This window comes from Oryctolagus cuniculus, chromosome 18, assembly GCF_964237555.1.
Source record: "Oryctolagus cuniculus chromosome 18, mOryCun1.1, whole genome shotgun sequence".
Classification (NCBI taxonomy): Eukaryota; Metazoa; Chordata; class Mammalia; order Lagomorpha; family Leporidae; genus Oryctolagus; species Oryctolagus cuniculus.
In genome coordinates, this window is record NC_091449.1 from 20,390,257 (window position 1) to 20,446,836 (window position 56,580).

The 56,580-nt window shown below is 51.5% G+C and overlaps 1 protein-coding gene and 1 long non-coding RNA gene across 4 annotated transcripts; one reads left to right on the forward strand and one right to left on the reverse strand.

Annotated features, from left to right (window-relative positions):
- Window positions 1-2,174: 2,174 nt before the first annotated feature.
- On the forward strand, window positions 2,175-15,267 carry LOC127486211 (TBC1 domain family member 3D-like). 2 transcript variants are annotated; one of them, XM_070062509.1, is made up of 9 exons: window positions 2,175-5,123; window positions 5,274-5,359; window positions 6,224-7,331; window positions 8,415-10,457; window positions 11,088-11,182; window positions 11,553-11,618; window positions 12,231-12,330; window positions 12,705-12,857; window positions 14,391-15,267. In XM_070062509.1, exons 4-9 carry the CDS (start codon window positions 10,385-10,387, stop codon window positions 15,140-15,142), a joined length of 1,239 nt encoding a protein of 412 aa, XP_069918610.1. In that variant the 5' UTR covers window positions 2,175-5,123; window positions 5,274-5,359; window positions 6,224-7,331; window positions 8,415-10,384; the 3' UTR covers window positions 15,143-15,267. The 2 variants fall into 2 exon arrangements, with proteins under 2 accessions (XP_069918610.1, XP_069918609.1); XM_070062508.1 differs by lacking the exons at window positions 2,175-5,123; window positions 5,274-5,359 and having other exon boundaries at window positions 5,795-6,778; window positions 7,224-7,331.
- An 8,988-nt stretch (window positions 15,268-24,255) lies between these two features.
- Window positions 24,256-47,650, reverse strand: LOC103347449 (uncharacterized). 2 transcript variants are annotated; one of them, XR_011384026.1, is made up of 5 exons: window positions 47,064-47,650; window positions 44,755-44,924; window positions 34,014-34,206; window positions 33,771-33,907; window positions 24,256-28,058 (listed from the first exon to the last, which is right to left on the reverse strand). It is a non-coding gene; the product is annotated as an uncharacterized lncRNA (long non-coding RNA). The 2 variants fall into 2 exon arrangements; XR_007913366.2 differs by having other exon boundaries at window positions 44,755-47,650.
- Between the last annotated feature and the right edge of the window lie 8,930 nt (window positions 47,651-56,580).

Genomic DNA, 56,580 nt, shown 5'->3' on the forward strand with positions numbered 1-56,580 from the left:
GCCCAACACCGGCTCCTTCCGGGGCCCTGGGGAGGGGGCACTGCTCGTGCCCACCACAGCCCAGCCTGGGACTCTGTGGGAAGAACCTCCAGATGAGGACGCAGAGTTGGGGGCCGCCCCCCCACCACGGTGCGGGCAAGTACAGGGAGGGAGACTGTGTGGACCCGGAGCCCTGGGCTCCATGGCTGTTCAGCTCCCCCAGGCAGGCCCAAGACCCTCCAGGGCCGCTGTCCCCACGGCAGCCCTGCCTCTGTAAAATCTCAGCTCTGGCCTCCCTGGCCACAGCCTCTCCAGCGCCCGAGTCGAATCTTCTCCAAGCGGTGACCACTGGGTGCTGTCTGCCTTCAAATCTCACTAACTCACCCTGACCCCTCAGGTGCCCTCCTCCACCCCCAGACCTCATGTTTCCTTCTCCCTGGACCCCAAACGGCCATCTGGGGCTCCGGAGCCTGGAATTAGACCTCCAACAGCCCTTCCTGTCCTCCCGGGCCTGGCGACAGCTGGGGAAAAAGCAGACCAAACCCTGACTGCAGGTGGAGCACAGGCAGGGATGGGCACTGCTAGGCTGCAAGTGTGCCAGAGACAGAAGGGGCCAGCGGACTGGGGTCTGTGCATTCCTGGAGGCCCCCGGTGCCACTGCCACCTTGCCAGGCCTTCTGTGTAGCCCCTGCCTGTCCCAGCCTCGCCTGCACCCCCCACAGAGAACCTCCCCCTCATTCCTCATCAATGGAAGGATTTTTAGGAGAGCTTCTCAGGCACCCAGGGTGTAGGAGAGGATCTGACTTCAGCTGCCCAGATCCAGTGCCAGGCTGCAGCTCCTCCCCAGGAAGTGCCCTGTGCCTGCGCCCTGCAGGTGTCTATGGTCCCCGGCCTCACCAGGTGTCCCAACTTCTCTTTGCAGAGTAAAATCTTCTCAGATCCTCTTTGTTAAGGGAGCCCTCCCAGCCAGAAGACCCAGGGCCACCCTGGGCCTACGTTCTCAGCAGGTGCAGCCCCGCGCACTGGCGGCCTCTCAAAGGAGGAGGCAACAATAAAAGCCCACATTGCACAGAGTCTGCTCAGTGCTGGACCAGACACCGGGCAAGGGTGTGGGAGGCGGGCGGTGCAGCGGGGCCGGCTGCCGTGACTGCCAGTGGTGGCTGGATCCAGGGCTGTCCGTGTTGTTCCTGCAGGGGTGCAGTGTGGGGCGGGGCGGGGGGGTGTGTGGTCTCCGTCGCCATGGCCGAGATCCGCAGGACACACGCGTCACTGACCAGGCATAGCCAGCTAGCCTCCTTCAGAGCGGCAGGGAGAGTCCCAGCGTCACCGTGAGCACACTGCGGCTCAGAGCCGGGGCGCGTGCCCAACTGCACAGCAGCTGCCACTCTGCTGCCCCGCCCTCTGCAGGGAGACCTGCTCGGCTGCTCAGTGTGAGGCCATGCACGGTAGCAGTGGTGCCCACCTATGGATGGATATGAGACCTCCCACCTCCAGGCCCAAGGGACATAAGGGGTGGGAAGGGGTCCCTGACCAGACAGAAGGACCTAAAGGTCAGGGGGCATGAACACCCCTGGCCATGATCCAGAAATCCTCTCTCGTGCCTCAGCTGGTCCCAGTGCCAACCCCCAACTGTGGACGCAGCTGTGACCCCGCAAACACACCCCGCATGGGGTCTCCCGCACAGTGGGCCCAGGGTCTGGGTGTCTGCGGTGGCTCAGCCCTGTGGTCATGATGCTGCCGCCTGTCTCAGGCCCCCCACATTCCTGTCTGTGCCCTCTGGGCCTGGATCTGCTACCTGCCCCCTGCTCTGTCACAACTCACTGAGGGCACTCGGCACAGGGCTGTCTCGGGAGGAACATCTGTGTCATCCTGGTGACCAAGGAGCTGCTGGGAGGCCCAGATAGCCGCTCCTGTCACCGGTGGCTTGCTGGAGGGGGGCAGGGTGGGCTGATTCTTTTCCTGTTTCTCCCACACTTGTACCTGGGCTGGCTTCACAGAGAGAAGAGGTCGGGGTGGGCGCTCCAGGCAGCGGTGAAGTCCCGGATTGGGGCGCCCACATCCCCAGTCAGAGGGCCTGGTTCTACTCCCAGCTCCTTGGCTGCCATTCCAGCTCCCCGCTAATGCACACTCGGGGGTTCAGGTGGCACCTGCAGGTGGTGGTCCAAGTACTGGGGTTCCATCACCCACAAGGGAGGGAGACCCAGATGCATTTCCTGCCTTTGGCTGGCCCAGCCCTGATTCTGGGAGCCCAGCACTCATGCCTTCCCAGGGCCCCACCCCATCTCACCTAGCAACCTCCTACTCTGCCCACCTCTTAAAGGTCCCACAGCCCTCTTGGTGCCACAAACTCTGTCTAAAGCACTTACCCCAGGGGAGACCTGCTCTTTGTGCTCACTGAGCTCCCTCCACAGAGGAGCAATGGGGGACCCCTGCCTCTGCAGGAGTGAAAGGGAGCCCAGGGGATGGGAGGGCTTGGGGAGCAGAGACCCCCTCATTACCCCACCTGTGGGACCCTGGAGCTGTGTCCCACCACACTCCGTCTGACAGATGCAAATCTATGTGCAGTGAGGACACAGGCGACACCAGGTGTCTCGGTCCGCTCTCTGCTGCTGTGACAGAATCCCACAGACTGGGGCGATGTCCAAGCCACACGAGCTGATTGGCTCATGGCTCTGGAGGGCCTTCGTGCTGCATCCAACATGGTGGCCAACATCCCATGGGGGTGCAGGGAGCGGCGGGTAGAGTCAAAGATGTAGAGAGAAAGAGGGAGAGAAGTAGAGGAACTTGCTTTTATTTTGAACTTTAATTTTTATTGTTTAAAGATTTATTTATTTTAAGGCCTCAGCCACTGGCCACTGCAGGCCTATGCTGAGGGGAACAGTGGATGGAAGCAACCACACCCCAAGATCCACGAATTAAACATATGTAACAACACCTTGATGATAAGGAAACATTTGTAGCAACAACAATAGGAACTCACCCCTGTGCACCCTAAGCCACCCCAGGAGGCCAGCGCCCGTCCATGCAGGAGCTGGTTTGGGGCCCATGCACCCATGCTCCCTGCACATGGACTCTGGGGAAAAAACCTCCCCCCCAGTGAAGGAAAATGCAATGTGGAGAACACTAAGCCTAGGCATCTGGAGTTTGAACTCAGGCAGAGAAAGGAAAACGAATGGGCGTCTTCCACCCAATTAGGAACATCTGACTGCTGAAGCTGAGTGGTCCCCATTCAGCACTCGCTGTGTTATTTTACAGCACTTTGTGAGTCTTCCAAAGAGTTTACAATGCAATTTAAAGCTGAGAAGCTGAGTTGGGGGGGGGGAATATAAGAATCAGTTAAAACCCAAGTGTTGCTGGACAGCATCGCTGGACACGACACAGCGGTGCACTCATTCACACTCCACAGAGGAGGCCAGCAGGTGTGTGGGTGACCAGGGCCCTGCACCCTGTGGTCTCCATGCCAGGGCAAGGGAAGTGGGCAGAGAGGCAGAGCAGTGTGCCCTTGAAGGGAAAAGAACCGACTGTGGCCATAAGGTGGCAGCTTAGGGGCAGTGTGGGGCCCAGGACCAAGGAGGTGCTGGGGGAGGGCTGAGCCACTTTCCCAGGGGGAGCAACCTTGCGATCAGCACCCCGGGGAGCCGCGGGCCTGTGGCTACTCCTGCCTGCAGCCTGAAGGGTGCTGTCCCTGTCCTTATGGTCAGCAGCAGCCCGGTGTTACCAGCATGCGGCTCAGGTGCTGGTGCCCAGGAGTTCTCAGTGCTCTGTGCCTGAAGCCCTGGCCCGTGTCCAGGACAGGGCCCTGGTTCCCGCTCTGGACAGGCTGGGCCACGCTGGCTTGAGGTGCTCAGCGGGACGCTCCCCTGCCTCCATCCCAGAGGACCCCTGTGTCCACCTCCTACAACTCCAGGGAAGAAGGGCTGGAACAGAGCAGGAGGGGCAGCAGAGGGTGGCAGTGCTGGGGTGGGGCCTGTGGTAGGACAGGAGGCTGCACCCTGGGAGTCTCAGTTCAGGTCATGGCAGGGGCAGCCCCGAGTGTGGGGACAGGTCTATGTGGGGCTCCCTATGCGACCTTGTGTTCAAAGAAAGAGGCCTTCACAGTTGGGCTGTAATACAATTGCAGAGGCAGAAAGGAGGGGCAGGAGGTGCCGGTTGCCTGAGACTTGGGACCGTGACGGCAGGTGGCAGAGGGCCCTGGCACCCCTGGTTCCGGGGCAGTTCTGCCAGAGCCCTGCCCTCTTCACCTGGGCCCTGGGGAGAACACAGGCCCCACTTCTGGTGACCTTTAATGAAGCCAGGCCTGAGGACCCTGAGCCCTGCCACAGCAGAGCCACTAGGGATTGGCTGGCAGGCTTCTGTGATGTCACAGTCACTGAGATGCGCACTCTGGGCTGGGAGGCGACCAGAGGCCAGTAGTGCGTCTACTGCCCAACTGACCAGTTGGTAGTGTAAGCAGCAGGCGCATTTCAGAGAATCACATGGATTCGCGATGGAGGTGAGTGGGACTTGCTCTCTGCATGAGCTGTGGTGTGGGGAAGGTCCTGCCAGGGGGTGGCCCTGGTCTCCCACACTGGATTCCATGAGTGATGTGGTGGAGCTCTGAGTGCTGCCCCTGTGTGCAGAGCGTGTACACAGTCATCTCATTCCTCCCGCTCTGCTGGTCACCAGTGTTGAATGGGCCTTGGTGTGAGTCTGTGTCTGGACACGGGTTCAAGACTAGGTGTCGGGTCAGCTGGTATCAGGTGGGCAGGGAGGCCGGCTCTGAGAGCCCCAGAGATGCGGGAGCTGGTAGCAGGCCAGGGAGCCCCGTAGACTTGGGCTCCCTGGAGGACACATGGATGCCAGCCTGGGGGAGGAGCTTCCTTTCCAAGGGCAGGGGAGGCAAGGTGGGGGCTGTCCTTCCCCAACCGTCCCTAGTCCCTGTGCTCTGCACAAGTCATCCTCCAGGGACCCAGACACCAGGTGCCCGCCTGCCTGGCTGTGTGGCTGTCCCCCCTCTGACCAGGGGGACAGCCCTCAGGGCAGCATTCCTGTGGGCTCCCCGGTGCTGGCTCTCATGTGCGTGTGTGTCTTACAGATTGGATATGAATGCCCTGAGGTCCCGGAGGGCCCAGGAGCGAGCAGCGCTCATCAGACAATATGAGCAGGTACCGGCCAGGGTGCTGGGGGAGGAGGTGGGGCCCTGCCTCAAGGACTGTGCCTGTGAGAGCCAGACCCAGCCTCCCTGGGGACACGGGGTAGGGGGCAGGTGGACAGCTCCCCCAGTGACTTCTCATCCGGGTCCCTCTCGGCTGCAGGGATGCCGAGGAGCGGCACTGTTGGTGCCCGAAGAAGAGGACGATGAGGGCGGCTGCCTCGTCCCAGACAGGCTTGGGTTCCTGCAGTGAGTCCTCCGCACCCCAGCTCACCCCAGGGCGGGACTGGGGTCAGAAACCCCAACATGAGGCGGCACACCTGTCCCCGGGTCCCGACCTTGAGCCCAGCTGTGGTCACAGGCAGTCACTGGTCAGCATTTGGGGGCAGGAGTCGGACGTGGAGGCTGTTCCCACAGATGTCGGGGAGAGAGGCCCCGTTGCTGGAGGGTGGGCTCCGGTAACCTGGAGGGATGGAGCCATCTCGGGCCATCTCTGGCATGACTCAGCAGCCCACCTTAGCACGGGGATAAGGGCTTCTGCCTCCATGTTGTGCCAGAACCTGGAGAATAAGTAGGAGCAGAGTGGTGGAGAGATGGTCAGGGTCTGGGCTGACAGAGGAGGGCGTGAGGTGGGGCGCATGACCTCAGGAGGCCAGGGCACGGGGGGGAGGGTGGGCAGTGGGGGACCCTGAGGGGTGTGGGGGTCCCAGGTGCCTCGAGCCCCAGGTGCACACTCACAGCACTGAGCATCTCTCAGGCAGGTCACCCAGACTCGGTCAGTTCCAGGGTGACGTCCTGGGCAGAGCTGATGTGGGGATATAGCTGCCTCAGCCCTGGGCAGCCTGGCCCTGCTCAGGACAGCCACCCCACAACCGCTGTGGGGGGCTGCCACACACCCACGAAGGTGGACCTCTGACAGGCCTGGAGCCCCCCACTGGCAGCAAGGGCCCCTGCCTGGCCCTAGGCTCCCTGTGCTCATGGTCACCAGCCCCTCCCTCCCCATCTCAGTCCCCTGGGCTGAGAGGATGAAGCTGGTCCTTCCCTGCCCCACTAGGGAGGTCGTGGTGCCTGTTGTGGTCCTGTCCTCACCTCTCCGCCTCCCTTGCTTTCCAGTGAGCAGAAGTTGCCCCAAGACAGCACCCCGGGGGCAAAGGTAAGGACAAGTCCTTGGCCATGGGCCAGTCATCTGGAAGCAGAGCTGGGCGGACGGGCACGTGGGGCTCGGCAGTGGTGAGTGGGAGCGCCATAAGGTCCCGCGATGCGGTACTTACACGGCACCTGCTGACATCTTACCACACTCACCTGTCCCAGAAGTGAGCCGCAGCTCAGGGGCGTCTGCTGTCGGCCGCCCTGACTCATTGGCATGGTTGGGAGTGACCTGGCTGGAGCTCAGGGGCTCTTCCTTGAAGGCGGGGCAGCTCGGGTCAGAGGCCAGGCCACCGATGCTCCCCCAGACAGAAGATCTGGGGCTCACGGTCTGTGCCTTTTCTGGCTCCTTCTATTTGAGCACCCACAGAGCTCCTGAGCTGCATCCGAGGGCCCCTCTCAGAGCCCCAAGCTGGGCTCACGCCATCCTGTCTCGTTTTCCAGCGTAAACAGGAGGTAAGAAGGATCCAGAAGTGGATAAAGATGATCAAGAACCATAGTAAATACCGCGGCAGCGACAAGGTACCGTGGCGATGAGGGCCCCTCGGGAACACTGAGAGCTGAATTGGGGTTTGAGCAGTGCCCATTCCTGTGCCAGGCACCGCCTGCCTCTCAGATGCCCAGGGGCAACTGTCCAGTCCCTAGAGACACAGGTCATGGGCACACCTTCCCCATACACACAGGACACTGTCCTGGTAGAAAATCTGAAGTCACTGCTGAAGACAATCCCGGATGCAGGGCAGGCGTGGTTCCAGGAGCCCTGTAGGGGGCAGTCCGTACACGGCAGAGCCGGTGCCCCTGAGCCCTTGGCCCTCCAGTCACTGTGGGTCATAAGGCCCCCCTCTGGGCAGATCCTCCCTCTGCCAATACACAGGGAGCCCCTGGCGTCTCCCTCTGCTGTCTCACCCTGCGCTGCCTCCACGAGTGGCCACGTTCACCACTCACCAGAGCCTCCTCTCTCCTGTAGTATCAGCGCAGAATCTACAAAGGCATCCCTGCCCAGGTGCGCGGGAAGGTGTGGGCCGTGATGCTGGAGGTGGACAAGAGGAAGGCCCAGAACCCAGGCAAATACGCGGTACGGCTCTGCACTCAGCCCAAGGGGGCCCGGCCTGCTCGGGCCTGCTCAGGAGCCTGAGTCTCCGTGGAGGACCGTCCCTCACTGAGCCCTCGGGAGCCTCCTCCCCATCCTGCCTTCCTCTCCCTAGATCCTAGTCAGTGCCTCCTCCACGTCTCCTCAGACCCAGCTGGGACTGGACAGGTGTGTTTTGTGCCAGAGGCTTTAACCTGCTCTCTGCTGAGCTCACCTGGGCAGCTTGGCATATGGCCAGAAGAGAGGACTTGCTGGTCCCTGATGGGCGGGGGTCTCCCAGGATGAGATCACAATGGTGTGAGGTAGGGAGCCCCACAGGCTCTGTGCTAACATGGCCTGCCCGCAGCTGGCCGGCCCTCACCTAGGCCTGCCCACAGCTGGCCCTGCCTTCACATGGACTTGCAGCCCCTGGCATTGCCCTTGCCTGGAGAGGCCGCTCCAATGGTCAGACAGCTCTCAATGCTTCTGGGAAAGGAGGGAGTGAGGACTGGTGTGAGCAGAGGGCAGTCAACTGCAGCTGGCTCTCATGGCCCCTGGCTGCCATCAGGGAGCAGGGCCCAGCTGTGTTTCCCACCCTGCCTCCCCCAAGTCTGCAGTCTGGGGCTGGCCCTGGGAGCTGGGCCTGGAGACAGTCATTGCCCAGGCTCAGCTCCAAGCCAAGGGTGGCTTGCAATGTCAAGATGGAGATGGGCCCCTCCAGCAGGGGGCAGCATGGGGCAGTGGTTAGGCTGTGGCTGACTCCTGGAGGGCAGGGCCTGAGATTTCAGCTAGGAGGCTCAGAAGCCTGGCTGGGGGCAGACCGTGTCTGTGCTGAGAGCTGAGGCAGGCAGGGGGAGTGCACAGGGACCTTTCAGAGCCCCTGTCTGCTGCTGACCGTCAGGGTTACGTGGGCACTGAGGCAAGTAGGGAGCCCATGACCCTCCCTCAAGGTGGGACCCAGAAAGGAATGAGCGCTTGCAGGGAACTCCATGTCAGCCAGAAGAGCTGACGTGGACTTGAGGTCCTTGTGTGGCAATGGGGCTTGTGCAGTTCTTGAGGCTGCCCCTCCCCCTTGTCCCTGCCCTGCAGGAGATGAAAGAGCTGGCCAGGCTGGGCGCCACTCACTTCCATCACATCGACTCCGCCATCGCATGGACTTTCAGAAACCACCTCATGTTCCGGGAACGTTACGGAATGAAGTGAGGCCTCTGGGCTGGGGAGGACCCGCGGGTGGGAGGAGCAAGGGTCCTGGGGCACATGGGGTCCCTAGGGAAGATTGGGTGCAAGCCTAAAACAGTTCATTGAGCACAGAAAACAAACTTGCCTTTTCTATAGTACACAAACTTTCCCAAGACACTGTGGAGAGACTGAAATGAAAAGAAACACCAGGGGAGACAATAGTAGCAATCTAACTAATAAAGGTGTTGTTTCCAGAATATTCAAGGAGCCCTTCAACTCAGTCATAAGGAAGCAGTGGGCAGCCCCCCAGTATCCCGGGAACACAGGCTCGGGGGGGACCCTTCATGAAAGCACACACAATTCACCTCCTCAGCGCATGAACACACACTTATTCCCTACACCACAAAGGGGCACCAGCGCACAGCTGTGGGAGGGGGGAACTAAAACCACTGAGGACGCCGGGTGCTGCTCCCTACAAGGCTGAACGTGCATGGGAGGCTGACTCTGCACAGCTTGGACCCACGGGACTGCACTCCCACAGTGGGACGCTCACCTGTGCCCTGAACACCCACCTGGGAAATGAAAGTGCACGTGACTGCGCCCTGGGAGGTGTGCGTGTCCCTGCAGGCGGCGCTCACCCACATGGTGGACAACACGCAGGTGCCCTGACGACGTCACTGCGCATGAGCAGAGTGTCACGGGCCCTGCGTGTGGCTGTCAGGCTCTGTTAGGCAGAGCTGCACTGAGAGCCTCGGCAGCACAAGACACACGGCCTCTGTCCTCTCTCTTCCAGCCAACAGGCCTTATTCCACATACTGATGGCCTATTCCGTCTACAATCCCGTGAGTATTCTGGGATCATAGCGCAGGTGCTATCCCGGCAGTCCCTGCAGGGCACCCCTGGTCACAGAGATCCCAGCCTGGGTTGAGGGGGCCTCGCTCATCCACAGATCTGAGGAAGAGCGGTAGAGGCCAGGCTCTGAGCCTCTTGGACCCAACCTCAAGTTCTGGGAGGAGAAAGGCAGCCTTCTCCTGGGCTGGTCTCCAGACCCCAGGAGCTTGGCCGTGTTGGGAAGCCCCTCCCAGGGCTAGCATTCCACGCAGTGGGGCGGGGGACGAAGGCAGGGCAGATCAGGTGTACGACTTTGCTGTGTGTCCCACTGATGCCATTACACCCACCAGCCCTGTGGTTGGACCCATGGGCCTGAATCCCACTCTGTACAGCACCCCTGCCACAACCACCCACTCAGAATTTCCCATGAGTGGAGCAGGCGCAGGGCTCCATGGGTGACCCAGCAAGGCCTGGACATCCCCACCCCCCTGACCTGCCACTGGCCAACCCTGCCTGGTGCCCTGGTTCCCAGGGGGCCTGGCACTCAGGAAGCCCAGGCCTGCACCCATGCCAGAGGCACTCCTCCTGTTCCGGTCCTGGTAGCACTTCCTGGCTTACTTCTTCCTCATGTGAGAAAGGGCCACCGGCTCACCTGCAGAGCTCAGGGGTCCAGAAGCTTCCATGGGCATGGATCTGGATTCCCACAGCAACCTGGCCCATGCTGACATCTTGGGGGTAACAGGTGTCCATACTTGAGCTCTCCCCCTGTGCTGCCTAAGCTCAGGCCCTGCAGGATTCCCTCCAGGAACTTGGAGAACTTCTCTGGGCTCCAATTCTTGGGCAGCTGACACCAAGTGGCAGGATTCAGGCACAGGGGCTCCCTGTGCCTAAATCTTCCTGGACCCTTCAGTGGGTGACCCTGATCTGCCTGAGAGGTGGGCCATCCTAGGATATCATTCTTGCCAGGGGAGGTCTCCTAAAGGTATTCTGGGATCTTGCAGGAGGTGGGCTACAGCCAGGGTCTGAGCCATGTGGTGGCGCTGTTGCTCATGTATATGCCCGAGGAGGACGCTTTCTGGGCCCTGGTGCAGCTCATGGAAAGCAGGAAGCACGCGATGCACGGTAGGTGGATGGCGTGTGGGGCCCAGTGCATGCAAGTCCGTGCACGGCCCTCACTGGCTCCTGAATGTGCGGGACAGTGTCACAGTGTGTGTGTGGGGGGGCTCCCTAGAAGCCAGGGCTGGCAGAGGCCTCCCAGACTGAGGCAGCCCCCTTCTTTTACCACCACCCAAAGTCCCTGCAGCTTGGCCATGGCCATCCTGGGTGTGGGAACCTTCAGAACAAGGGGTCCTGTCCTTGTCCAGTGACTCAGGTCGATTCTGGCTCTTCTGCCTCACACGTCTGTACACAACTCTCAAGCACAGAGCCACACCCAGGGAACTTGTGGAAGGCAGCATCCCCTGTAGGGTCACCCCCTCCTCGCTCCTGAGTCTTGGAATGGTCAGGAGGCACCCAGTCTGACTGCACCCACCCCAGCGGGCTCCAGGGGGCAGCCAGGCCTGGGCTGCACACAGTCACCCACCTGCACCCACCTCCTAAGCAGATCCTCTGCCCTGGCCACGTTCATCCCCACCTGCCCCTGGTCCAGCCTCCCCTGACCCTCAGTGCTCAGAAGCACCCCCCCCAGGCCTGGGGCTCTCCAGCCTTCCTAGGAGGAGGCTCTCACATGGGGGTGTGGCTGATTCTACTCAGGTTTCTACAAACCGAACACCCCCAAACTGGAGCGATTCCAGCAACACCTGGGGCTCATTGTGCATCGCGTGCTCCCCTCCCTGGAGAAACACCTGGTAAGTTAAGCATCTCCTTTCTCCTCTTGGGGGCTCTGGGCTCATGGGACTGCTTCCTGAGCCAGGGGAGGCCATGACCTCACAAAAACTTTCCTTGGTTACTGGGGTCCGCGGCAGCTTGGGTGTTGGTTTGTTTTCCAGCACTTGGTCCCCCAGAGTTGGCGTAGATTGAAGGGAGACGCTGTCCCCAGAGCAGAGTGGAAGGAGGGACCTGTGTCCCTTCAGGAACCTGCATGGCTGGGAGGGGGGATGCCCCTGCTGCTGGGCTTCCTGCACCCAGGGGCTCTGCCCCAGGGCTCAGATTAGAGGGAGTCAGGCCTGGGCCCTGGGCCCTGGGCCCTGAGCCCCCTCTGCCTCTGCCTCTTCTTAGGAGAAGGAGGGTGTGTGCCTGGAGGACTCCACCACCCACTGGTACATCCAGTGCTTCCTGGATGGGGTAAGTGCCCCGGGGACCCCTTGCCCAGGGAAGCTCCTGCCCCAGTGCCTGGTTCTCTGGTGCTGGTGGCCTGTGACTCTGAGCTCCCCCAGCCCCAGCAGACACAGGAGGGAGCCTGCTGTGCAGACCAGGCAGGCCCTGTCCAGCCCTGCTAAGGGTGGTCCAAGCTGAGGCTGAGCCTCAGAGCCAGCAAGGAGGGGACAGGTTCCACCAGGACCCATCCTGAGAGCCTGGCAAAGGCCAGAGCCCTACAGTGAGAGGCAGGAGATCCATAGACCCCCCGAGGCAGAGGCTGGTGGCAGCACAGCCCAAGGGCTGACCCCTCCCCAGGTCCCTGGGGTGTCTGGCATCTCCAGTGTGGCTTCCAAAGTGTGCAGACCCCCAGGGTCCAGGACAGGACATGGTCATCCTCTGTGGGTCTGGTTCGCTGAGTAGGCAGGGATGTGGCCATGAGGCATGGCCTCCCCTCCCCTCCCAGGAGGAGCTCTGGCCTTCTTGTGTGATCAGCCTCCTGGAGTCTCCCTCTGTCCTAGGGGAGTGACACTGCACACCCACCCCTGTGGGCCCTGCTGAGGCCCTGACGGGCGGGTCCTCCAATGCCTCTGTCCCCAGGTGCCGTTCCCCCTGGCTCTGAGAATATGGGATATATACATCCTGGAGGGCGAGCACGTGCTCCCGGCCATGGCATACACGGCCCTCAAGATCCATCAAAGTGAGTCCTCAGGGCCCACAGAGGCCCGGGTGCTGGGGATGGAGGATCTGGGGGTCCCCTGCCTGTCCCTCGGGAGCAGGGCTTGAGGGAGGGATGAGGGGGTTGGGGAGGCCTGGGTTCCCTTCAGGAGGGCACTGAGAATCCCCCTGTTGCATCCCCAATCCCAGGCCCCCACAGACCACAAGGAGAAGTGGCCAGGGTCATCGCACTGGAAATTGGCCCCTGAGCAGTCCCTCTAGTGGTTGGCGTGACACCCAAGGGTGTCCAAGGGTGTCTGCAGCCCATGTCTGGTGCTGGGACAGGGCTTGGAGCAGCCATGGTGGCTGCGCCATCCCTAGGGCCCCTCCCAGCCTGACACCCACCCCCATGTCTAGAGCGCCTGCTGAAGATGCCCCGGGACCACCTCCGGGAGTTCCTGCAGGTGACCCTGAAGCAGGCCTGGTCTCTGAGCGAGGACGCGGTCATCAGGCAGCTGCGGGCCTCCATGCGTGAGCTGGGGAAGCTCCAGTGCCTCCTGCCTCCCGAAGGTGAGTCCAGCACACGGCCCTGTCCCATGCTCCCTTGGGGGAGTCAGTAGTGGGAGTGCCAGGCCCTGACATCCCCGCCCAGGGCCTCACCTCTTCCTGGTCCTCCTTGTCCTCCCCGGGCTCAGCAGTTCTGCTTTCTGAAGCTCTGTCAGCATGGCCTGGCAGGGCCTCGGGCAGCTTCCCAGAATCCTCCTGTGGGTGCCGGCTCTCCCCCCACCACTCTGGGGCCGGGCCGTGGAGCTGTCCTCAGGACATTTGTGGCTCTGGCTCCTCGGCTGACCCCCACTCTGGAGTGGATTGGAGGCCCCGCCTTGAGCTACCCTGCCCAGGTCTGGAGCAGGTGCCCTGGCTCAGTGCCCCCAGGAGCCTGGAGCACAGCTGGACCCCCACTCCAGCAAGATGAGAAGTGGCCCTGCCTGCCCAGGGGGCCCCTCCCCAACTGACCCCACACAGGCTCCTGGCCCGATGACCACAGCTGTCTGCACACAGGACCCTCCTAGGACAGGGGTGGGCGGGGCTCCCACCTGCATGTGGGCAGGGCTAGAGGGAGGTGGGGCTGTGGGAGACCCTGTGCAGTGATGTAAAGGCTACCGGCACTGGATCCCCTTCAGCCATCTGAGAACCCCTGGAAGGCCCAGGTGCCCTGAGCCCAGTTGTGGGGGCCGAGTGCACTCCTGCGAGCAGGGCTGGGCACAGAGGCAGGGCTGGGGGCCCCACGGCAGAAAACAAGAGTGTGGGCTCTGCAGCCCTAGCCTCGGGCCAACAGAAGGCAGCGGGACCCGGAGCATCGCTGGCTTCTGGGCTCTAGTGGGGAGGGGTCCCCGTGCTCATCCCCTGCTGCTGCTGCCATCATGGACCTGAGCGCCTGGGTCCCCATGCAGAGCAGAGATGGGCTTGTCCCAGCTCTAGAGGCTCTAAGTGGGGGCCCAGGTGCAGGCTGTCCAGGCACTGGGGAGGCCCCACTGTGCCTCCAGGTGCTGCCTCCTTGGGTGCTCCTGGGACAGTAGCGGTGACAGCCCAGTCTCACCAGGAAAGAGACAGTGGCCCAGGGGCAGAGGACACAGGGCACCCCTGCCACCTCTTTAGAAACTGCATTCCCTGTCCCCAAGTCCTGAACCGGACTCCATGTCTGCCCCACAGCCCCAGCTCTCACCCCCATCATCTTAGGCTCAGTTCCTTTCCAGCCATGTAGGAGGGACTCAGATGCGGGAAATCAGCCAATGCACTGTTAGGGCGCAGCAGGTCAGGTGGGGGAGGGGACGGGGTCCTGAGTTGGTGCTTTAGTCCCCAGAGATGAGAGTGAGGCAAGGAGTTCAGGGCCATCCACCCTGTGATGGCTGTGCAGGAGGAGCCGGTGGTGTCCCAGGGCTCCCCTTGCCCGGGCTACACACACCCTCCCGTCTGGGGCCAGCAGCCTGGAAGAGTCCTCAGCGTCACACGTGGTGATGGGGACCCCAGGATGAGGTCGGGGCAGGCACCCTGCAGGCCAGACGGGGGCTGTGGAGAAGCAAACCGCGTCTCTTCTTCTTCCAGCCAAGGCCATCGAACAGTGCAGCAGGCCCCTGGGGCAGGCACGCGTCCCCCAGATGCACGTTCCTGCCCCCACTGCTCCGAAGGCCAAAATCACCATTCAGGACACAGTGGCAGTGTGGGAGCAGACCAGGGGTCCCGCTACCCGTGCAGTGATGATCCGTCCTCCAGGAAGCTTTGGCCTCCGCATCACCAAGAGGGAAGGCGTGGAGGAGGAGGAGAGCTGGGAAGGCAGCCCAGAGCCCCTCGGCCTGGGCTCCCCTGTGGGGACCGCAGAGTCTCCAGGTTCTGCCAGCCCCACGGAGTCTCCAAAGTGCTCGAGGTGGGGAGGCCTGTGCCAGTGCGCCAGTCTCCCTAACCTGAGCGGGCCAGAGCACAGGGAGGACGACTCCTCCGACGCTGGCAGCCAGGAGGGCCTGTGGATGTGGGCTCCTCCACGGGCCTCAGAGTCCCCGGAACCAGGGCCCATGCAGGCTGTCCCTGCCTGGGGGCCACGGCTGAAGACTCCCCACTACTGGCATGGCAGCCCCACGCACTCTGGGGAGAGTCACGGGCTGGAGCCGGCCAGAGCCAGCCCTGGGCTGGGACACCAGGCCCACGTGCCCTCCCTGGCCAGAGGCCTCCTTACCTCTTATTCAACGGGGCACCTGGATGATGGGTGCCTCCTAGAAGAGAGGCCGAGTCCACCATCTGTCCTGCCCAGGCTGGGCAGCAGCCTTCCGTGTGTCTTCACGGCATCCTATGCACTTGGTTGAGCCCCCACCGCCCAGGCTCTTCCTGGGGCCAGGACACCCTGACACTGGAAGACAACAGCCGTGCCAGGAGCCACTGTACTCTCCTCCCCGCCCCCTCCCCCACCGCCACCCTCAGGTGGTGCTGAGCCTGTATTAAATTGTTCCATGGAAAGGAGTTTGCTCCAGTTTGTGACCCCGGCGCCCAGCGACAGCAAGCTTCCCCGTGTTCCTGGGGAGATGGGTGGTTCCACAGCCCCCAGCCCCAGGCAGAGACCCACTCAGGACCCTGCAGACAATGCCTGAGATTCAGCTGTGCCCTGTGGGGACTGGGCCAGGGTGGGAGAGCAGCAGCCGTGAGTGCCCGTGACCTCTGGGACAGATCAGCACAATAGGAACAGCTGTGGTTGGAGGGCCTGTGTCACCTCTGTGCTCTCCCCTAGACCTGGGCGGCCGTGGCTGCAGCATCCCTGGCTTGACCCCACATGGCTCTCCCACATGGGAGAGGATGTGCACTGTGGGCTGGGAGGCGACCAGTGGCCAGAGTACGTCTACTGCCCAACTGACCAGGTGTTGGTAGCGTAGGCAGGAGGCACATTTGATAGAATCGCATGGATTCTCGGTGCAGGTGAGAGGGACTTGCTCTCGGCTGTGCCTGTGTGTGAACACCACGGGAGTAGAGCCCTTGGCCCTGGGACTCAGAGAGGTTCTCCAGGAAGGGCTGCCGCAGCGCGCAGGAGGGGCCTGGTCTGTGTGCTGAGCTCATGTGCTGTGGGCGGGAAGGGCCCTAGCACGCAGGTCACCTTGCTCTCCCACAAGCACCACTGTCAGAGGTGATCTCTGTGGCCGTGAAGCCACAGCTCTCAGCCAGGGACGCGGGCCATGGCTCACCTGAAACGCAGGGGCGGCTCCAGAGCCCTGTAAGGACTGGCGGTGAATTCGCAGACTCAGCATTTCCCAGCTCCTGCCCGGCTCCTGTCTCCCAGGACACAGATGAGGCCCCGCGATGTCTCTAAAGGTTGACCTGAGGGACTCGAAGTCCTGCCGGACTCCCAGGTGCCATGAGCAGTGCTGCTGAGCTGGCCTCTGCCTGTACCCCCAGCCACCCCTAACAGAGGACTCAGACCTGGGGGTTTAGGGGGCACAGGAAGCCAGAGCTGGTTTAGGGAGACCTCAACTAAAATCCGGAATGGGGAACCCCTGATGCTTCGGGAAGAGGCTTTCTCAGAAACCCTTCAGGGACATTGGAGGGCATTTCGCTGAAGTTGGAGGGGAGTCCTGGCCACTCTGTGTGGCAATAGCAATATACCTGAAGCCGCGTTGCTTAGAAAATGAAAGAAGTTCACTTTGCCTGTGGCTTGACCAGCCCGAGAGCGTGGCACGGCACCAGCTTCTGGTGAGGGTCTCATGGCAGACAGCATCCCCCAGCAGGAGTCCGAGTGAGATGGGGCTGGAGGAGGACTGGGCCCTGTCCCTGATGACAACCCCAGGGCAGGCAACATGGGGAAGACACCACTGGGACACGTGCATCCCCTCCTGGACCACCCGGGGTCCATCCCCTGCCTCGGCCCCTGAGTCCAGCTTCTTCCACATGTGCACTGTTGCAGTTGATTTCTCAACAATATTGCAGTGGAGTTGTTTCTGAGAGGAGGAGCCTGGTGGCGGCTAGAGGCATGGAGTCACCACACAGACGCCGGGAGTCGGTGAAAGTGGGCTTGAGGCAAGCAGCCCGCAGACTCGTTTATTTCAGTTAGTACAACAGCTTATATAGCCAAGACAGCCAATCCGGTCATGGGGTGGTTTATACCCTAACCAATCACAGCCTGTTGTCAGGCAGTATTGGAAGCCATCCAATCACAGCCTGTTGCCAGGCAGGCTCCACTGCCAGGTGGGATTCAAAGCCATTCCTGAATAACTGACGCTCGCTTGCCAGCGGCCATCTTGACATGGCCTTCTCATTCCACCACATTTCCCCCTTTCATTTATTTTTGAGCAATGGGAGACATGATTTTTGGCCATACCATTGTTGACCCTGTGTCCATGTGGTCTCTGTACGCGGCTGTGCCTGTCTTAGGTTGTCCCCCAGGGGATCTTACCTGTCGTTGACTAAACAGTGCTCAACACAGGAGACCACTGGTGTGCTTGCTCAGATGGGGTAGGAATGAGGAAGAATGATAACCAGGAATTGTGTGACCACACACAGGCTGTGGGCCATTTGAGTGGCTGACTAGAGCTAGTGGGGTATGAAGCATTACTGGATGTGGCTATGGGCAGTTTCCCAGGGTAGGATGATAGGGCAGGTGCGTCTGCTAACAAGGCTGACTCTCAGTCTTGTTCAGCTGGTTCTGGTTGGCTGTCAGTTGCAGGCTGGATGTTTCTGGCTGGTACCCAAATGGGCTGTGCTGCATTCTCTGGAAAGACACAAGCATATCCTCGACCTTTGGTTAGAGAGGGTGTGGCCCCTTCCATTCTCCTGTCAGGGGTATTTCCACCTAACCATAGGGGCCGGGGTCTGGGATGGAAAGGATCCCCAGTGTTTATAAACTGGGCTGACCCCTTGGAATCAAAAGGAAGAAACTTGATAGTGAAAAGGACCTCAGTCAAAGCAAGCTGTGGGTCTGGGGACATACGGTTGTTTTTCTGTCCTTGTAAGAGATCTTTAATCGTCCTATGAGTTCTTTCAATGATTGCCTGCCCCTGTGGCTTGTATGGGATACCTGTGGCAGACTGTATGTTCCAGGACCTCAGGAAGGAATTAAATTCCTGTGGTGTATATGCTGGCCCATTATCAGGCTTTATTGTCCAGGGGACACCGAGGACCAGCAGGGCTGACTTAACCGCCTTTATCACATTTCTAGCCTTTTCTCCGGATTGGGCTGCTGCAAATACAGCCTTTGAATACGTATCTCCCACCACATGGACAAACATAAGTTGACCAAAGGAGTTAATGTGGGTGACGTCCACTTGCCAGAGCTTCTAAGGAGCAAGTCCTCGCGGGTTGACTCCTGCTTGTAGCAGTGGGCCTGACGGGGCGAGGGGGCACAATTCTTGCAAGAGTGCACTAGGTGTTTGCATTGGCTCATTGTTAGCTCCGGGAAAAGTGATTTTGTGTTGCTTTCTGCCATATGAAGTTTTTGGTGTAGAATAGGGGCTTGTTCTAGGTGTCTGATGGCAGCCATGTTGCAGGAGATAAGATGATCGACCTTTTCGTTGCCTTGGGAAACTCACATAACAAGCAGAAGTATGACCTGCAAACTGACATAAGCACAGCAATGGAGTTTTTTTTCTGAACTTGAGCCTTGAAGGATCAAAATTGAAAGTATGCATCAGGAACTGAACCTCACCTGTGTTTAGATGGGGCCTGCTGAGTGGGAGAAGTCCTCATGAACTCATTATGTCAGAGTTCTCAGGGCTCCCTGGGCGGTTTGAAGTGCCCCGTGCCTCCATCAGCACCGGCAAGCGGAAGCGGGAGAGAGACATCTCCCCAGACTGAGCTGTCCTGAGCCCTTCCGGCCCCCGAGGGCTGCAGCTCTACAGGCCCACGTGTGGGGTCAGCCAGGGGCGGTGCTGCTCTGCCTAGACCCTCCAGAGAGCTCCCCCAGCCTCTGATGCAGGAGCACAGTGTGTTGGCTCCAAGGACTTGGGCCATCTTCTACTGCCTTCCCAGGCCATAGCAGAGAGCTGGATGGGAAGTGGAGCAGCCGGGACTCAAGCTGGTTCCCATATGGGATGCCAGCACTGCAGGTGGAGGCTTTATCTCACTATACCACAGCCACAGCACCGGCCCCAGCTTCCTGTGTTTAAAAAGGAATTATTGGGGCCGGCGCAGTGGCCCATGGGTTAACGCCCTGGCCTGAGGCACTGGTGTCCCATATGGGCACCGGTTCTAGTCCCAGCTGCTCCTCTTATGATCTAGCTCTCTGCTATGGCCTGGGAAAGCAGTAGAAGATGGCCCAAGTCCTTGGGCCCCTGCACCCGTGTGGAAGGCACAGAAGAAGCTCCTGGTTCCTTGCTTCAGATTGGCTCAGCTCTGCCTGTTGCAGCCATCTAGGGAGTGAATCAGTGGTTGGAAGAGACCTCTCTCTCTCTCTCTCTGTCTCTTTCTCTCTCTGCCTCTCTGTAACTACGCCTTTCAAATAAATAAATAAATATGTAAAAAGCAAAACAAAAAAAAAATATGTGACAGTCGCAGAAAGAATTCTCTTGATTATGGGCTCTGAAGATTGTCCTGCTCAAAATACTATAGACAAAATAACCAACAGTAAAGAAATACTATAGACTTCTAAAAATTAATCAGATTCAAGAATTTTGAATCAGCAGTGCATGGTAGAAGTCCTGATGATAAGTGTCAAAGTCAATTAATTATAGGAAGTAAGTCTGGGTAATTACTCTATTTTTTTTTCTTTGACAGGCAGAGTGGACAGAGAGAGAGAGAGAGAGAGAGAGAGAGAAAGGTCTTTCTTTGCTGTTCGTTCACCCCCCAGTGGCTGCTGCGGCTGGTGCACTGCGCTGATCTGAAGGCAGGAGCCAGGTGCTTCTCCTGGTCTCCCATGGGGTGCAGGGCCCAAGCACCTGGGCCATCCTCCACTGCACTCCCGGGCCACAGCAGAGAGCTGGCCTGGAAGAGGGGCAACCGGGATAGAATCTGGTGCCCTGACCAGGACTAGAAACCGGTGTGCCGGCGCCGCAGGCAGAGGATTAGCCTAGTGAGCCTCGGTGCCGGCCTGGATAATTACTCTAGATAAAGACACTGTAGGGGCTGGCACTGTGGCATATTGAGTAAACCCGCTGCCTGCAGTGCCGGCCTCCCATATGGGCACTGGTTCCAATCCAGCTCTCTCTCTCTCTCTCTCTCTCTCTCTTTTAAAGATTTATTTATTTATTTGAAAGAGTTATCTAGAAAGATAAGGAGAGAGAGAGAGAAAGAGCGAGAAGTCTTCCATCTGCTGGTTTACTCCCCAACTGGCCGCAACAGATGGAGCTATTCCAATCCAAAGCCAGGAGATAGGAGCTTCCTCCGGGTTTCCCACATGGAAACATGCAGAGAGCTGGATTGGAAGTGGAGCAGCCGGGACTGGAACCAGCACCTCTGCTGTGGCCTGGGAAAGCAGAAGATGGTCCAAGCCCTTGGGCCCCTGCACCCGCATGGGAGACTAGTAAGAAGCTCTTGGCTCCTGGCTTCAGATCGGCACAGCTCTGGCTGTTGCGGCCAACTGGGGAGTGAACCAGCGGATGGAAGACCTCTCTCTCTTCCTGCCTCTGCTTCTTCTCTGTGTAACTCCGACTTTCAAATAAATAAATAAATCCTTTTTTAAATTATTATTATTTTTTTTGACAGGCAGAGTGGACAGTGAGAGAGAGAGACAGAGAGAAAGGTCTTCCTTTGCCGTTGGTTCACCCTCCAATGGTCGCCACGGCTGGCGCGCTGCGGCCAGCGCACCGCACTGATTGGATGGCAGGAGCCAGGAACCAGGTGCTTTTCCTGGTCTCCCATGGGGTGCAGGGCCCAAGCACCTGGGCCATCCTCCACTGCACTCCCTGGCCACAGCAGAGAGCTGGCCTGGAAGAGGGGCAACCGGGAAAGAATCCGGCACCCCGACCGGGACTAGAACCCGGTGTGCCGGCGCCGCAAGGCGGAGGATTAGCCTAGTGAGCCGCGGCGCCAGCCATAAATAAATCTTTTTTAAAAAAGACATTGCAAATGTTAAACATTAAAAGTTAACCTATTTTGTTAAAAACAACCTTTTAAAGATAAAAATAACGTGGTTTTTGTTCAATTATTCCAGACTATATTCTCACATATAGGGGTAGTGCTAGAAAGAATAGGAAAAAACATGAGAGGACAGAGTAAATACCTGAGATAATAGAGAAATATCTGTTCAAGTGCTTTTCAGTGCAAGAGTAGCTGGTAGAGGCCGGCCCCGGTGTGCCGGCGCCGCAGGCAGAGGATTAGCCTAGTGAGCTGCGGAGCTGGCCAATTTGAGTGAATTATTATGATCTCTTGTTTACAGAAGTCAATGGCAGTGTTTTATAAACAGTTAAGTGTATGCTGAATTTACTAGGCAGTGCAGAGTTCCAGCTTCAACTGTAATCACTGCCGGTGTCAACCGTCTCATTATCATGGGCTTTACTGAAGGAGTAACTCACTGGAGAGAACAGAACTCTTTCCACCCGGGCCCCCTGAAGATTCAAAAGACCATTCCCACCACGGCAGAGCCTTTCAGTTCCTATGAGCAGGGCCAGCATCGTGGCCTAACAGGTAAAGCCGCCTCCTGCAACGCTGGCATCTCTCCCATACGGCCCTGAGTCTCAGCTGCTCCACTTCCGAGCCAGATCCCTGCTAATGTGCCTGGGGAAGCAGTGGAAGATGGCCAAATGCTTGGGTCCCTGCACTCACGTGGGAGACCTGGAAGAAGTTCTTGGTTCCTGGCTTCTGCCTGGCCCAGCCAGACCATTTGGGGAGTGAACAAGTGAATAGATCTCTCTCTCTCTTTCTCTCTCTGTCTCTCCTTCTGCCTTTCAAATCAATCAATCAATCTTTAAAACAATTTTCCAATATCTTCTGTTCATCCCATGATCCCTGGAAGAGCCAGCATGTTTGTGGCAGCTCCAGTAACTTCTTTTGGTTGCTTGCAGAGCTGTTTAACTGGCAATATTTGTGATTGGGCACTATTAAACCTTCCTGCATTCCTGAGGAAGCCTTACTGCCTTATTGGCCATGGCTCAACTTCTTTTTTTTTTTTTTTAATTTGTCTTGGGTTTTACTTGGCAGCATTTTATTTGGAATTTCACCACCTGCAATATTAAGGGAAGTTACAATGTTTGTGTTATCTTTGTCACATTTTAGAGCCGAAATTTAACTATCTTACAAAAATGAATTGAGAAAAATTTTTAAAGCATTTATCTCATGAGTTTATTTACAAACATATCCAGTATGCTACATGAGTTCAAGAGTTTGATCCACAATCAATAGATCATACCTCTTGAACTGTTCTTCATTTCTAGTGAGTAGATGACTGAAAGAATCCTCATTTTTTAAATTTTTATTAAATTTTTTAAACATTTCATGTTTTGTTTGAAAGGCAGAGAGACAGAGACAGACATATAGAGATCTTCCATCTGCTTGTTGACTACTCTAAAGTCTGCAATAGCTAGGGCTGGACCAGGAGTGGGGAGCTCAATTCAGGTTTCCCATGTAGCGGCCAGGGCCCAGCCACTCGAGCCATCATCTGCTGTCTCCTAGGTGGGCATCAGCAGGAAGCTGGGATTGGAGGAGGAGCTGGAACCTGGACTCAGGTATTCTAATATAGGACGTGGCTGCAGCGGCTTAACCACTGCACCAAGGGCCTGCCCCCAGTGTGTTTCTTAAGCTTTAGGTGTCTTCGCATCAGGAAAGGAGTGGCAAGTCCAGACCCAAAATGCAAAGTCATCGTAATCAGTCATTGCTTTCTTTTTCCACTTACCGTGGCCAACTCTTCCCTGGGCTCTTCTGGGGGTTCCTACAGACCACAGAGCCTGAACCCCAGCTACTCTGCTCCAAAGTGGCCCAGACACCCAATGGGGATGATATGGCAGCACCATACTCTGTCTTCCTTTTTCTCACAACCTTGTTCTCTTTCTACCTTTTTATGTGGTAAAGTTTAAAATTTTTATTTACATTTGTTTATTTGAAAGGCAGAGAGACAGAGATCTCCTGGCCATTGATCCATTCCCCAAATGTCTGCAACAGCCAGGGCTGGGCCAGGCTGAAGCCAGGAGCCCCAAACTCAATTTGGGTCTCCTGTGTGGGTGACAGGGATCCAAATATTTGGGCTATCACTTACTCCCTCCCATGGTGTAGGCGAGCAGGAAGCTGGAATTCAAAGTGGAGCCAGGACTCAAATCCAGGCACTCTGATATGGGCTACCAGCATACCAAGCTGTGTCTTAACTGCTGCACCAAATGTCCAGAACAATGGTGCAAGGTCTTTTAAAAAACAAACAAAAAATCTGCCCATTAGCATCAGAGTTGGGGCAGGGGGGAGAAGGTTACAGGTACTGAAAGGAGCCAAGAGCCACCATAAAAAAATGGGGCTCCTGAGACAAACCATTCCAGAGACGGCCTTGGGAAATGGGGAGTAAACCGGTTCACAGAGAAAGCAGTCAGCTACTAACCATAGATACACAGAACACCTGCCTTGTAGATAAGCCCCTTCCCTACGCTTGCTCAAGGTTAAGAAAGAAAGCTGCAAGGCACGTAGCAACCTATTCCTCTCTCCTAGAAACCCCCTCCCCTAATGTATCCCTTTGACCTAGTACTTTTCCACCAACATTACCACTTTTAGACTGCCATACAAGGCCCGCTACTGAAAATTATCCAATGAACTTACACCAGCCTATAATATGTTAATTTTGTGGTTTTGCCCTTTAAAAGCTGTGTGAGATAGCTGCTCGGGGCTCCTCTCGCTTGCTTGCTGCTTGCAGCAGTAGAGGGCCCATTTGTACAAATGAAATAAAATTACCTCCTGTTCTATTGCATCGTCTGGTCCGGAGTCTGTGTTTCTGGGGTCGTCACAAGAGGACACCGCTTTTGGGGTCCTACAGTTGGGGGCTCGTCCGGGATTTGGGGGACCCCAGACTCCCACACTCCATCGGCCAGACGGAGGTAAGTTTGCTTACTTGTGTATTATTGTAACTGTGGTTTGTACTGTTTGTCCTTGTCTGCCAGGACGACGTGGAATCCGTCCTGGGGTGCCTGTACAGGCTCAGTGCTGACTGGACCAAAGGGGAGACAGACGTGTCGCGAGGCCCCTGGTCCAACCCTGGAGGACGCTCCAGTGGTGGTCTGGGAAGGAGGGAAAGAGAGCGTTTCCCTTCTTCAAAGGGAGAGCCTGGCCAAACGGCCGCTCCCTTCTGAAATTCTGGTTTTGGTTTTGTCTCGGTCTGTTGCTGCGCGGCTTGTGATTTGTGTTCTGTGTGTCACTGTTTTTGTTGTCCTTTATCTCTTACTGTCTCCCCCATCTGTTTTTATTGTTGTGTTTGATTGATAGAAGTATACTTGTATAGAAAATGTGTATTGTATTCTTATGATGTGTTAATTATGTCTACCTCTCAATGCAACCCTAGGGCCAAATGTAAGGACAAATTTTTGGGATGGAGAGGCTTGTACCTAGATTTGGCTCTGGTAACCAAGAAACTTTGCTGCCGAATGACCTTCTCCTGCTCCTTGGGAGCCTGGCCAGTTCCCGGGGAGGAGGATAAAGGAATGTTTTCTGATAAACAGGTGGGCATGCTTCATGTCTCGGCTCTCTGGCCAAGACCCGAGATGGGACGCACTGCTTGCCTAAAATCTTGGCAATGAGCCACCCTTGTCCTTGGAGGCTTTAGGGGGGAGCCGGAGCAAGCCTCTGTTGCTGCTGTTTCATCCTGGGGGAACACGCAGTCAAGCTGAATGTTAAATGTGCCCGTAATGATTACATGATCAATTGGCTACTGTGATTGAGGTGTTCTGTGACAGTCCCTTTAATGAAAAATTAACAAAATATATTAATAACAGGACATTCAGGACCTGACGCTCTGCTTGGTATGTCATTACAAAAATCATCAAGGAGGGCTATGCCTGATAAATGAGGGTGCTATAAATGTGGGCAACAGGGACATGTACAAAAATTGTCCAGAAGTCAAAAATCAAAATAAGGCTCTTCCTGGGATTTGCTTCCAGTGCTAAAGGGGAAGGCATTGGGCCAATAAATGTCACTCCAAAACTGATAAAGAAGGTAATTCATTAAAAAACAGAGTTCAGGAAACTGGAAGCGGGGCCAGCCTCAGGCCCTCCCTACAGGGATCAGTGGACCATCTTGCCATAGTACCATTAAAGCAATGGAGCCATGTTTATTGCAACATTCTGTTAATCTATGCTCCTTTACCATCTTTCCTCTAAATAATTTTAGTGTGCACTACAAGGCTTGCAGCGTATTTCTTGCAGATTAAAAGTAACTAAGTCTGTGCACAGCAGACAGCTAAAAAGTAATTTACTGTCACAAATTGGCGTAGTTGGCAGGATCTGCAAGTATGCAAAGCAATGCCTTTCTTTAAAAAAAAAACTGAAGTTGCATGCGTAACCTGTGATGTTCCTGGCTGAAAAGACCTTCAGTTCGCCTCTTTGGTAAAGGAATGGGCTCTCTGCTCAGAATCGAGTGAAAATTGGGATGGCAAGTTACGGAGTGCACAGCCTCCACAAGTTATTGAGGTTTTGCTATCAGTGCCGGTGGAAAAGGGGGATGAACTATAGGCTTTGGGGAGGTGAAAATGGATTTTGTTATCTGCATACTGATACATGTGTAAGCAATTAAAAAAATAAGTACAGAATAAATATAAATTAAAAAAAAATACTGCCCTTTAGAGTCAAACTCCTAGGTAGTGGTAAAAAAATTATATCAAGCTCCTGTACTGCTGCCAGGGCCAACTAAGGTTATTCAGTGTAAACAATACAAAATTCCAGGTGGACATAAAAAAAAAATTTAAAACAATAAAAAAATTATCTTAGTGCTGGAGTGATAATTCCCATAATCACTAAAAGGAATTATCTAATTTGACATGTTAAAAAATCAGATGAAACCTGAAAAATGACTGTGGATTACAGGAAATTAAACAAAATTACTCTCCCATTGACTGCTACAGTCCCAGATACCATCATTTTGATGTAAAAGGTCACAAACATAAAAGCGTGTTCTTAATAAAAAAAGTTAAAAAAAATACTTTTAAATAAAAAAAATATAATTTATAAAAATTGTTTATCTTAATGGCTGGTTTATACTGGAATAAAAAAGGGGGGGGAGAAGAGAAAAGTTTGAGCAAGTTACAGAAGGTGTGAAAAAGTCACAAAATGTTATAAAAAAAAATCTTTGGTTATTTTCTTTAACATAAAATCAAAATCTGATCCTCTGTTAAAGCAATGAGTTAAAGTAATCTATTATGTTCTCTTGATGTCTCTGTTAAATTCTAACTGCTTAAAAACAGCTGTAAAAAGAGCAGTGGTGAAATAAAGGGATCCTATCACCAATCAATGGAATGGACCTGATCCAGTACTGGTATGGGACAAGGGCTCCTAAGGGATGGGTTTTTCCATGTAACCAACATGCCTTTCTGCAATTGCTCCCTGGGCCGTGTGGCCCTGATGCTAACATCTGTATTTACAGCAGCGGATAGAGCACGTCAGTGGCGTGCTTTACTTAAAGACTACAATAACAACGTCATCCTAATAGGAGAGGACACTGCCCTTGCCATGGCTGCATCAGTAGTAAGTGTTCCTGGACTGGCTTTTGGAAATAATCGTGGACTATAAAGGCTTACATGTTTGGTGACCAAAGCAATCAATCTTACTGCTACTGTGCTATCCAATATAGCCAAAGAATTAAATCAAGTTCACTCAGGAGTGCTTTTAAGCCATGCAGCTAACAATTACTCGCTGTTAAAAAAATCATATAAGTTGTAAACCTGTACCTGGGGGATATTGCTTTAACATTACTAACAATGTGCCATATATAGAGTCTGTTATTGATAAACTTAAGAGTAAAATGCAACATATGTTTATTACTAACCCACTATTCATTTGAAGGGTTTCAATGAATTCATTGGTTATTAATGTTGGCTGGACTGCTACCGCTTTTCCCACTTTGTATGGGATGTCTTCCGTGTGTTCTGCATTTTATGCTGACTTCCCTATAGTATAAATGGACTGAGATTCATCATTTAAAACTTTGTACCAAGCCTCCTTTGTAATCAAAATAATTAATATTTGGCTGTATGTTTCATCTCTCACCTAATGTTGGGCTGGAATGGTACTCAAAGACGGGTAAGACGCTCAGCATCCTGTACCAACCTAAGACAGGGCTCTAGGCCAAGCTGCCAGAGTTACCGATGACGGGTAAGGACAGAGATGACTGAGGGCAACCCAAGACAGAGGCCATTCTCAATTTAATAAAAAAAAAAGAAAAAAATGTGGAGACCCATGGCTGGCCATGGGCCCACATGCTAAGGCCTGGCTTGCTGATCATTGGCATTAGTCCTCACACAACAGTATCAAGCCCTGGCCACCAGTGACCGTATTAAAACCCCTCATTAACGGCACACAATTTTAGGATTAAAATTAGTTCAAAGAGAAAATGGGGGAATGAAAGGAGCCAAGAGCCACCATAAAAAAATGGGGCTCCTGAGACAAACTGTTCCAGAGATGGCCTTGGGAAATGGGGAGTAAACCAGTTCACAGAGAAAGCAGTCAGCTACTAACCAGAGATACACAGAACACCTGCCTTGTAGATAAGCCCCTTCCCTACGCTTGCTCAAGGTTAACAAAGAAAGCTGCAAGGCCCGCTACTGAAAATTATCCAATGAACTTACGCCAGCCTATAATATGTTAATTTTGTGGTTTTGCCCTTTAAAAGCTGTGTGAGATAGCTGCTCGGGGCTCCTCTCACTTGCTTGCTGCTTGCAGCAGTAGGGGGCCCATTTGCGCAAATGAAATAAAATTACCTCCTGTTCTATTGCATCGTCTGGTCTGGAGTCTGTGTTTCTGGGGTCGTCACAAGAGGACACCGCTTTTGGAGTCCTACAGTCAAACCTTTCATCCCCAACAATGAGGGGAAAACAATCAACAGTTTCAACATTTGGTGGGAAATTACAATTAATTAAGAAATTAATGCTTAGTAGTATTATGAATATTTTCCCCGTATATCAAAGGTCTCACAAAATAAACCACCCATAAATGAAATTCAAATAATGATATGAATCTACAAATTAACAGAAAAGAATATAACCCCAAAAAATGAGCTAACATGATTTGACCAAAGTTTATTCAGGCTTCTGTCCTCCCTCCAGGCCCTTGAACTTGAATGCATCCTTGAGCTTCAGCAATACAGAATGCAGAACAGCCTTGGCAACGTCCCCTTCTGAGGAGCAGTGGACTGCAAAGAAAAACACTTCCTGTGCAGATGATCGCACCTGCTCACCCCACCCCGAAAGCAGTTCTTTCTGGCCTTATTTATTCCTCTCGGGAAGAGAAATGCCTTCCACCCCACCCCCAGCCTTTTCAGATGCTTCTAGATCTTATGACTTGAATGTCCTGTCTACTGAAATTGCCTTTTTTTTTTTTTAAGATTTATTTAGGGGCCGGCACCGTGGCACAGTGGGTTAATCCTCTGCCTATGGCACCGGCATCCCATATGGGCACCAGTTCTAGTCTCGGCCGCTCCTCTTCCAATCCAGCTCTCTGCTGTGGCCTGGGAAAGCAGTAGAAGATGGCCCAAGTGCTTGGGCCCCTGCACCCACGTGGAGACCTGGAAGAAGCTCCTGGCTCCTGGCTTTCAACCAGCCCAGTGCTGGCCATAACAGCCATTTGGGGAGTGAACCAACAGAAGGAAGACCTTTCTCTCTGTCTCTCCCTCTCACTGTCTGTAACTCTACCTCTCAAATAAATAAATAAAATCTTTTAAAAATTATTTATTTATTTATTTGAAAGGCAGAGTTACAGAGAGGCAGAGGCAGAAAGAGAGAAGTCTTCCATCCACTGGTTCACTCCCTAACTAGCCACAACGGCCAGAGCTGGGCTGGTTGAAAGCCAGGATCCAGGAGCTCCTTCCAGGTCTCCACGTGGGTGCAGGGGCCCAAGGACTTGGGTCATTTTCTACCGTTTTCTCAGGCCACAGCAGAGAGCTAGATCGAAAGAGGAGCAGCCAGGACTTGAACTGGCACCCGTATGGGATGCCAGCACTGCAGGCAGCGGCTTTACCTGCTATGCCACAGCGCCAGCCCCTGCAATTGTCTTTTTAAATAAAATCTCACATTAATTTTTTTAAATTTATTTTCATTTTATTTTGAAAGACAGAGAGACCGGGATAGACAGAAAGCGAAATCTTCCATGTGTTGGCTGGCTTACCCCCCAGATGCAAGGGCTGGGCCAAGCCAGGAGCCTGAAACTGACCTGGGTCGTTCAAGGGGGTGGAACAGACCCAGCTGCTCACCAGGCCCTGCTGTCTCACAGAGTTCATTAGCGGGAAGTTGGAATTGGCTGGAATCAGAAGTGGAGCTGGGTGTCTTGATTGCTATGCAAAATGCCCACCTGTAAACCACTGTTTAAGTTGTTTTCAGAGGTTTCACCACCAAGCTGGCCTGAGCTGGTTTCGGCTAGATAGTGACTGACCAGCTGTGCCATGGATGTGCAAAAATAATCCGATCTATGGATGGCAACTGGGACTGAGCTGTGTCCCCTCACCTTGAAACCAAAAATTGAGGCATGAGCCAGAATGGAACAGACAGCTTTAACAGTGACGGCTCTGAAGGTGACAACATCTGTTTAGTTAGTTTAAGATTTACGTAATTATTTGAAAGGCGGAGTTATAGAAATAGGGAGAGAGAGAGAGACAGAGAAACAGAGAGAGAGAGGTCTTCATCTACTGGTTCAATCCTCAAATGGCCGTGAAGGCTGGGGCTGGGCCAGTCCAAAGCCAGGAGCCAGGAGCTTCTTCCTGGTCTCCCACCTGGGTGCAGGGGCCCAAGGACTTGAGCCATCTTCCACAGCATCATCCCCAAAGAATGTCCACTTTAAAAAAAATGATTTATTTTATTTGAAAGGGAGAGAGAGATCTTCTATCCACTGGTTCCCTCCCTAAAGGCCCACAACAGCTGGGTCTGGGCCAGTCTGAAGCTAGGGCCTTGGGACTCCAGCCAGGTCTCCCACATGATCTGCTGCATCCAGGTGCATCAGTAGGGAGCTAAATCAGAAGTGGAGTAGCCAGCACTTGAACCAGGCATTATGACACGGCATGTGGGCATCCCAGGGAGTGGGATGAGGTCTGGTCTCATGTGTCTGGCTTGGAAGGAATTAAAAACAATAACTACAGGAGCACCAATGACTTCCTGTGCCTGCTTTCCCAACTCCGGGATTCACCTCCTGCTACCCACTATATTCTACGGGGTACACAAACGATCACCATGGGGGGTTAGATAATTCACCATACAATTCATCCTTTCAAAACCCTTTTCATGCGTCTCAAACCCCGCAATACCCAACATAGCTTTTCTTGGTTATGCTTCCCTGTCTTCCAGTCTACAGGGCGGGGATTTCATTTCCAGTTTAGGTATTAACACTCGGGCAAAGGACTAACCTGTGAAGCCCCAGCCGCTTCCCTCACCCACCCATCCGTGCTCTCTCTGACGGCTCTGGGAAGTCACCCAAGCTTCCCTGGCCTCTCACGGCTCCTCAGGTCACTGATAGTCCTCATGCTTGGGACAGATTTGTTCCCATTCCTGACACACTTTGGGGTCAAGGGAGATGGGCACGGGACGCATTTGGGAAGCAGTGATTTCGAAGATGCTTCTCCCTCAACCGGCACAACGCTCTTCAAAACTGGAGGCAATGTGTGGTCTCCAACAAAAGGGGCCTTGGATAGATGATAGGTAGATAGATGGATAGATAGGTAGATGGATAGATAGGTAGATAGATGGATAGATTGGTAGATGATGGATAGATGGACAGATACCACCCATCTGCTGATTCACTTCTCAGATGCCGACAATGGCTGCGGCTAGTCTGGGGCTGAAGCTGGGAGCCAGGAATTCAATTCAGGCCTCTCACACGGGTGGCAGGAACACCGCCACTTGAGTCGTCACTGCTGCCTTCCAGTTCTGCGTTGATGGGAAGCTGGAGCCACAGGAGTCAGAGGAGGGCGTGGCGCCCAGGCACTCCACCAAGGGCTCCAGGCATCTTGGCCAGCTTCTGCCTCCTGTCCCCGACACACACACATTGCTTTAGTAGGTTTATTTGTACCGATCCATTGCTGCATCAATCCCCAGTCCCTGGAGATGAGGAGTATTTTCCCATCTTTCTCAAAGGCGTCGGAGCGGCTCACTACAGGCAGGATGGTGGGTCGTTTCTCAACTGCAGCAGGAAGCACCGGACAGGCTGACTCAGCAGAGGTTACTCCTTCACTTCCCCTGCGGTGGAATTCATTTCCGGGATGCCTTTGGCTCCACCCTTATCCTGGGGCTCGCAAACTCTTCCTTTTCCTGCCCCATCCCTTCACGAGCGGAGACACCTTCAGATTTCCGGTCTCAGAAATGCAGCGGGGCCAGAGTGCCCGCAGCCATCCCAGTCCCACTCCAGGGGCTGACCCTGAAGTTCCTTGCTGGAGAGCTGTGGAGGCAGCAGCAGGCTGGGTTCAAGGTCGTCCCCCCGCGCTGTCTAAACCTCTCTCCTAGGAGAAACGCTACTTCTTGTCCTCTCACCTTGCCTCTCCTGGGAGTCCTCTGCTTCCTCGTCCTCACATTATTTTCCACTGTGGTTCAAAACCTTAACTCTGCCACTCCTCTTCCTCCCCTAACTCAAGGACAAACTCAAGAGCGCATGGTGGTGACCTGGCCATTTGGGGAGTGAACCAGTGAATGGAAAATCACCCCTCCCCCTCTGCCTCTCTGTAACTGATTTTCAAATAAAAATAAATAAATCTGAAAAAAATATAACGAGGGCAAGGTCTGGGGGTGAAGGAGCGAGGCAGTTTAATCTGTTAATAGACGAGGACCACAGCAGATCAGCAGCCTGAAGCAGGACCGACCGCCTGCTTGCTGAGGACGTCTGGGTTAGCGGTGCAGAGAAGGGGGCTGGTTTCCCGGAAGATGCGGCAGGACAGCGCATCTGCGGGTGGCTCTGATACAGTCCCAGACTGCTCAGCCAGGCGCCGAGCTTGCGACGGCGTTGCAGCTGGGCCCTCGGGAGAGGCTGCAGGTGCAGAGATGAGCCTCTCTCTGACTGGCTTGCTCGGCCCCAGCTGCTTGCATGGGGGAGAGGGGAAGCCAAGGACTTAGCCTTGAAACAGAACATAGCAGAGTGTTTTCTAAGAGTGGCTAGAATCAGGGAGAGTGAAGCTGTGCATGGTGAGAATCTGCCATCCTTAGACGGCCCTGTACCCAGTGACAAGAACACTCTGATCCTTCATGGATGCGTCCGCAGTCAACTAATTTTTGACAAATGAGCAAAGGCAGCTTGATGGAAAAAGCAGCATCTTTTCAAGAAATGATGGAGTTACTGGACAAAAAATACCAAAATACTCTGGACACAGACCTTACACTCTTCACAAAAATTAGCTGAGGGCCTGGCGCTGTGGCTTAGTAGGTTAAGCCTCCACTCGCCTGCAGCACCAGCATACCGTATAGGCACGGGTTTGTGTCCTGGCTGCTCCTCTTCCCATCCAGCTCCCTGTTAATGACTTGGGAAAGCAGCACAGGATGGCCCGAGTGCTTGGGCCCCTGCACCCACGTGGGAGAGCCAGAAGAAGCGCCTGGCTCCTGGCTTCAGGTCAGCCCATCTTCAGCTATTTCAGCCATTTGGGGAGTGAACCAGTGGATGGAAGATTGCTCGTGCACACTCTTTCTCTTTCTCCCTCTCTCTGTCTGTAACTCTGCCTCTCAAATAAATAAGTAAATCTTTTAAAAAATACTATCTCAGTGCATTATAAACCTAAATGTAAAATGCAAATCTATAAAACTCCCAGAAGATAGCACAGAAAAAAATCTAGATGGCCTTGGGTTTGGCTAGGACTTTTTACCAGTTAACACAAAGGCATGATCCAAGAAAGAAACAATTACTAAATTGGACTCCATTAAAATGAAAAACTTCCACTTTGCCAAAGACACCGTCAACAGGATAAGAAGTCAAGCCTCAGAGCGTAAAGAAATATTTGCAAAATACATTTGATAAAGGGCTGTCGTCCACAACAGGTGGAATCTGCAAACGCTGGCCGGGCAGGGGCAGGGTGCAGAACGGTGGCCGGGCAGGTGCAGGGGCCGCGGTGGGAAGCGGGCGGAGAGAGGAAGTGCTGATCAAAGGCTCCAGAATTTCAGTTAGGCAGGTGAAGGACTTGAAGAACTCTGTTTTCCATAGATAACAACAGCACACTGTGTTCTTGGAGCATGTCAAGAAAGTAGATTGTAGGTGTTCTGACCACAAAGACCGTAACTATGTGAGATAAGACATATATGAACTAGATCGCTTTAGCCATTCCACAACCCGCACGTATTGCAAAACCATGTTGTACATGATCCCTTCACGTGATGTTGTCAATTAGAAATTAAAAATAAATTGCATTGATTTTTGAAGAAGATGAAATAAAATAAAACAAAAGAGCCCAATGGTGCAAGGGTGTGTGACCGTGTGAAAGTTGTAGTCGTCACCTGAGATAGTCGCTGCATTTTCTGTCCCGACAAAGGTGGGAGTCTTGTGATTCATTACCGCCAGCTTCCTGCTCAGGACCACCCAGAGAACGCCAAGTGTGCCCCTCTCACCGTGACGCCTTGCCCATGGTCATCTCTGCCCGTGCTCCACCCTCGTGGCCTCAGGCCGACTCCACAGCTTCTGCTGTGGCACTTGCCCACGGTGGCCTACGCTGCAGGTGTCATCAGATGCACACGTTGCCTAGAAGTTCTGGTATAGAGCTCAGCTGCAACAAGATTTTCATGGGTCTGGACACTCCTGCTGTAGGCAAGTCCCCGCTTAAAGGTCTCGGTAGGGACATGAGCTGGAGATCCTGTCTCACCACCCAGCACTGAACCCCATCCTTGTGTTCTTGGGCTTTCCCAGTTTGTGATCCGGCCAGGCCAGCACTGCCATGTGGACCACTCCTTACCATTACCCAAGGTTTCGTATGTTTCCAACAATCCCGTGAAGTCATCCCTGGGTCAGGTGGGCACATGCGATGGGGCCGTTTGCTGTTATCAGAGTTTACGTGAACTTGGCCGGCATTTCTCTGCTTTCAGGTCGTCACTGTGGATCAGAGGGTGAGGAGTTACCTTCTCAGCCAAGTGTCTCTGTAGAAGGAGTGTCACAGGACAGGAATCCCAACGCAGCTGTGTCCACCCAGGAAACCTACCCCTGTGACGTGTGTGTGAAAGACATTTCACACTTGGCTGCACATCAGGCCTCATATCCCGGGCACAAACCGTGTGTGTGTTGAAGCATCTGGGAGCAGATCTGAGTTCAGTGTAAAACTGCCACAGCAGCAGGTGCAGCAGCAGGTGAGCAAGCCCTTGGAAGGGAGGAGACGAGGCCTGGCCGGTGGGAACCTACAGAGAGAACACATCAGAGAAGCTTTGCACACCTAGGGAGGGTGGGGAGGGTGGGAAGGCCTTGGGGGCCACGGGAGACTTTCACGCCCGGTGTGGACAAGAGCACTGAAGCCGGGGGAGATTTGCACACTGCACAGGGCATAACGAGCGCCGTGATTCTGGGCGCAGATTCACACCTGCTGGGCATCAGAGAATCAGACGAAAGATCTTACGCGCGCGCAGAGATGTGGAATAGTTTTAGCCATGCCACTCATCTCATTCAACACCAGAGTGTTCATAACAGAGTAAAACCCGATGGATGCTGTGAGTGTGAGTCTCCTGGGAAACCCTTTGCCGGCAACCCCAGCCTGATTAAACACCGGAGAGTTCACGCTGGAGAAAGGCCTTCCCAGGGCAATGATTGTGGGAAACTCTCCCCGAACAGCCCTTTGAGGGGCAGTGAATGTGGGAAGGCCTTCAGCCGTTGCTCCGACTTCTGCTGCTTTTCCTAGGTGCAGTGACTTTACCTGCTACAACACAATGCTGGCCCCTCTTGTAATGGTTTTTATTTCTGTAAAATCAGTAATAGTCCCTGCTCTTGTTTCTAATTGTTTTAGTAATTTGTTTTTCTCTCTTTTTCCTTGGTAAAAATAGCTAAAGTTTAGTTATAGTTGTTCATCTTTTTTTTTTTTTTTTTTTGAAAGGCAGAGTGGACAGTGAGAGAGAAAGACAGAGAGAAAGGTTTTCCTTTTGCCGTTGGTTCACCCTCCAATGGCCGCCGGGGCCGGCACGCTGCGGCCGGCGCACCGCGCTGATCCGATGGCAGGAGCCAGGTACTTCTCCTGGTCTCCCATGGGGTGCAGGGCCCAAGCACTTGGGCCATCCTCCACTGCACTCCCTGGCCACAGCAGAGAGCTGGCCTGGAAGAGGGGCAACCGGGACAGAATCCGGCACCCCGACCGGGACTAGAACCCGCTGTGCAGGCGCTGCAAGGTGGAGGATTAGCCTAGTGAGCCGCGGCGCAGGCGTTGTTCATCTTTTTGAACCACTGACTTTGGTTTTGCTGACTCTATGTTGTTTTTCTGTTCTCTAGGTATCTCTAATGTCTTTATTCCTCCCTTCCTCCTACTAGCTTTGGCTTTTTTAAAATTTTATTTGAAAAAGAGATAGAGATTTTCAATCTACTTGTTCACTCCTCAAATGACTGCAACAGCCAGGCCTGGGTCAGGCTAACACCAACATTTGGGAGCTCAATCCATGTCTCTCTCGTGAATATCAGGGACTCAACTACTTGAACTATCCCTGGCTGCCTCCCAGGGTGTGCATTAGCAGGAAGCCAGATCAGAAGTGGAACTGAGACGCAGATCAGGTACTCCAGTATGGGATGCAGGCAGCCCAAATGGTATCTTAGCTGCCAAGCTAAATGCCTGCCCTAGTTTTGGGTTTCAGTTTGTTTTTCTTTTACTAGTTCTTTAAGTTGTAAAGTTACATACAACTTTTTAAAAAATTATTTGAAAAAGAGAAAAAGAGCAAGAGTGCCCGTCTGCTGATTTATTCCCCAAATACCCGCAACAAGCAGAGCTGAGTCAGGTCAGAGCTGGGAGCTGGGAGCTTCTTCCAGGCCTCCCACATGGAGGGCAGGTCCCCAAGTACGTGAGCCATCACCAGCTGCCTCCTGCGCTATGCATTAGCAGACTGTTGAATCAGGAGAGGGGCTGGAACCCGACCCAGGTGCACAAAAACGGGATGTGGGTGCCCCAAGCATGATCCTAACTGCCATGTCAAACAGCCCCAGAGTGAGATTTCTGATCTGAGGTCTTTCTTCTTGCTTAATACAAGCTTGATATCTGTAAAATTGCCTTTTAGGACTGCTTTGACCACATCCCGTACATTTTGGTAGGTTGTATTTTCATTTTACCTCTATTTTATGGCTTCTTTTGTGATGTTTTTCTTTGATATACTGATTATGTTATTTAATTTTTACAAAGTTATGAGTTTTCCAGTTTTCCCTTTGCTCTTTTTTTCTTTTTCTTTCTTTCTTTTCCTTTTCTTTTTTCTTTCTTTCTCTCTTTCTTTCTTTCTCTCTCTCTCTCTTTCTCTCTTTCTCTCTTTCTCTTTCTTTCTTTCTTTCTTTCTTTCTTTCTTTCTTTCTTTCTTTCTTTCTGACAGGCAGAGTTACAGAGAGACAGAGAGAAAGGTCTTCCTTCTGTTGCTTCACTCACCAAATGGCCGCTACGGCCAGTGCTGTGCCGATCCAAAGCCAGGAGCCGGGTGCTTCCTCCTGGTCTCCCATGCAGGTGCAGGGCCCAAGGACCTGGGCCATCCTCCACTGCACTCCTGGGCCACAGCAGAGAGCTGGATTGGAAGAGGAGCAACCGGGACTAGAACCCAGCACCTCAACCAGGACTAGAGCCTAGGGTGCTGGCGCTGCAGGCAGAGGATTAGCCTAGTGAGCCGCAGCGCCAGCCTGCTCTTTTTTTTTCTAGCTTTATCCTGTTGAGGTCAGCGAAGAGACTGTGTATTAAACTGATTTTTAATGTCTATTCATTCTTGGGATGAGCAGAAGCACGGTTGTGGTGAAGGTAAGACTTCACCAGGTGTTCAGGTGTTGTTTTAGCTATTCGCCTTTTTTTTTTTTTTTTTTTTTTTTTTGCTAAAGTTTGGGCTTTCTCATCACTCTTGCAAGCACATGTTATCTTTGGTCCTTTGGAAAGACAACAAGTAAAATTCCTTGAATATCCCAAACAAACTATTGCTATGATTTTCTCTTGACTGGTCTGCTTTTGTCTTTTTTTTTTAATCTATATTTTAGTTTTCTGAGCCCTGTACTAAAAAATCACAATTTTCATGTGGGGAAATTAGTTACACGAAGCAATTCAAAGATGGTGCCCAGAGGAAGCAAGGTGGGTGAAATCCAAAGTTGTTTACCACCAAAGCTAATTGGCTATGCAACATCAGGGGAGGTAACAAAACTAGTAACAAGTGTATAGACATATGGCTAGTCCTATAGAAATCGCCCCGTAAAATGACCGTTTAAGTGATTGGTTGGTCCTTAGCCCTGCCCCAGTGACTCTGCAGTTTTGTGCTATAAAAGGCTCTGTTACGTGTGAAATAAACGAGTTCTTGCTAGACTTGGCTCCCAGCTGCGTCTGATTGTCTCCAGGATCAGGAGGCTGGGGAACAGGTGAGTGGCTCACTTACATTTCCTCGGACCCAGTCCATCCTGTACGGGTGGACTAAGACCCTGCATTTCATACTCAGACCATCACAACCCATGCCCATGGGAATCTCTGGCTATTTTGTGTCTTTGAAAAGATCCTAATTTTTTTTAAAGAATCATTGCTCTCTGTCCCAAGCTGTTCCACAATCACCTGTAATCACCTCTGTCCATTCCTGGAAGTAGTCATTTCTCCAGAAAGTCTTGGCTAATTTTGGGAAGAATGCTATTGAAGGAAGAATGTTACAGACTGAGTATGTCTCCTCCAGATGCATACGCTGAAGCCCCAATCCTCAACGTGATGCCATTTGAAGGTGAGACAGTTGGGGGATGATTAGGTTTAGATGAAGTCGTGAGGGTAGAATCCCCACAAGGAGACTGCTGTGCTTTCAAGAACAGAGGGCGACATCTCTCTTCATAAAGCAACAGAGATAAAAATGAATCAGGTAAAATGTTATCAAAGACGGTGGCAATTTTGCTCTCCTTTCCACTTTCCTCTATGTTGAAATGTTCATAGGAAAAAAGTCAAGAAAGGAATGTTTAAAGGAGTAGTTGGCTTTGCTACTGTATTACTGACTTCCAATTTCTATTTAACTTCGGACAGTGTAGATCACAGGCTGTTGACATTTTCACACACATTAAAAGTGAGTATCTTTCAAAAACTTGATTCAGTTTAAGAGGTAATTTCCACATGAATATCCTCTCCTGTTCCTTTCCTTCTACAAAATTTTGTCAGAAAGATTCACCTACAGTTCTAAACTGGACAAAGGGAGGCATTGCTAGACTAACTACATCTGTAGGGTTTTACGATCAAAGTTTCGCTAACAGGTAGAAAAAATAATGAAACTAAGATTACTGAGCAAAGAATGCACGTTCTATTAATCATCATTTTGAAAACAATACCCCATAGTGGTAAGCACACTGGCTCTCCTGTTTGTTAACTATGCTGGTCCCCTGTTGATATCTAAGTATAAAACTTCATGCTTTCAACATTGTGAACATTAAATAATGTTTATTATCTTTCCCAAAAAGTTCACTGGTATGATTATTCTAATACTTTAAACACAAGAATGACAAATGAAGCCTTATTTTCTGAATTACATTATAAATTCTCTAATTCAGACAGGCCCTAACTTACAATGGTTTGAGTTTTGATTCTTTGGCTTTATGATTATGTGAACTGATAATGTATTCAGTAGAAACCGCACTGTAAACTTTACTCTTTTTGGTAAATTACATTAGATATTCAATATTTTATTATAAAATGGACTTTGTGTTAGATAACTTTTCCCAGGTGTAGCCTACTATAAATGTTCTGAATATGCTTCAGACAGACTAGGCTAAGTTATGATATTCAGCAGGTTATGTGTGTTGTATTAAGTGCATTTTCAATGTCTGACATTTTCAACACATGATGGCTTTATACTGATAGAATCCCACTGCAAGTCAAGGGGCATCTGTATCAGAAAAATGAAAATATCTCTGGAAATCTACCAACAATTTTTGCATTTTGAGTTTTTCTTGCCAGCATGAGTTCTCAGATGCTGAACAATGAGCCGCACATGAAAGACTCCACATTCCCACGACTGAAAGTCTTTCCACATTCCTCTCCTGCATATAGTTTCTCTCTAGTGTGAATTCTCAGATGCTGAACAAGCTATGCACCAGTGCTGAAGGCCTTGCCACATTCCTTACCCTCATAGGTTTCTCACCAGTACGAAGTCTTTTGTGTTGAACAAGGTATGGAGAACAGCTAATGGCTTTCCCACATTCCTCACATTCATAGGGTTTCTCACCATTATGGATCCTTTGGTGTTGAACAGGGTATGAGCTACTACAAAAAGCTTTTCCACATTCTCTTCACATGGCCTCTCACCAGTATGGATACTTTGATAAGTAAGTTGTCCAGACACAGAAAAGGCCTTTCCACATCCCTCACACTCACAGGGCTTCTCACCAGAGTGAATTCTGTCATGTTGAACACCATATGAAAAGGTACTAAAGGCCTTTGAACATTCCTTACACCTAAACTGTTTTCACTAGTGTGAGTATTCTGCTGCTGAATAAGTCTCCGATAGGCTATAAGAGCTTTCCCACATTCCTTACCTTCATAGGGTTTCTCACCAATATGGATCCTTTGGTGTTGAACAAAGTATGAGCTACTACAAAGCTTTTCCACATTTTCTACACCCAGGTGGCTTCTTACCAGTATGAGTACTCTTGATGTACAATACGTTGATGGCTGCTGAGAAAGGCCTTCCAACATCCCTTATGTTCATGTGGTTACTCGCTAGCATGCCTTCTCCCATGTTTAACACAGGCTGAGCCTTGACTAGAGGCCTTCCCACATTCTTTACATTCATACTTTTCTTAACAGTGTGAGTTCTCTGATGTTGAACAAGATATGAAGAAGCACTAAAGCCCTTCGCACATGCCTTCCATTTACATGGTTTCTCACCCAGATACAACTTCTGATGTATGACACATTGATGTTCACTACTAAAGTCCCTCCCACATTCTTCCTGTTTTTCCTGGGTATGTGTTCTGCCATGTTGAACAAATGCTGAGCCTTGACAAAAAGTCTTCCCACATCCCTGTATCCAAATGGTCTTTCTCTGTTAAGAATACTCTGTTGTAGAGCAAAAGATGTACAATTTTTATAAGTGGACATTTCGTCATAATTGGTTATCTCACATTTCAATTGCAAATCTGAAAGCAAATTAAAATTTTTTTGTTTTCCTATGTAGAACAAATAGATTCCTATGGAAGAAAAAAGACAAAATACCATAATACTAAAATATAGTTGTGATAGTCAAAAAAGGAGGAATGAAGAGATTAATGAGAGTTTATATAAACTAAGGCTGGTTATTAGTGAAACAGGTGTCACTTTATTTGAAGAGCTAATTAAAACATTGACATTCAAGCACCCCCCAGACCCCCTGAACCAGAATACACAGCGAATGAATGTTCCTGTGCATCTATTTTTTTAAAAAAGCATTTTACTGAAATATAATAAACATACCAAGAAATGCATGTAAGTTTACAGATGAGTTCTTTGTTCTCTGATCACACTCCTAGCCAACACCCAAGAACAAAACATTACTAGCACCCCTAAGAGTCCTATCTTTCTTTTAATGTGGGAAAGAAGAGTATATTGTCATTCACATGGTATGATTAAGTGAAACAATATTTATAACTTATTGCCAAGTTATATGACATCCACATAATTTTTATACTATTATATTAACTATCACAAATAAGAAAAAAATCTGATATTTATCTTTTGGGTTTGGCTTATTTCACTTAGCACACTGATTTCCAGTTGTATTCATTCTGTTGTAGATATATTTCATTTTTTTAATACTAAGTAATATTTCATCATGGATATATACATTTGGTATATAGTTATATGTGTGTGTGTATGGGTGGATATGTCCGCCCATCAGCTGATGGACATCTAGGTTGATTCCAAATGTTATCTATTGTGAGTTGAACTGCTATTAACACAAGAGTGCAGGCAATTCTTTCATATGCTGATTTCATTTATTTTGGATATATTCCAAAGAGTGAAATAGCTGGGTCATATGGAAGATTTATTTTTATTTTCTGAGGAATCTCCATACCGTTTTTCATTATGGTTGCACTAACTGGCATTCCCATCAACGTATTAGGGTACCTTTTTCTCTACATCCTCACCATCACTTATTGTTTATTAATTTCTCTATGTAAGACATTATACCTGGGGTGAGGTGAAACTTCATTGTGGTTTTGATTTGCATTTCCTAGATGGCTAGTGATCCTGAGCATTTTTTCACTTGTCTGTTGCTATCTGCATTTTATCCTTTGAAAAATGCCTGCTCATATCCTTTGCCCATTTCTTAGCAGGTTGTTTTGTTGTTGTTGGGCTTCTTGAGCTCCTTATGTCATGTGTATGTTTTTAATCCTTTATTGAATGCATAGTTTGCAAATATTTTCTCCCATTCTGTCAGTTGCCTCTTCATTTTGTCATTTGTTTCCTTTGCTGTGCAGAAGCTTTTTAGCCTGATGCAATCCCATTTGTCAATTTTTGTTTTCACGGCCTGTGTTTCTGGAGTCTTATCCAAGAAGTCTTTGCCTAGGCCAATGTCTTAGAGCAGTTCACCTACGTCTTCCTCTAGTAATTTAATGGTTTCAGGTCTTAAGTTTAGATCCTGGATCCATTGAGTTGAATTTTTTATGTGGTTTAAGGTAGGGATCTTGTTTCAAACTTCTGCGTGTGGAAATCCAGTTTTCCCAACACCACTTATTGAAGAGACTATCCTTTATACAGGGAATGATTTTAGCTAGTTTGCCAAAGATGAGTTTGTTGTAGATACAGATACGTGGATTCATGTCTGGGGTTTCTATTCTGTTCCATTAGTCTACAGGTCTACCTGTGCATCAAATTTTTAACATCTGTAACAAATGCTTCTGACACAGATGAAATTTTCACTTGTGTAACCTGTATTTCATCCCTCCATCCCCTCCTCCAGATTTCTCTTTGCACTTAAATTAAAATCCATCTAACTTTTCATAAATAATGTGGTCCTTGCTTACCTATCAGGCCTCATGCCAAGCCACATCTCTCTTGGTTCCTATTCACATCACTTCCCCTTTCAGCACCTAGAATGTATCACAAGCTTTCTCATCTTTTGTGTAGGTGGTGTCATTTCCCAGAAAGCCTTTGGCATGGGTTCTTTGCAGACCAGATCTTTCTCACCTTATACATGTTTAAGGTAAAATGTCATTGCACCAAGAATGTTGTAAGCTGCTGGCTTTGTCTAAGAACATTCATTTATTTTCTGTTCCTATTACTTCATTTCTTTGCTTTCCCACTGGCTTTCAGTATATAAATAGCAATATATTCTTCATTTATTTCTCCCAAACTCCCTGTACTAGACATTATTTTGGCTCTCATGCCCTTTGCCCACTTGCTAAGCCAGTGAATATGTTGTATCACATGGCAAAGAAATACTTATCAGTTGATTTATGATAGGGACTGGATTACTCCAGATGGGCCCTCAAAGCAGAGCTTTTTCCTTGCTGGGGGTGCAAGAAGTCAGAGAGATTTAGCAGAAGGGAAGTCAGGATAGTCACAGCATGAGAAGGATGGCTCCTGCCAGACAGAGATAAATTCTGCCAGTAACCGGTGAGCTCGGAAGAGGACCCTGAGCCCCAAAGAACAGCAGCTATGGTTGATATCAGTTTTTTCTCCACATATTTACTTAATTAACTTATTTGAAAGGCAGAGTGACAGGCAGAAGGGGAGGAACACAGATCTTCTATCCACTGGTTCACTCCCTAAATGGCTGCTACAGCCAGGTCTGGGCCAGGCCAAAGACAGGAGCTAGTGACTCCAGCTGGGTTTCCCACATGGGTAGCAGGGTCCCAAGCAATTGGGCCACTCTCTGCTGCCTTCCTATGCACATTAATGGAATTGAATCAGAAGTGAGCAGCTGGGACTATAAGCTCCAATATGGGATGCTTGTATAACAAGCAGCAGCTCAACATGTATGCCACAATGCCAGCTGTAGTTGATATCTTGACTTGGCTATGCTGCACTGGACTTCTACTCTATAGAACTACAATTGAGGGTGGTTTTAAGCTACTAAGTCTATGATAGTTTATTACAAGCATAGTTTGTTACAAGCAGTACACATTAATACATTCTTCAAGAGTGGGCCCAACCCATGTCAATCAGCACAAAATTATAACCCATTGATATACAGAAGGAATTGGCTGATAACAAGCAACAAACAAAATCATTGGACAAAAATAAGTTAAATCAGGATACTAAAGGGCAATCTTTGTTAATCCACTAATATGAATGAGGGAATCCTTGAAACAATGTCTAGAGTGAGACAGAGAAGGTACAGGTAAAGTTCAGATATCTTGTGCCAAAAAGGAAGGAAAATATCAGATTCATGGGTTCCTAAACTCTTCAAATTATATTAATTAAATATGTACAGCTTTTTGTATGTCAGTCATAGCTCTACAAAGTGGGTAAAAAAATTGGGATGGATATTTGGCGAAGCGGTAAGACACCACTTTGCAATGTCTACACCCTGTATCAGAACACCTGAGTTCTAGTACCAGCTCCACTTCCAATTCTAGCTTCTTGCTAATGTACACTGTGGGAGGCAGCAGGTGATGGCCCAAGTCGTTGGGTCTCTGCCACCAAGCTGGGAATCTGATGGAGTTCCATAACTGGCCTAAAAGTCATCTTAAGAATGGGAGTAAGAGTTGGCGAATTATTTCATCTTTGTAAATATACACTGAACCAAATGTCTCAGCTTGGTCTAATTCTGTCAATCTAAGAAAATACTTTCACATTGTTATTTGGTACCCCTTTCTCAACACTTCTTCCTGCTTTTTTTTAAAAAAAGATTTATTTATTTATATGAAAGTCAGAGTTACACACAGAGAGAAGGAGAGGCAGAGAGAGAGGTCTTCCATTCGCTGGTTCACTCCCCAATTGGCTGAAACAGCTGGAGCTGCCAATCTGAAGCCAGGAGCCAGGTCTTTCACATGGGTGCAGGGGCCCAAGGACTTGGGCCATCTTCTACTGCTTTCCCAGGCCATAGCAGAGAGCTGGATCGGACATGGATTAGTGGGGACTCGAACTGGTGCCCCTGCTTTTTTTGTTGTTTCAAGATTATTTATTTATTTGAAAGGCACAGTAATAGAGAGAGGAAAGAGAGAAAGCATTCATTCCCTGATTCACTCCCCAAATGGCTACAATGGCCAAAGCCTGGAACTTGGAACTCCATGCAGGGTCTCCCATGCAGGGGGCAGGGCCCAAAAACTTGGACTATGATCCACTGCTTTCCCAGGCGCATCAGCAGGGAGCTAGATCAGAAGCAGAACAGCTGGAACACAAACTGGCACTTTGACATGAGATCTCAACCTATTAACAAGGTGATCAGTCATCTCATCAGGTCCCTGGGGAATTCCAAATCTTCTGACGTGTGGTCCAATGAAGCCATCAGGTGAAGCCCATGGCTCTAACCCCCCAGCCACAGACTGCCCGGGGAGCTTAAACAATTTTCTAGGACATTTCACTCCTTCACTGCCCTATGGTAGCCCCCCCGGCAAGACATCCCACATCATACCTGCTCCGTAATTTACTCAATGAATGCATGAACGCCAGTTAGAAAACAACAGTCTCATAAGGAGGAAACAGGTACTTGGCATCATTCCTCCAAACAGGAGGAATTCAAGAGGTAGGTGATTAGATGGTGCCGTCTTAGGCAGAACACTTCAGGCTAATTCATGAAAAATACTTATGTAACCTAAAAATCCCAGCATTTCAAGGAGAAACACCGACTTACGTGAGCCATGCCTTTAGGAACGTGAGAACCAATCCGTCTCTGTTGGAGTTCTATCAGACTCTGGGAAACCCAAGCTGGGAGAAGAAAAGGAGGCTTCGATGTCCACAGATGACGGAGGCCAATAAACCTTCTTGTCCCTCCCTGTCAGCCTCCTTACAGGCTACGACCACCTGCAGACAAAATTTGGGAAGAGTGGGGGGGTCGAAGCCCACGGAACCCAGCTGCTCACAGCTGCACGCAGGGCAGACCTCTTCCTGGAGGCAGAATCACAAATGCCTACAGTGTTCCGGCCAGGCCCCTCTGGAGGAGGCTGACGCCTGCAGGGTTCCGGCCAGGCCCCCCTGGAGCAGGCTGATCTACGTCTGACACTGGGCTCCATGGCTCTCCTTGACAGATTCTCCTCGTTCCACCCTCACACTCTGGATGTTGAAAAACAGTTCATATCACCCAAGCCAGAACTTTTTTCATGGTGCCAGGAGAGGGTGAGGTCAGCCAAGACAGGACAAGTGGAGAAAATAGAAGAACTCGCTCAGGCTCAATTTTCTCATCACTAATACAGGGTTAAGAACACCACTCACTACATATGGTTCTCTTGAAGAGTAAGAAAACCCACAGAAAACACTTAATAGAAGAATTGTATAACATGAGTTAGCTGTTATTATTGAAGTTATTATATGAAGAACATTACATGCCCTTTATTTCATTTTTACAAAAGAAGAACGTTGCTTCTATTTTTTGTGGACACATCTCTCTGGCATGCTTTATTATAATTTTAAGCACAAAATTTAGAAAGCAGCCTTAAGAATATCATTCTACAGGGCTGACACTGTGGTGTAGTGGGTAAAGTCGCCTCCTGCAGTGCCAGCATCTTGTATAAGGTGCCAGTTTGAGTCCCAGCTGCTCCACTTCCGATCCAGCTCTCTGCGATGGCCTGGGAAAGCAGTGGAAGATGGCTCAAGTGCTTGGGACCCTGCACCCACAGAGACCCCAAAGAAGCTCCTGGCTGTGGATCGGCTCCGCTCCAGCCATTGCAGCCATTTGGGGAGTGAACCAGTGGATGGAAGACCTTTTTTTTTCTCTCTCTCTCTCTGCCTCTAACTCTGCCTTTCAAATAAATAATTTTTTAAAAAATCATTCTTAAAAAAAAGCAGAAAAGACTGACACTTGAATTGACACTTGAATTTCTCCCACACTAAAGAGGCCCCACTCTGATATGATGGCTGGAAATATCAAAGCTTGTCACTGGGAAAGTAATTTGTATGACAGGTCTTTGGAAGTCCTTTTACCTGCACTAACAGCTTTTACATAACACTGCTATAATCCTTAAGAGATAATACAATTTTTCAATGATTTATTTATTTGAAAGGCAGAATGTCAGAAGGAGAGAGAGAGGGAGAGGGAGAGGCAGAGAGAGAAAGAGATCTTCCACCTATTGGTTCACTCTTCAAATGGTGGCAACAGCCAGGTCTGAGCCAGACCAAAGCCAGGAACCAGGAATTCCATCCATCCGGGTCTCCCATACAGATGGCAGGGGCCCAAGCACTCGGACCATCTTCTGCTACTTTTGCAGGTGCAGCAGGTACTCCAACACAGGACGTCAGCATCGCAAGTGGTGGCCTAGCCTGCTGAGCCACGCCAGCCTCGAGGGTCTTTTTCAGACTACAGGAGGCTCAGGGCGTGCTCTTCTCTTCCTGGAGCACGCATGCGCATGGTATGAAGTCCAACAGCCTCCTTTTTAAACTAAGAATTAAGAGTCTTTTGCTTCCTAACATAAGTGGTTAGCGTGAATCTATTCTAGACACAAAACAGAACCCTAGTCACAAGCTAGCAAGAAAGAGGGAGAGAATGCATCCCTAAATAACTATTCTATCTTCAGGTTACTCATTTTTTTCACAAGTCTGTATTAACTCTGCCTTCAGAAATTTCATATGCACATCCATTAATTGTACTTTATCAATATAATTAGGCTCATTCACTAACAAGAGTCTTCTCTGGAAGACATAACTCTGGCTAAGTGGTGGTTATAGACTAAGAGAATGAATGCAAAGTGGACGGAATCTTGCCTACGGAAAAGATGCTCACAAACTTGCCAAACCCCTGTTCTCCTTCACTAAATAACCAAAATATTGCCCACAAGAACCTTGCAAAATATCTTAGAAAATCTCATACTAGATGGGATTCCTAAAGAACTTAAACACTTCCTGACTACCACTGCCCGTAACTGTGCACATCTCGGGCTCACACGGGTACCCCTTCTCAGGACTAACCCTATTCCCCGCCCACCAGTCCATCACGTGAGCGTCCCTGACCTAGCCAGCTGCATGGTCTTGAGCTCTGATCGTGCGCACGGCCATTCCCAGCACAGCCTCACATCCAGAACCAACGGGAGAGAAAGGGAGCCGGGCGCTGCTTCCCCAAGCTCCCAGCCTGGCAGGAGGCGCAGTCTCTGCGGGGGAGGTCCCCTGAAGACCCCTCTGGCTCAGAAAGGTCAGCAGCGGTCAGCACGGTGCCGGGACACCGCATCCCGCAGCCCGAGGCCACCCAGACCGGCTCCCTGCTGGCGCACCCCTGGGAGGCAGCGCGGGCTCCAGGCTCCGGCCTGGCCCACACCTGGCCGTTGAGGGCATCTGGGGAGCGCGCCCGCGGAAGGGGGACCTGTCTGTCTCCCTCGCTCTCTCAAATACAGGAGTGACTGGATAAACACACACACACACGACAGAGAACTCGTGCAATCGTAGTTCTGCGTCTCCTGCGGGAGAACATCACCGGAAGGCTTGGTAACCGCCCCGGCACGGGCCCACTGCCCGGTGCGGACCCGCGCGGCGGCTGCAAGCCGAGCCGAGGCCTAGGTCACGGCGGCACCTCCACAGCTAACGGACGCAGGGGCACCCAGTCCTCGCGGGCACGCGCACGAGCGCACGCAACGACCCCCGCGCCTGAGACCCCGCCAGAGCCCACGGAGCCTCCCTGCCCTCGCGCTCGCCGCCTGTTGGGGTCCGGGTCCCGCGCCGGCCCACGTCCGCAGAGGTCCCCCAGTTCCTCCCATTATTGTTGTCTTCTTCACTCAAGCCCTGGTTACCCCGTGGGGTTGGTCGGAGTCCGCAAAGCCCTTCCCCAGAGAACAAGCACTGCCTTAGCCTAAGTTCGCTGCCCGGCTATAGTAACGAAAAACTGGCAGTGGGATCCGGGGTCCTAGTTGTCCCCGGTGGCCTCTGGGAAATGTAGTCCAAGCTAAATTGGCCTGGCCTCAGTGGCCTTTGGGAAATGTAGTCCAGAGGCGTAAAACGGCCGCGCAAGGACTTCCCACCCGGCGCCCCGGGGACTGGGAGTGCGCAGGCGCAGGAGCGCCGGTAGCGCTGGCCGTGGAACCCGGAGCTGGGAGATAACGAAAAATCCTGTAATAGGTACTAAAATGTGTCCTGACGTTAACCTGAAAATATGGTAGCTATTCAAAATAACTTATATTATTCAATAAAATATTAATAGGCGTAAAGTAACCTGGTATTGCTAATAATAGACTAAACATGTGAGGGAAATGTAGCCGCCCTCTGATAAAGCGATTTAATTTTTATTAGATATTAAAATTATAGGCTAGGGGCCGACGCTGTGGCGTAGCGGGTTAACGCCCTAGCCTGAAGTGCCGGCATCCCATATGGACGCCGGTTCTAGTCCCGGCTGCTCCACTTCCAATCCAGCTCACTGCTAGGGAAAGCAGAGGAAGATGGCCCAAGTCCTTGGGCCCCTGCACCCACGTGGGAGACCTGGAAGAAGCTCCTGGCTCCTGGCTTCAGATCAGCGTGGCTCCGGCCATTGTGGCCAACTGGGGAGTGAACCAGCGGATGGAAGACCTTTCTCTCTCTCTCTCTCTCTCTCTCTCTGCCTCTCCTTTGCTCTCTGTATAATTCTGACTTTCAAGTAAATAAATAAATCTTTAAAAAATAAAAATACAATTATAGGCTATAGTGTTGTGTAGTCTTAAGATTTTTCTTGAGGGGCTGGCGCTGGCATCTCATATGGACACCTGTTTGAATCCTGGCTGCTCCACTTCTGATCCAGCTCTCTGCTATGGCCTGGGAAAGCAGTAGAAGATGGCCCAACTCCTTGGGCCCCTGCACCCATGTGGGAGACCCGGAAGAAGCTCCTGGCTCCTGGCTTTGGATCAGTTCAGCTCCAGCCATTGCGGCCATCTGGGGAGTGAACCAGCAGATGGAAGCCCTTTCTCTGTCTCTCCCTCTCTCTGTAACTCTACCTCTCAAATGAATAAATGAAAAATATTAAAAAAAAGATTTTCTTTGAAAAAGAAAATAAATACAATCAGGCTAATTAAACAACTATTACCTAAATTTAAAAGACATGTATCTTTCTGTCCTACCATGCATTACAGGATTTTTACTCTTCTTGATTACTTTTCCAGTAACATTTCTCTGAATTGCCTGGAGCTTTTACGGCGTAGTTCTTTTTGTTTATGTAGCAGTAAAGCCGAATTCAGGCAAATGTAAGATTCACTTTGCCTTCCAACCCAGCTTTTATTAAGCCCACATCACACTGTCTCCTGTTGTCAGCTCAATAACATTTGAGGACGGAATAGGATTCTGCTTGATGGTAGCAGCAGGCTTCGGCCTTGGAATTGATTCCCAGCTCTGCACGCGTGTCCATCCACTGTGTTCTGCAGGCTTTCCCAGGTACAGCGGCTGTGCACGTGTAGACTGCTCATCTCCCTCTGAACTCCGTTAACCTGGAAACTACAGGGAGAGGGCTTGCTGCCTGCTCCCTTCATGTTGATTTTGTAATTGGCCAGATAATATTTTGGCTGCTTCTGCAAAGGCATTTTTCGGATAAGATTAACGTTGAAATCAATGGTCTTTGAGTAAAGCACATTAGCCTTTATGATTTGGGGTGGACCATATCCAATCAGTTGAAGGATTTAATATAGACTTCTTCATGCAAGAAGGAATATTTAAAAAAAAAAGATTTACTTATTTGAAAGAGTTACAGAGAGGCAGAGAGAAAGAGAGAGAGAAAGAGAGAGAGAGAGAGATCTTCCATCCGCTTGTTCACTCCTCAAATGGCCACAACAACTGGAGCTAAACTGATCCGAAGCCAGGAGCCAGGATCTTCTTCCACGTCTCCTGCATGGGTGCGGGGCCCAAGGACTTGGGCCATCTTCTGGAGTTTTCCCAGGCACATCAGTAGGGAGCTGGATCAGAAGTGGAGCAGCTAGGTCTAGAACTGGCACCCATATGGGATGCTGGCCCTGCAGGCTGCGGCTTAGCCCACTGCACCACAGTGCCGGCCCCGCCTTGTATTTTTAATATGCGTCCTTTTCTGTTTGAATGATGACACTACATTTTTTTTATTATTGCATTTGAATGGATTTTAGTCTTTTTTCAGAGATCCAGCCACTGGAGGGAGGAGCCTGTTGTGTATAAGATACTGTGTTCATCTGAAGCTGAAGGTAAACTCACAGGTGCTGAGGGGAACGGGAATGTCCTCTGTGCTGTTACTCTCACCCGTGGAACTTCACAGACCTGCGTAATGCCAGCACCCAGGACATCTGGGGAACGTGTAAACATGACTCATGATCTCCCAGCTGACTTCCTGGTGCACCTCAGGTCCCTCCTGCGTTGGCTCTATCTTCAGTTTGGCACCGGTGATGGTTCCTGCACGGATCTGTCCTCACTGAATTGGAGAATAAATGACACCGTGACATAAAGTGACGCAGGGAGAGGCAGCTTCGGTCCTTTTCCTGTTGAGGAAAACATCTCTGCACAAACTAATAGAGATGAAGGCATCAGCAAGATTGGGTCACCTGGGCCGTGCTCCTTTATAGCACTTTGCAGAGAGTGACGGGGAAATTCGAAGGGGAAATGAAGATGCTCAGCCTGATCAGGCCACGGTAAGCAGCCGGGTCCCCATGTTGTTGTACCCGGATGTCCGGCAGTGGTGGTGCCAATTATACTGCTCAGTGCTTGGCAGCTAGCATTCCCCTCTCTTCCCCGCCCCCTCCTGCCCTTCCTGCCTCCCTCCCACTTCTCTCTCTCTCTCCCTCTCTCTCCCTCCCTCCTTTCCTCTTTCACCTACACATTCTTCCCGTTTTCCACACTCTCCCACTCTGCTTCGTAAGGCAGGCATGAGCTGTCCTCAGAAAGAACCCTCAGTATCTTGGGAAGCCTCTGTCTTAGGTGAGGCTTCTAGATGGTGTCCAGATAAAGGGAGGCCCCTGTCCTCCCAAAAGGAGGTGGTGACCACATCTGTTAGCCCAGTATCATGGAGTGCAAATATTTTCTTTTCTTTTTTTAGAATTATTTATTTATTTGAAAGTCAGAGTTATATAGAGAAGGAGAGGCAGAGAGAGAGAGAGAGAGAGAGAGAGGTCTTCCATCCACTGGTTCACTCCCCAGTTGGCCACAATGGCCGGAGCTGTGGCGATCTGAAAGCAGGAGCCAGGATCTTCTTCCGGGTCTCCCACATGGGTGCAGGGGCCCAAGGACTTGGGCCATCTTCTACTGCTTTCCCAGGCCATAGCAGAGAGCTGGATCAGAAGTGGAGCAGCCGGGACTCGAACCAGCGGCCATATGGGATGCCAGCACTGCAGGTTGGCAGCTTTACCCGCTACGTCACAGCGCCAGCCCCTCAAGTATTTTCAAATGCATCCACTGAAATACATCCCAGATCTCAAGGTGCAACTCGTTCCGTATCAGGCGCTGACTTCAGTGTGACAGACCTGCCAGGGCCGTGAATTGAATGCAGAATAGGAGTGCAGAAGCTCTACTGCATTATAACTGCACCTCGTCATTAGTTTTCAGCGAAGCCTGCTCTCTTGCTGCAGGGTGAGAATGCCTTAAACAAGGGAGCTTTCTGGCTTTGCTAACATTCTCAGAGTTCATTTATTTTAAAGTCTGACCATTTGTTTTCTTTAGGTATTCTATGGAGGTTACAGAAAACTAACCAATTATACAGTCCTTAAAGTTGCCATTGCTCATGTATTTTTCAAGTTCAAGAGCCTTTGTTACCCCCATACATATGTAGCTCATCTCATTCACCACGGGCAAGAGTTCCAGTAACTGTGATCCTGCAGCATATTGGGGGAAATCAACCCTGGACTGCAGCCAGCAAGTGGGCCCTTGTCCTCTGATGGATTGATGAGTGATCTAATTCTATTTGTTTTTAAAATATTTATTTATTTGAAAGTCAGAGTTAGAGAAAGAGAGAGAGAGAGAATCTTCCATCTGCTGATTCACTCCCCAAATGGCCCAGTGGCCAAGGCTGGGTCTGGCTGAAGCCAGGAGCCTAGAACTCCATATGGGTCTCTAATGTGAGTGCTGGGGCCCAAGCACTTGGGCCATCTGTGGTATGGGAGACAGGGGTGGTGGGAGCACCAGTAAAGACCCCGTGCAAACTGGGGCTTGAACACAGGCTACCTCTGAGAGGCAGGAAATGCACCTGAATTTTTTCTCACTGAGGACGAGGAACACTATTTATCCACCCGATTCTGTGCTTAGTAACTGTGGTCACTTCAGGGATTCTGTTGCTCTGGCTGGGCACCACAGACTGGGTCATTTATGAGGAACAGAGGTTGGTCTGACTCCCAGGTCTGGAGGCTGGGCAGGCCCAGAGTGTGCACTGGCGACTGCTCACCAACTGACCTTTTCCCTGTGTCATGGTGGCAGGCATCATGCGGCGAGATGGAGCAAGTCAGAGAGAGAGTTTGCTGTTATTGCAAAGTCCCTCCCTGGAGAGCCCACGGCTCTCTCAGTCCCTGGCTCCCTCAGTCCACGAGCGAATTAAGACGTTCAAGAAGGCAGAATCTCATGGCCCATGCACCTCTCCATGACGCACCTGTCAGACACCATGAACACATGACTTAGGGGACTGTGTGTCCAATGTATGAAATCTGGAGGACACAGTCAAACTGTAGCAGCCAGAGAGGGTCCCCATCACTCTCACCGAGTCCGCCATGATCCCTCCTCTGGACCATGGCCTCAGCCTCCTGATGGCTCTCCTCGCTTCAGGGCTCGCCCCCAGCTACCCATCGCTCATCCCCGTCTCTCAGGAAGGGGCAGCTTTCTCCTGGCTTCCTTCAAAGCCTGCACAGCCTCTGCTCTGTTCTCTCTCTGAGCCCCCCTCCTCTCCTCGACTCCATTCCATCCCCGTTGGCTTCAAGGACCATTCCCTGAGGGCACCAAGCGGCCCTCCTCAGGCCTTTGCCGTGACTGGATTGCCCTTCCACTGACTAACTCTGTGGCTCACTCAACTGCCGCCTTCTAGACTTCACTTAAATCTCACCTTAGTGAGGCTTGCCCTGTCCATTCAGTGTGAAACCTGAAACCCATGCTTCTCCCCATCCCCAAACTCAATTCCCCATGAGTTGCTTTGTTCTCTATGGCACTGGTTACTGCTGATCTATGAAGTAATCTACTTTTTGATTACGTTCCTTGCTTGTGCTCTCCCCTCCAACTAGGATGTGGGCACGATTAAGGCAGGAAGTTTTCCTTTCTGTAATCGATGCTGCACTTAAAATTGTCCCAAGCACATCCTCGGTACTCAGTAAGTTGGCTAATGGATAAATGAGTGCCTGAGCAGTGTTCTGCATGTTATCTGGAGTTTCACTAGAAATTGAATTTACTGGGGCAGGCGCCGTGGCTCACTTGGTTAATCCTCCGCCTGCGGCACCAGCATCCCATGTGGGTCCTGGGTTCTAGTCTTGGTTGCTCCTCTTCCAGTCCAGCTCTCTGCTGTGGCCTAGGAAGGCAGTGGAGGATGGCCCAAGTGCTTGGCACCTTCTCCTGCATGGGAGACCGGGAGGAAGCACCTGGCTCCTGGCTTTGGATCGGCGTAGCGCCGGCCGTAGCAGCCATTTTGGGGGTGAACCAACGGAAAAAGGAAGACCTTTCTCTCTGTCTCTCTCTCTCTCACTGTCTAACTCTATCTGTCAAATAAAAAAACAAAACTAAATTTACTGTATTTTGGCAAAGCCAGTCAAATCTGTTTATTTAGACCAAGTGGCCAGGATGGTTCTGGTCCTGTTTCAGTCACCTACTTCCGTTTTCTGTCAGCTTCTCGCCATCGCTTTTGTCAGCCCCTCTGTTCCAGCTCATGGTTTCGCCTTTGAGTCATTGCAGAACCATTTAAGCTGTCACTGGGTACAGGCACTGTGCAGAGCCTGCCAGGTTACCCAAAGGGAACGAGCTGGAAAAGCTCTTAGGGGGAGGTGCGAAGCCAGCCTACTGGGAAATGGGTGTGGCATATCCACAATGGTTTCATCAGAGTCAAAGCCAACCCTGACTTCGCAGTCTGAAGAGCGGCTGCCTACTCGAGTGAAGGTGACTGTGGAATCCGTGGCAGGTGGGCCAGAAAACAGGACACCGGGCGGAGTAGCTCTCCGTTGCTGTCCATCAGGACCCCAGGATTTCAGCCGAGGGGTGGATCCTGGCTCAAAGGGAGGTTTTAAAATTGGCTGGGGCGGAAGTCGCCCGCGACTTGGGGCAGATGCATTAGGGGCTAATGCGGCTGGGGCTGGAACCCCTGCTTTCTTCTTGTCACAAAACGGTGCGGTGGCCGGGATGCACCCGTCTTTGAACAGCCCACGACCTCCTGGTTCACTTTTAAAATCCAGCAGTACTAGGCTGAGCCCTAAGCAGCATGACCTTTTCGTGGGAAAAGCTGAATGGTTGGGGGCAAGTGACTTCACTTTCTGTCTCTTTTCTTCCACGATGAGTTTTCATTCTTTAATTTTTGTTTTTAATTTAGCCTAAGCTTCCTGGTTTTCCCTTATCTACAATAAGGGGCCTGGCCACAGCCCCTGACATTCCATCTGACACGTGCCTACCCTTTCAGGTGCTGGCATGAGGGGCTCATCGTCTTGCAGGCAGACGCAGAAGGACGAGGGAGGGGAAGAGTAGCTTCTCCACAAACAACCACAGGACCAATATGGCCACCACCAATTATGCCTCGCTGTATCTAACAGACGTGGGATCTGTGCTTTATTCTGAGGACCGGCTGAGAGGAGGCCGCACGTGTTCCAGGTCAGAAGTTCCAGGCTCAGAGCAGACGCCTTCAGAGAGCTCATGCCTGAGGGTGAAGTAGAAGCCATCTTCCAAGGATTTTCTGGGGTGGACGGGAGAGGTTTGGGGAAAGGTAGTGGGGTACCAAGAAGCCACTTGCATTCCTTATTGTTGAAAACAATAACGTACTAGTGTAGGCCCAAAGAGGATAAGGAGTTAAAGAATACGAAGGGGCTGCTGTTGTGGTGTAGCACATAAAGCTGCCTCCTGGGACGACGATGCCAGCATCCCACATGGACAACGGCAGAGTCCCCGTTACTCCACTTCCCGTCCAGCTCCCTGCTGATGTACTTGGGAAAAGCAACAGAAGATGGCCCAGGAGCTTGGGCCCCTGCCACCCATGTGGGAGACCTAGAAGAAGCTCTTGGCTCCTGGCCTCAGTATGGCCCAGCCTTAGGGCCATTGCAGCCATCTGGGGAATGAACCAGAGGATGGAAGCTCACGCATTCGCTCTGTCTCTCCCTTTCTTAGTGTAACTTCGACTTTCAAATGAGTAAATCTTTTAAAATATATTTTAAAAATTGGCTGGGGCTGCTGAGCATAAAACCAGGTGGAGTGGTGGAGACGTGGCCTTGGTAGGGGGTGTCTGCTCCGGCTGGCCTGGCCCTGGCGAATGGGGGAAGCTCACACGGGGTCACCGTGGAGACCCGAAGGTGGGTGCCTGTGAGTGGGGATTGGCTTCCATGTGGCTTACCAAATCACACTTGGCCGAGTCCACAGACTCTGTGCAGCAGAGTCTGGCTGCACTGGTGACAGTGACCGCAGAGGCCGTGCTGAGCTCGCTGGTGAAGATGGGAATTTGTGGCAGCAACTCAAGGAATCTGTAAGGAAAAGAGAGGGACTCCATATCCATAGGGGTGGAGGACTCAGTCCTGCGGGTGGTAGACTTGGAGGAAACGGAAACAGCTGCTTTCTCCTCTGGTCTTCGGTTGTCCATCAGAACACATCCGAGTTTTAATTTCTCCTGACAGTAAGATACTTTGAAGATCAGAGTAAAGACTTATAGCGAAAAGACCAGAATTGAAATGGGCTCTATTTCCACTTGAAAGTGGAATTCTTAAAAAAAAAAATACTGAACTTCAAGAAAGAAATGGCCAGAACAACAAAAAGAAAAAAAAAATAAGGATTGAGTGTCTCATCCCATCATTTCAGGATCAGCATATGGCGTGGGGTTGGTACAGGGGCAGAGGAATTTTGTTAACAGAGCCCGCATCTGGCAGGAGTGGGTGGAGATTTTGTTTGACAGCACATCTGTAGCCTTCCTCCCTTCCTCTCCTCTGTCTTCAGTGGGGTTGGAGAACCAGGCCAATGGCCTTCAGGAACTTTTCCTTGGCTAAACTTTCTGAACCCATTGTGGCTGGATCCCAAAGTCCCTGCACCACTCTCCTAAAGAGGCAGGAGCCGGCTGGTGCCGCGGCTCACTAGGCTAATCCTCCGCCTGTGGCACCGGCACCCTGGGTTCTAGTACCAGTTGGGGCACTGGATTCTGTCCTGGTTGCTCCTCTTCCAGTCCAGTTCTCTGCTGTGGCCCAGGAGTGCAGTGGAGGATGGCTCAAGTGCTTGGGCCCTGCACCCCATGGGAGACCAGGAGAAGCACCTGGCTCCTGGCTTCGGATCAGCGCAGCGCGCCTGCCATAGCGGCCACTTTGGGGGTGAACCAACGGAAGGAAGACCTTTCTCTCTCTCTCTCTCACTATCTAACTCTGCCTGTCAAAAACAACAACAACAACAACAAGAGGCAGGAGCCCCCCAGCAGGGCCGG

Coding starts and splice junctions, on each gene's coding strand:
- LOC127486211 (XM_070062509.1), top strand. CDS start 10,385: ATGTATATGCCCGAGGAGGACGCTTTCTGGGCCCTGGTGCAGCTCATG. Junction 10,458..11,087: donor CAGGAAGCACGCGATGCACG/GTAGGTGGATGG, acceptor GATTCTACTCAG/GTTTCTACAAACCGAACACC. Junction 12,331..12,704: donor GGCCCTCAAGATCCATCAAA/GTGAGTCCTCAG, acceptor CCCCATGTCTAG/AGCGCCTGCTGAAGATGCCC.